The sequence below is a fragment of the Pongo pygmaeus genome, chromosome 11, assembly GCF_028885625.2.
Source record: "Pongo pygmaeus isolate AG05252 chromosome 11, NHGRI_mPonPyg2-v2.0_pri, whole genome shotgun sequence".
In the NCBI taxonomy this organism is placed as follows: Eukaryota; Metazoa; Chordata; class Mammalia; order Primates; family Hominidae; genus Pongo; species Pongo pygmaeus.
This window is the reverse complement of record NC_072384.2, coordinates 26,302,061-26,372,779: the sequence shown is the minus strand read 5'-3', so window position 1 is coordinate 26,372,779 and position 70,719 is coordinate 26,302,061. Positions and strand designations below refer to the sequence as shown.

General features: G+C 48.6%; 2 protein-coding genes across 2 annotated transcripts; both read right to left on the bottom strand.

Annotated features, from left to right (window-relative positions):
- Window positions 1-36,922: 36,922 nt before the first annotated feature.
- On the bottom strand, window positions 36,923-39,379 carry LOC129031908 (uncharacterized). Its single transcript, XM_054478787.2, has 3 exons — window positions 38,226-39,379; window positions 37,571-37,627; window positions 36,923-37,356 (listed from the first exon to the last, which is right to left on the bottom strand). The coding sequence occupies exons 1-3, from the start codon at window positions 38,561-38,563 to the stop codon at window positions 37,071-37,073; spliced, it is 681 nt and encodes a 226-aa protein (XP_054334762.1). The 5' UTR covers window positions 38,564-39,379; the 3' UTR covers window positions 36,923-37,070.
- Window positions 39,380-45,392: 6,013 nt separating this feature from the next.
- On the bottom strand, window positions 45,393-51,039 carry EN1 (engrailed homeobox 1). Its single transcript, XM_054478785.2, has 2 exons — window positions 49,570-51,039; window positions 45,393-46,508 (listed from the first exon to the last, which is right to left on the bottom strand). The coding sequence occupies exons 1-2, from the start codon at window positions 50,438-50,440 to the stop codon at window positions 46,192-46,194; spliced, it is 1,188 nt and encodes a 395-aa protein (XP_054334760.1). The 5' UTR covers window positions 50,441-51,039; the 3' UTR covers window positions 45,393-46,191.
- Window positions 51,040-70,719: the final 19,680 nt, after the last annotated feature.

Sequence of the window (70,719 nt, the reverse complement as noted above, 5' to 3'; positions counted from 1 at the left end):
ACAATCTGATCATGCCACTCCCTGGGTTTAAAGCTTTCAATGGCTGGCCACCTCTATTAGAATAAAGTCCAAACTCATGACCACTCTCCGTTTGTGGTCTAGCCCCTTCCCTGCCCTGTAGCTTCCCGGGCACCCACTCCTGGCTCAGACACACTGGCCAATTCTGGCTGTATGACCGGGCCAAACTCTTTTTGGACTTCAGGCCCTGCGCACAGCCGCAGCTCTACCTTTGCTTACCACGCTCTTCCTTCTCCATTGTCTCCTTCAGTAACAACTACCCTTCTTCAGGCCTCAGCTCAAAGGCTTCTTCCTCAGAGATACCCTCACTCCTTCAACATGATTATTGTCCACCATAGAACCCAGACTGTTGATTTGCAGCACTTCTCCTATTTGTGTCATACATGTTACTGTGTGATCATTGGTTTAACATAAGCTTTCCACACTGGGGCTGGAAGCTCATGGAGACCACATCAGTCCTGCTCACCATTATATTGTCAGATTTAGCATGGAGCCAGGCATATGGTGGAATTCATTAATTGAATTAATTAGTTAATGGTCCATGAGCTCAAAGAGATAAGCAAGATCTTCCCAGATGGCCATTCCCAGCACTGATCTTTCAAGAAAGAGGAAGAACCCCAGAGAGAAAACTGGAACTAAGATGGGAAAGGTGTCTTTCTCTTTATCATGGCTTTGTTGTCTTGAACTTGGACTTTGAAGAATCAAGGAGTCTAGACATATATTCTGGGTGGTGGGTGCCAAGCAGGGGCCCACCCATGAAGATGGTTCTACCTAGAATCCAGGTCCTCTAACGAGCCTGGTTTATTCCCCATATTTGGAAAGAGGATGGATTTGAGTTGATTAAGTGGAGGTTAGAGAGCTTTGACCCTTGAACCTTATAGCCTTGCTTGGATCTGGAAAGGAAGGTTTGGGCCAAAGAATAAAGAAAAGAGCAGCAGCACCTTTTAAGACCAGAGCAGAAGTGGTGGGGATGGAATCTGCAGGAGAACTTAGGAGGATACTGAGAGCTGGAGCCCCTCAGCCTGCTACAGCCACCCACCAGAGAGGCCCCTTCAGTGGCCAACCCTGAAGGATCTGCCCTGGGTTTTTATGAAGCATGGCAGGAAATGTCTTCATGGTCCTATGGCCCACCGTTTCTGTTCCTGACCGTGGCTCCCTCACACCTCTGATGGTTTCCACATATTGTGACATGTACAGTTTATGTAGGAGTTATGGGTTGCATTATCTTAAATAGTAGAATGCTTGCAATACTTTATATACTGAGATGTGAAGTGACTGTGAAATTCTCTTGCACCTTAACAAGACTTCTCTGTGACATAACTGGCAATCATAATATAACAGCTGGCATTTTTTAAAATCTGTCCCTTTCAGGTAATTTTTTGTATCACTCATTGATATTTTAACAGTGAGTGATAAATAACTGTTTTGCCAAAGGGATATGTGCTACAGTGAAAATATTTGGAAAACAGATTTTTAGAAATGTTTCCATCATTGTGTGGTTTTGTTCTCTGAAGTGAATATATGCAATACTTAAAAAAAAAGATCTGGCCAGGCACAGTGGCTCACACCTGTAATCCCAGCACTTTGGGAGGCTGAGGCGGGTGGATCATGAGGTCAGGAGATCGAGACCATCCTGGCTAACACGGTGAAACCCCGTCTCTACTAAAAATACAAAATATTAGCCGGGTGAGGTGGCGGGCACCTGTAGTCCCAGCTACTCAGGAGGCTGAGGCAGGAGAATGGCGTGAACCCAGGGAGCGGAGCCTGCAGTGAGCGGAGATCCTGCCACTACACTCCATGCACTCCATGCACTCCAGCCTGGGCAACAGTGGGACTCTGTCTCAAAAAAAAAAAAAAAAAAAAAAAAAAACTAATATTTGCACACTTTAAAAACTTGGAAACAATTTTCTAACCTATTTAAAAATTTTCCAAAAGAAGATCTTCAATGGATCTGGAACCCATTTGTTAAAAATATAACTTTTGATTAGTTTACAAGAATTGACATCAAGAAGATAGAAACTGACTGGTTGATTAGATGAATTTCTATTAAAAAAAAAAACCTTTCCATAATTGCTGGATGTGGTAAAAAAAAAAAAAAAAAAAAAAAAAAGCATCTTGCTTTAGTAAGCACAGCCAGCATTGTATTTCTTCCATTTGGTGCCTTTGTAGAGATTTTTTTCAGCTCTGACAACCATTAAAACTAAGTATTTTTTAAAAAAAAAAAAAAAAGAAAGAAATTTAGAACCAGAACTTTGAATCCAGCATTAAAACATATTCAAATGCATTTCTCTAAAATTAATAATTTTCCTTGAGAACAAATGTCATTTTTACTATTAACAAATAATTTTTAATTAAAAATATTCCTTAATTCGCCTTTGTGACATCTTTAGTTTTCACTGTAGTTTCCTTTGTGTTCCATTGCTTTTTATATTTAGCTTCTTTTGTCTCATTCATACATTTAAAAGCCCTGCTTACTCTACCTTTATCTCACCTTCATTCATTTCTACTTTTGTGTATATTTTATCCTGGAAATCTCACTAGTACAGAAATAGATGTGTATAATTTATACTAAGTAATTATAGATGGGGGACTGATGGAAATGCAAGGTCTAAAGTGTGTAGCAATCACTCCTGATGCAGGCAAGTGTCTTGCTTCATCAGTAGAGTAAAGCTCCTTGGAGGCAGGAAGAATGGCTTAATTCTTCCACAACTTCTCTACTCCACCCAACACCTGGCCATTGCTGCAGAGGAAGCATGTGTTGAGTGGGGGAGATGACACAGAAGTGGAAGTGGGGAAAGGCTAAACAGAGTTGCTGGGGAGGCTGGGAAGATGCTGTCGCCTCCCTGGAATCACCCCAGCCTGAGAAGACCCATGCTCAAGGCCAGCTTTGCCACCAGTTTGTTCAGTGGTGTTGGTAAGGATCTCATTGGCTTTTTTTTTTTTTTTTAGCTACATAATTAAGTTTCCCAAACTTCAGGCATTTATGCACCAACAGGATTTTCTGCCATTTTCTCATAACCTCTGTCCTCTAATTAACCTAACACCTCTTTCTTAAATAACTCAGTTCTTTCACAAGCCTTATCCTAAGCAATAACCACCTGAAATCACAGACTGATGAGATAGCTATTTTTATCTACTGCATATTAAAATGAATATGTAACTATGAAAATATAAAATGTTCATATTCTTGTTACCAAGAGTGTATGTACCATTCTTTGGGAAACCTGGGTCCAGGTGGTATTTTTAAGGTCCAATTAAACTAAGTTCCACAAGTCCATAAGTCTACCAATGGAGTGATCCCTCCGACCTTGGAGCGTTCCAAGTCTCAGTGCCAGGTTAGGATTGAGGCTCTCTCCTCATTTCCCAAAGTCACAGGACAATTCTTGCTCTCCTTTGGAGCATGACCTCAAAGTTGTAGGGAAAGAAATGGGATTATTTTTATTTCAACATGACAAGCTCTCCCTTGGCGATAATCACCCCCAAACTAAAGCCATGTGACACTCTATCTGTGAATCTCTGATTTTTTTTAATTGCAAATTTTAGCTCAAAGCTTCATTTCCACCCACAATCACTGAAGCTACAGTCAGAGTTATAGTGTCAAGACAGTTGAATACATATGTGAAGTGAAGAGGGGAATATGCCTTGTGCCTAGAATCAAGGGACTAGTTTCTAGGTCTGGTCTACCAGTAATTTATTAGTAATCTCACTGTGGACAAGTTACTTGACTGGTCCTTTCTATCCCATGAGTGAAGGATGGAGACAAGTATGACTATTCTTGCAGGGACATACATTACTACTGTTATTTATGCAGTAAACATTGTGGGCCTTACATTCTACTGGGAGGAGACAGACAGTGAAGATAATACATTATCAAACAATGTAAAACATTAGGAGGCAGAAAAAATAAAGCAGGGATGGGGGGAGACAGTTTCCGAGAGTCAGAGATTCCTTCTCATGACCGCAGCTGCCTTAAGCCTGCATCTTACCAGCACACTCCCTTCCCCTCCACTCTTGTCCTCAATTTCTAATCTCACCTACCTGTCAGGATCTATCACTCAGGTAACAATTAGTAGCATAAGCCACCCACCTGTCCCTTGTCCCAGACAATGCAATGTTTCCCATCTGCTCCTTGTCAAAGGAACTCTTAGCCTGACCTCAGGCTAAGCAAGGACAGAGCTGGGACCTCAAATTCATCCACAACTAAACCAGAAATTCAGGCAGCCTTGTTGTAGGACCCTGAATCAGTGACTGAACTTCTACGGAATGTAAAGTCTTTTTTTCTATGAAACATAGAGATGAGATGTGGTTATTTCTTAAGGCCTTTCCAGTACCAAAATTCCCCAAGTGTAATTATATCAACAACAAATAACAATGCAAAAAATATTGAGAGAAGTGGACTATACCTAAAACCATAATGATACTGCTAAGATCATATAAATGACATGAACCCTGAAACAGTGACTGAAAATGGGGTTGATGTGGCCCCCAAAGCTATCACTCATCTAAGTGATCTTGGGCAAATAACCGTTCTACAACATGTAACACCAATAACATTGACTGAATTTCTGTTGTCTGCCAGACACTGTGCTAAACATCATCTCATTGTTTCCACATTCCAGTGAGGCCTGGCATAGACCTTCATAGCACCTTACGCAAGATGCAGTGCCTGGAAGATTTTGCCAGGCTCCTGCCTTTCCCAGCTCCACCCTCCTTCATGCCTGTCCAGAAGAAGGCAGGGTTTCTGGGCCAGAGGTCACAGAGTGGAGGGCTGCATCTGGCCCACAGATACGTTTGGGTTGGCCCATACAGAGTTGGCCTGTACCAATTGTTCCAAAGATTTTCATCAGTTACCAGCTAATTTCACATTTAAGGAAAAAAAAGTCCGGCTTCTTTTGAAAACTTGGAGACTATGGCCCACACTTATAGCTACCATTGGCTGGAGGTGAGTCACAACCACCCCATGAGAAAAGGCATGTGCATGCTAGTTTGCCACAGACCCCAGCACTCTCTGTTGCCTTCTGATCAAGCCTCTTCATTCACTGAAAATACCTACCTGGCCTTGTTCTCCTGACTCCTGCTCCAGACCTTCATCATGACCCCAGAGGAGGATATCAGGATCCAATGAGTAATCAGACACTGAAATGTTCTTGGCCCAGCAGGCTATAATTAATTCACATTAGTTTTATGTGGGGACCAGAAATAAAAAATAATAATATGTACCCTTTATTATTCCATCCCAAGCTCTAAAAAAATTATTTCATTTTGCCCTCAGGAAAAAAAAAACCCCTATTAACCTTCATTTCCAAAAAATGAAAGAAAAACAAAATTCAAGAGAGATTAAATGATTTGTCCAAGATCACACCTTGGGGATGGATTTTGAGCCCAGCTGAGCCCTGCTCTTTCCTAAGGGGCACTTCCCATTGCCCCCACCTTGCAGTTGTATGGTTCTTTTGACTTTTCCAAGCTGTGAGCTCCACTATTAAAATCAGGGTTTTGTTCTAAATTAAATGATATGTAAATGGCTCTAATAGATATATTTGGTCTCCTGTGCTGGTGGCAAGGAGAGAGGGAGCTGGGCCATAAACAGAGTTGGTGCTGGAAGCAGACAGAGATCACCATGCAACTGTTGAGCCTTGTCAAATTTGAGAATGTATGCGAGACCCACCAACAAACATCCCTGTGTCTTTTGCAAGACTTCAGACATTCCAGGCCACCAGGCTGATCAAACCAATTTAACGGGGCTAGGGGTGAGGGTGAGCTCAGATTTGTTCAACGTTAGGCTGTGTCTGGGCGTGCAAAGTAGTGCATTTCTCACTGACTGGTCAATACTGCTGCAGCAAAGAAAGAATTAAGGAAACATGTGAACTGAAAAGTGCTGTGCTTGTGCTAGATTATCCTGGCACTCAGTGGTCTGTTCCTGCAATGGAGGGCCCTCTAGTTTCTGCTGTACCTAGCCCCAATCACAACGGGAGAGCCATTCTTTGACTCCTGAATGAGGGAGCAGGGTCATTCAAGCACTGGCTGTGTAATTTGGGCAGCTTAACAATCATTCTGGGACTCACTTTTTCTCTCTCTGAAATGGTAATATTATACCTCCTTCAAGGATTCATTGTGAGGAAAACCTCATGAGGCACCAACAAACTTTAGTTTGTATCTCCACAATCAAAACTAAAGACTTTAAAGGCAGACACTCCCCTTGTTACTCCCATTTCACACCAAGGAAGCCTAGAGCCTTGGCAGACCCCAAGAGCATTCAGAAGGACTCATGGATTGACATAGACTGCAGCCCTGAAGGGTAAGGAAGGAAGGTTGATGCCCAAGATCTGAGCATCATGAAGGAAAAACTCTAAAATCTTCAGACCAAAAGGGAAAGACACTAAACACAGCGAGGGGGAAAAAGGAGTGAGGGGATCTTATGGCTTTTTGCAAAGGACACCCAGAAGGGTGGACATGCTTGAATTCAGTTACATAACGAGTTTTTGAGAGGGTGCCTCCCATGCAGTCAGGGTGGAAGTGATAAAGATGACTCATATCCTGGCCCCTCTCTCAGAGTACTTTATTCCATGTTGGTGAGATCTCTGATTACCCCCACGTCAGTTAGCATTGTGCTTTGCTTACCGTGTAGATGCCCAGTAAGGACTTGATGAAGGTGTGACTCAGCTCCTAGGTACCCTAACATACAGTATTCTCTATATTCTTCAAAGCCCACTCACCATTCCATCCTTGCTCCATTCCCACCCAGTCCCCCAACCCCTGAAGCCACCCCTCCAATCCCTTCAGACCTCCTGCGATCATACCTCCTATGATCATACCTCCTATGATCATAGTCTATTCACCGGCATATAAGAACGAATTATACGCTGCCCGCATTGTACACTCTCCTTTGCTCAGCACATAGTAGGAGCACTATGAAAGTGAATGAATTAAAGCTCTGTGAGGGCAAGGACCATGATTTTCCTGAGGAGCCAGTCCATTTTATGTTAATACATTCTTCTGGCTGGCTTGTGTAGTTGCCACTAAGAACACGTGGACTGCCTGAAAGAAGGAGGTTTAATATTGGAAAGTAAGCATCCGAGGCCAGAGGTGGCATTGGCCATCTGCCCCAGGACAGATCCAGGTATCCACATACAATCTCTGAGCAGCCTGAGTGCCTGTTAATATCCACAGCAGGCCCTCCCGCTGCTCCTTCCCCAGCTCACAACCCTGGGCTGTGCTGCCCCACCTGCCCAAACACTGTCCCACCAAGGTGGGTGCAGAAGCTGAAACCTGAACCGAGTATGTGTAAAAATCCCCATAGAGGGAAAAATGGTTGTTTGCCAAGCGAGGTTCTACAAGTTTGGCAAAGGTGAATTGGCCTTCGCCTTCTTTAGATCGGGGCAACTGCGACTGAAGGGCATCACTGATTTTTTCTAAAGTTAGTGGCATTAATCTATATAATTAATTAGACAGACTAGACCAACATCTTTCTGGTTTGCACATTTATGGAAAAAAAATTCCTTGAGCTTGGCACACTGATTATTTTGTGGTGGAACAAAAAGATTTGTAGCTTCAAAACCAAATTCAAGCAATTTAATAAATTGCAAGCCAAGCCCTTTAGGGCTGGGTTTGGTCTCAGATGATTTTTCTGTTCGTGCTCGGGTCTAGGCAGGGAAACAGTGCAGGAAAAACAGAGGCCACTGGCTTGTTAAGGCTGGATATTCTTCCCACCCGGAAATTCTCTTCCGAGCTGTAAGTACCCGAAAACCAACCTTCATTCTTAAATTCCACTGAAAAAAGATCTCATCCTAGTTTCGATAAATTTGATACTTCTGTGCTCTGTGCAATATGTGTGATATATAATCCATATCAGGGTTTTTAATCCTAAATGTAATATGCATCCTGGAAAGAGAGTAATTCTTTGCTAATCTTTTTGAGGTTATTGCATCTGCTGTCTGGGAGTACTCAATTCTAACAAATCCAGTTCAGGCCTTAAAATCACTTGCGTACATTGTTTGTCTATCTCATAATGGTATCCATAGAGTCCAGTTATTTATTTGATGAAGAGCAAGGATTGTCCTATGAGACGTCTTTTCTGTGATTCTTTAACAATGGCAATAACTAAGTCATTATTCAGGAAACTAAACTCCCATTCAAAATGAATTTTAGATTTTGTTCCTATGCTTTCTGCACACTGAATTGAAGTTCATGAGTTTTATGGCCCAATTGTGAGGGTACATGTGAGTACTGGGGAGGGTGGGGGATCTGAAACCTATTGGATTGTCATACAGAGAAATAACTGTATAAAATTTTAATTATCTATCTTGAAGTAATAATAAATGTTTGATGAGATAATAATGAGACATGCAGGGAAATGTTAATGAATGTGTGGAACATAAAGAGTTTAAATAAAAGAAGACAAGGAATCACTCAGTAATCGGCTGTTACTATTCATATATTTGCTACAGGGTTTTGGAAGTCAACTGAATGACTTCACAGGTCACACTGTAGTCAGGATAATATTATGTTTGTTTATGGTGGAAACAAAGATCTTTGAATATTTTTCCCCTGGCAAAACTGTTACCAAAATAACTCCTGGGTTTCAGCTGGAATCTGGAGTCCCCTACTGAAGTTGCGTTTTACGTTTTTCTTGCATCTCTCTGGCCTGGTTCCTATTTCCTTGTTGCTACCGCTAAGGGAAAACATGCACCAGAACAAGGACAGTATCAGAAGCCCCATTTGCCGGCCTCATTGGCAGTCATGGTGCTGAGATTGTTCCCAACTTAATTCAAGAAAAATTAAATATTTTCTCTTTCAGTCTGGTTGTTTACTTGGAAAAACACCATATAATTAAAACCATTTTATGAGTTGTCCCAAAGAACAAAAAAGATGACTCAGTCCTCCAGACTCTTTGGTGGGGAGGCTTTCCACTCAAGCAAGAAATAGAAAGTATTGGTGGTCAATGGGACATTTACAAACAGTTTTTTATTTTCCCCTTAGAGTTAGCAATGTCTTGCCCCAGGACTTGAGGAAGATATTTTAAAGGAAAAGCAGAACCAGAGATAAGGAGAATGTGAGAGGCTTAGATTGCCCTCAGGACTGGGAAACTTAGCATCAATACTGAAGCCAGGTTTTACAACGCCAATGCCCTTTCTTTTGGTAGGAAAAAATGATGGGGGAGTAGGATCCCTCAGAACTGGCTTCAGACAGATAGTTGCATTTTATTTCTTGCTGAAATAAATAAGTATTAAAACTATAAAAAGGGACTTTTCATCTGCTAATATAAAAGTAACAACTGTCTTAGTAGTTCTAAGTCCAATAGTAGTAAGAGGTTACTCTCAGGAGGTACTTCCCTGGCTGACATGAGTGCCATGTCAAGAACTTCCCAGGTATAATCCCATCTGATCCTCAAGACTCTAAGAGACAGATAGTCTTGCCTCCATTTTGCAGATTTTAAATAACTCACTGTGAAAAACTTAAGAATTTGCCCCCAAACACAATGCCAGTAAGCAGTAGAGCCAGAATTAAATTCTAGAGTCTCTTCCGTTGCAGCCTGTGGGTTCTCTTTCTCCTGCAAAGGTACCTTCTCTGCACTACTGGTGTGACAGATTCCACACATCAACACTGGGCACGAATTGGGCCGTCTGCTATGTTGCCACCCCTTTAGATCCACGTGGATGCCCCATGTGGATGCCTGTTTGCAGATATTGCTGGACAGACAGCCACCTGTACTGTCAGAGGCCTCAGAATGGGAGCTTAGGGACCACCTTACATGACCCTTTCACTTTACAGACCAGGAAACCGAGGTTCGGTTAGCAGGGAGCAGGTAGAGATAGAAAAGATCTCTTTGCTCAATGCTGGGTTTTCAGGAGCTAATTGTTTTATTGAGCTAACTGTTTATACACTTTCTGGCCAACTCCATAGATAAATAACCCACAAATACAATGTCAGAGGATTCTGCTGCCTGTAGCATTCAAGTGGGGTTCATGGGATACAGGGAGGAAGGAGGAGAGGAAGAGGAACTCAGTATAAAAAAGAGAAGGGGGGGAAAAAAATAAAAGGAAGCTGTGCCCGAATTCAAACCAAACATATTCTGTCAGGATTGAATTCCTTTTTCTTTGCCTGTGTCACCGTCTCAGCATTTTGGAGGGTACATGGATGTTCTCATGAAACCAGTCAGACTCAAAATACACCATTACAACTTTATATATCCAGTATGTAATTTGTACTTAACAGAGAAATATTTGGGGCCATTCCCCTCCTCCCCCACTCCACCCCTCAGACTTGGAGACGGTGGGAGGTAGGCCTCAGTGCGACCTTTGTTTTTAATCTTCTGACACCAGCGGCAGTTGGCAGGCTGTAAAATTTCATCAGTCTCCTCTGCCTTCACTGGAGCCTAGACACTAGCCCAGAAAGGAGAATTCACGCAGAACTGCTTCCCTGACATTCTGGAATCTCCCAGAGCCCTCAAGGCCTGCAGCCCAGAGGGAAATGAGGGGCAGAGGACCTCCGGCCCTTACTGCAGTAAGAGTCAGGGAACCAATGCAGGTTCCCTCTCTCCTCTCTAAAACTAGACGAGGGCTAGCCTGCTGAGAGTCGTGGCTCTGAAGCTGGGCAGAGAAGCTGGCTTTCCTTCCGAGGACTGCTCAGTTCCACCCAAAATATATCTGTTGGCTCACGTAGCTCCTCACCAGGCTAGACCAGGCCCGGCTGTGCACAGGCCCCCGCAGTATCTGCACAGCGAGCTGGGTGGTGGTGAGGACATAATTTAAAACTGTTGCCTAGTGTCTTCCTAAGCCATGCCTGACTCTGAGAAAAAAAAAAAAAAAACACTCATCATTCAGGCAACAGCTGGAAGGCTTGGCTGAATGGTGTGTGCTTCAATGTGGAAGGTCACAGGATACTGATCTAAGGGCTGAGAAGTCTTGCTCACCCAACTGTTGACACTCAGTAAACGGGGCAGGCGGGGCTGGGGTAAGCATCTGAGGAAGAAGGCCCCCACCCCACCCCCAACCAGAGAAAGAATAGGAAGCGACTTCTATTCAGGGTTCACAGGGGTCCCTAGCCCCCCTCTGCCCCCTGCTAAAGCCACCAAGTCCTTTCCTTGCCTCTAAGTTACCTTGTATTATAACAGGATTAAAGTATATTTAGCTCCTCTATTAGCATACTTTAGCCCCCATTTTGGCCTACTTAAGGCTTCCGGCTGGCTTTGATCAGTTTTGCGTTCTACTGGTCAACAGGAGAGCCCAGCGGGCTGGGGGGGAGGGGAAAAGGGGAAAGGGAGGGAGGAGAGAGAAGGAGTCGGACTGTGAAATTATCCTGATGCTTCTTCTCTTATTCCCAATATTCTGTGTTTTTTCTTAAATGGCCCAGTTTACACCCAGAATGGGCACGAGGAGGGGGGGAGGTGGCAGGAACCAATAATAATTAGGTCTTAGTTGGAAGAGGAGAGAAAGGGTTTGAGCATCTCCTAAGAAAAGGAGGGGGGGACCCTATAATTTCTACAGTGTCTGCCTTTTTATTGCTTGCATTTGCATATAAATTAAATCCATATTGTAGCTTTAAGGCAAGCCTGGGCTTAGAATTCCACACCGCTCAGGGTCCCATTGTCTTAGAGCCAGTTCTAGGCGGCAGCAAAATGAAAAGGGAGGGGAGAGCAGAGGAAGGAGAAAGTCAGCTTCGTAGCGTTTTTAATTGCCTGTTTGTTTTCTCCGCCAATTACAGGCAAATTAATATTTAAACTTTGGGAGGCTGGGAGGAAATGCTTACAAAATAGGTTTCGGATTCCAGGGTGTGCGGCCTTCGGCTTTTGGCCATTCTAGGGTTGAAATTTCATGGTGGTGAAATAAAAAAATAATCATCGTAATTAAGTCTCAGCTTGGACCTAGATCCTGTTTCGATTTCTTCTCTCATCGTGCCAGGGGCGATGAGGTTCAGTTGTGCTTCTGGAAGGATCCAGGGTTGAGGGGTCTCTAATCGCAGCAAAGGGCCCGGGCTGGCTGTTGCTGAGCGGTCCTTGGCTCCCCGGTGGACCATGCCCCTCCAGAGGTCTGGCCCAGCGTCGCTCTGCTCTGCAAACAGTGGCTCTACGCTGATCTCGAATGCACCAGGGAGCCTCCAGATTCTGGGTGAAGCCGATTTTGGAAATCCATATGCTGCCCTAGCAAACACATCAGGATTGAGGTTACCGCATAAGAGCAGCCTGCAGAGGCCAGGAACATGCAGGAAAAAGCCCTCCATGCTTTTGTCTTTAAAACATTCAAAAGTGAGGACAGGCCTGGGGAGGGGCAGCTTTCTCCCTTCAGTCTTAGCCTAGTCCAACCATAGAACGGAATCACGTTTTAGGAAACCTCCAAATCAGAAAGCAATCAATGACATCAAGTTCTGATAAAATGTCACAGGGGCAGGAGGCTCGGGTGAAGCCTGGGCATCTTTTGTTTTTTTTCAGAATGTGTTGTTTTTGCTTATTTTTTTAAATTGACATAGGTACCCTGTGATGATTATCACCTGCCACCCCCGTCACCTCCTAAAACACTTCTTCTCCTGATTACCAGTGCTATAGAGGTATATCCCCTAATTTGGGAGGATAGGGTGGGTTAGTTATTGTTGTTATTAAATTCCTCTAGCAAATCTCCAACCTGACGTTATTTCAGTCATGGGCTCCACGGTGTTCTTAGTGCCCTTTGGAATTCTTCTTTTTTTTTTTTTTTTTTTTTTTTTGAGACAGAGTCTTGCACTGTTGCCCGGGGTTGGAGTGCAAAGGCAGGATCTCGGCTCACTGCAACCTCTGCCTCCCTGGTTCAAGCGATTCTCCTGCCTCAGCCTCCCAAGTACCTGGGATTACAGGTACCACCACCATGCCCTGCTAATTTTTTTATTTTTATTTTTTTTTAGTAGAGATGGGGTTTCACTATGTTGGCCAGGCTGGTCTCGAACTCCTGACCTCAGGTGGTCCACCCTCCTGGGCCTCCCAAAGTGCTGGGATTACAGACGTGAGCCACCGCACCTGGCCTTGGCATTCTTTTGCCTCAGCTAAGCCCCCTCAGACCCAGTTTCTGTAACCTCTGCAATTGTCTACTCCCTTCAAGTTGCTCCATCTGGAGGTTTTCTGTCCCCACCCTTTTTTTGTTTTTATTTTTATTTTTCCTATTTCCATAATGTTTCCCTCCTGGAAAGAGGAACAAAATGGTGCCATTTCCCAGGTACAGCCTCCTCTTTCCTTTGTACTCAGAATCTCGGGAAAATATGTTTCCCCCATGATACACACACTGCCTTTACCCTCGATGGAGGTCTCTGCATTTCATGTTTCCTTTCTTCTAAGACCACTTCAAATGCTCTGTGTTCCTCACTGGACTGCACAGAATTTCTTATTTCTTTGAAATAAGCCCTTCCTGACTCCTCCCCAACCTGGTTTCACATGGGCACTGCCAGATGGGCCGCAGTTTCCTTGGAGACAGTGGTGAGTCTAATTGGGTGTGTTTTGCCCATTTGCCTGATCTGTGTCTCTAGAAAGTGTAGGCTACCCATACTGGAAATGCCAAACAGTAATTGAGTAGCTAGACGTATCCAGTTATTTCAAAATAATAACAATGATAAGAATGATAACTAATATTATTGATTATTTACTCCATGTCAGGCTCAATGCTAAGTGCTTTATAGCATATATCTCATTTTTATCCTCACAACAGCCCTAGATGAGGCAGGAACTATTATTAACCCAATTTTACAGATGATGTAACACAGAGAGGTTAAGTAAATTACTCTAAATCCCACAGCCTATAATTTGCTCGGTTGGGATTAAAATCCAGGCTGCCTGCCTAGAGCCCATTAATTAATTTACCCATCTGCTGTAGTCCAACCATGTCACCTTGGTGCACCAGGCAGCAAGGGCAGGGAGGAGGGGCTGAGAAGTCTGCACACTTCGGCTTCATCAGGCCTAGGGACAGCCCTGCAAGGTAGATATAATAGTCCTCACTGTGCTGATCAGAAAGTGACACACTGCCCCTCCTATGTGTAGAGCCCACACTCACACGCAGGTTGGCGTGACTCCAAATGCTAAACCACCTGCTCCCAGTGTAGACCTGACCTCAGAGAGCACCATGATGTTGGTAACGCCCACTGAATCACCCCACAGCCAGCTGACTCCACCCCACCGCCATAAGTATCTGCAGACACTCACACAGCACGGCGTGGACAGGTCAGCCCAGACTTGGCAAAAGGCTGCAAGCCTGACCCTGTCCTCGCAGACCTTACATTAGCAGTGGGGAGCAGGAAAGTCAGACATACAGATACTCGGGATGGGCTTGTGATTTGACCCAATTAGCCATTGGTTTCCAGAGTCGTTGGTGCTTCAAGTGCTCTGTTTTACTTCCAGTGTACTTGGGAGTCCCCAGGCCTTCTAAGTGGCCTGACTCACGCCTGCCCCCAGGCACTCTCTGGCCCACTGCTGAGCCTGCCTCACACACAGCCTCATTCTCAGGCCTCCGCCTCATCCTGGCCACTGCCACCAGGAACCAAGGCCAACATTACTTCTCAAGGGTGAGATTGGCTGGGAGACCCTTCTTGCTGAATCTCAGATAGCTTTATTAAATTTAATCATATTTAACCAAGAATATATGCACATGATACAAAATTCAAAAGGGGCAAAAGAACATACAGTGAAGTCTCCTCCACCCACTGTAACTCACCCACCCAGTTCTCCTTCCCAGAGGCAACCATTGCCACTAATTTTTGTTATATCCTTCCAAAGATAACCAGTGCACATATAGTAATTTCATATATAAATATATATGAAATTACTTATGAATAAATGTGTGTACATATATATGTACACACATACATACATGTATATTTGTTGTTTATACAAATGGCAGCATTTGTTCTGCACTTTTATCACTTAATATATATTAGGGAGTATTCCATATTTATACATATAGCTGTGTCATTCTTTTTAATGGCTAGGTAATATTTTATTATACAAATGCAGCATAATTTATCTAATAAGTCTTCCATTTAAGTAGTTCCTTAGTTACTTGACTCTTCGTTCCTTTGCTGTTCCCAATGCTTTAGTGAATATCTTTGTATGTGGTCATTCTGGCTGATGGATGTCAGGGGTCTTTGCAAAACATAACCTCCACACCCTCAGAAATGTCTGGGCTGACATTTCTACCTTCAGACTCACTCCTTTGGATTAGAAATAGATTTGTCTATGACATCCAAATGCTCCACTAAAACTGCAACTATTTGTGCTAACATACTTATCAGAAAAAATGTCTGGAGGTAAAATACCTGGTCAAAGGGAATATGTGTTTTTCATTTTGATAGTTATTACCAAATTACTCTCCATCAAACCATACTTCTACTAACGTTGTGTAAAAGCGCCTGTTTCCCCACACCCTGGGCAATACTTGATGATATGGAACTTTTTGATTTTGGCCAATTGGATTAGTAAAAAACATTATCTCATCTTCTAAATTTGTATTTCTCTGATTAGCAGTGAGGTCAAGCAACTTTGCAAATGCCTGAGAGTCATTTGAATTTCCTACCCAGTGAATAACACATAGCCTTTGTCAATTTTTCTGTTCGGTTATTGGATCTTTTCTTATTAATTGATAATGGCTCTTTAGATATTAAAGAATCTAGCTTTTTCCTGGTGTAATGAGTTGCAAACATTTTTCCCAGTTTGCCGTTTCATTTAGTTTATGATTTTTGTTTTTCCCTGGGTGGCCTCTCTTACAACCTGTCAATCCTGTCCCAGGTCATCAGTTACTTAATAAACAATTGTGTGTGGGGATGCCAATACTGTTCTAAAGAATCAGAGGTGTTTAATAGGACTACTGAAATTCAAATTGCCAGGAATTCAACAGCTTTGTGTCTTGGATTCCTGGCCCGTGGGATGAACCAGTTTGACTGGAAGCTGTGTGAGTTCCTGGTCAGCTCTGCCATCCACTCCTTCTTTGAATCCTTCCCGCACTTCCAGGATGCCCCTGAGCCCAGGATCTTGCTGCTCACTCTGCTACTAGGCACTGCTGCTGGAAGCAGGTATGAAAGGCTTCCCCCTTGCACAAGGGCCGTGCCTCCCCTGAGCCACAGGCTCTCATCTCTGCCTTTTGTGCAAGCCTCCACCACCACCTCCAACTGTGTAAGCATACAGAGTTCAAACCCAACACTCTCTGGCCTTTGGAGCACGAGGCTTCAGGCAGGAAGCAGATAGGAATCTGGGTCACTGCATACAGCACTTAACTTCAGCCTTCCCTGTCCCAGTCTTCAAAACTCCCCTTTACCCATAGATCATCAATGGACCCACTGCTCTGCCTCTGGAGTTGCTGTTTATATCTACGCTGCATATTTTGGAAGATCAACCAGGCAAAATACTTATAATCATGTAGAAAGACATCCACTTTTGTTTTCAATTAACTAGGTAATATAAGCAATGCAGATTTGGGAGCACAATGGGAGGTAACGGGCTCCAAAGGACCTGGCCAGTGGCGGACAACCATGCTGAACTTAAGCATCACCCTCATGGTCTTTGGACAAATGCTGATTTCCTCAGACAGTCCGTATCCTCCCCTGGGAAATTTCTGTTTCTTCCTGGCTTCCAGCCTACTACCACGGAGACAAAGAACTCCTTCCCTGGCCTTAAGAACGGCTTGTTTTAGTCAAAGAATTCCTCTCTAGCCTCTCAAAGAAGGTCCTGGTCTGGGCGTAGGAAGCCCCTTTCCCTTCCCGCCCCTACCCACAGCATAAAATGACATTTTCTGGCATCAAAAACCCCTGTTCCCATCAAAGCAGCAAAACCTTTCCTCTGGCCTCAAGCCCACAGTGGCTGATGAATGTCAGGGGTCTTTGCAAAACCTAACCCCCACACCCCCTCTGAGCACCTAACATTTCTACCTTCAGAATCACTCCTTTGGATTAGAAATCGATTTGTTTATGACATCCAAATGCTCCATTAAAATTGCAACTATTTTAAATGCCCTGGGCTGGCTGGGGCTGGGTGCCAGGGACAGAGAGGTGAGCAGGTCAGAGTGTCAGCCAGATAGACGGAGCTGCCCCATGCAGGGCAGACTGAGGGCGTGGCAGGGCTCTGGTGGACAGTGCAGTGTGTGCTGGCGCCGCCTGGGAGAAGCGACAGACTTTTTGATTTTTACCTTGGGAGCCCCAAAGGGTGTCTGAGCTTGAGAAGAGGAGCTATGGGGTAGGAGATTTCATAGCAGTAGGGCTGTTTGCCCATGAAGGGGGCAAGTTGGATGGAAGAAGTGTCAAAAGAGGAACAGGGAGGAGAGGGACAGCCCAAAGGAAGGAGATACCCAGAACACCCTGACTTAGTTCACCTCCCATTTCACCAGAAGTAAAGCCTGGGTCTGGCTTTGCTGCAGTATGCATGCCAGAGCTGACTGGCCCCACACACCCCTTACAGAGCTGTGCCAAAAACAAGCATAATTGCTGCATGCCTGCAATGTGTCAAAAACTAGGCTAAGGACTCTGTAGGCATTATTTTACTTAAACCCAATTCCCCTAACAGGGAAAGAAAACAGGCTTGCTGCTTGGGACAAGACCAGAAGGATGCAAATGACTTCCGCCTTCCGCTCTACCTCCAGCTTCTCTATTACCCAAAACATCAGCCAATGTGGGCCTGGACCCCACAGGCACGGGCCCTCTAGATGCTCAAGCTTCTCTACAGGGCAAATGCCCCTCTGATGGGCACCAAATCACACAACGCTGGGGCCGCACAGGACCTCCAAGAGCATTTTGTGTCCAAGGGAGTTCAAACATGCTCCAAGGGACCCAAGGGGCCTGAGGTGTGGCTAGCACAGTGCCCTGACAAGGCCGACAACCAGGCTGCAGGGTGCTCTTCATCCTCAGCCAGACCAGGGCCCCTGCTGTCTTGTTGAGCTTTTGAATAGGATGCTATTTAAACAAAGGCCTAAAAGGTTTCAAAGCCACTGATGAAGTCTTAGCCCCTCAAAAGACCTGGCAAGAGGATGTTGGAGGGTAGAGTCACTTCAGGGTTGGAGACCTGTGCTGTGCTGACTGCAGACTCCATATTTCTTCAGCCGTGGCTTCGGAGTAATTCTGAGATTGCTGAATGGCCAGGGAAAACTGCTCCTGGCAGGCAGAGCTCACCCCAGGATGCCAACCCTCGGGGCCCAAAGGGTCTGGGGGATCTAGGATCCTCAGGCACTAAGAACCAGAAGAAAATGCCTGTGCTTCAGGGCAAAAGGGTTGAAGCCCACACAGCGTGAATACAGTCAAGAGCCTACCCTTGATGTCCCCAGACCTGAATGTAACCTACACACTGATCAGCAAAGTGTGAATTTCTGCACCTATACAAGTAACAGTGGTTACCTTGGCCTCTGTAAATTTCATTTTCCATGGCTGTAAATGGGGCTCGTAATACCCTTCCTGTAGGATTTGCACTAGTAGTGGGACCTTAAGCACAGGATTTGAACTTCTTGTGCCTCAGTTTCCTCGTCAGTAAAACAGAGCTAATTATTCCACTTACATCACATTTGCACATGAGTTAAATGACCTCGACCAGTGTCTTGCACATTCTAAATGCTCACAAATGCTGGCTTCGGCTCTCTTTGTTATCGATCATGTTGGCTGTGTGTGCTCTCGTTCTCTGGTGGTTGCAGCCCTCATCTATGTTGCTTGGTGTCCCCTATGACACCTGCAATGTTCCTCAGCCATAGTGGATGCTCAGTGACTCCGACTTCTCATTTCTTCAGTATTCATTCACTGAGCACCTCCTACGGGTCAGCAGGTACTGAGGATACACAGATCCCTAGAGGGTCTGGCAGGAAACCCTTACTATTTTGAACTGGCTGAGTGAAAATCATCATTGTGGCCACACGGCCCAGACTGGATGACTTGGGCCAAATTTAGAAGCCCTCTGTCTTTCACAATGGGTTAAAATGACATTTTTCTGGATAACCCCACAACCGTCCACCTGAGTCAACGGACATGAGAGAAGCAGACAGCTGGTTCCTTTTGTTTATCCCACAGCATTGAGGAACCCCTACCAGAAGAGGCTTTGCAACCCAGCCGGCACCCAGACCTGCCCCACACCCACAGCTCCCTCCCACCTCCAGCAGGCCCAGAAGTGTGTGGTCTCCACGGTGGCAGGCCATGGTCTCAGCATGGAACCTTGCTCATGGACGGTGGAGCTGTTTCTTCCAGCTCTTTGTCTCCTGGCTTCCAGAAACAAGATGCCAGCATGTTGCACTCCTGCCCCAACACAAACACCCCACCTGCCTTGGTCAGGCTCATTTCCATGGCACTTCTCAGCCTCCCAGGCTCAGCCCCTAGCCACATCCTGGCAGCCTCCCTTGCACCCTGCACGGTGCCTGCCCCTACACACAGGCCTTTAGAAATGCCATCAAAACAGCTTTACGGCTGAGTACTTGTGGAGAATTTTCCACTTCTGGAGTTTTACCTTGCTCTCCTGTCTGCTGCTAGTGCAGGTAACCCTTGGCCACTGCCCTCCCCACAATAGCCCAGTTTGTTTTTCCAGCCACAGTGTCCCTTATAGCCTTACAAGCCAGTTTGCCCTTCTGACGGGGGCTGACATCATCCCAGACAAGAGAGAAAAACCAATATCTGGCCACCTGCCTTGGCCACAGGGCTCAGCAAACTGGGGGCTCAGGAAGGCCAAAGGGATAGTGTCCCTTCCTCCAGGCAGTTCATCCCAGGACATCAGCCAGTGTTTCCAGAAATCAAGACTCAAAATCCATTCCAAAATTTCAGAGCTGGGTGGTCAGTCCTGACATAGTCAAATCCGAGCCCCTCGTGCCTGTTACCTGTGGGTGGCATGGGCTGGGGAGTGACCATGACCTCCATTCATAGCAGTGGCCTTCTTACTACCACTAAGTGGTACTCACTGCATCCAGGTACTGCTCACTGAGACCTCTCTGAGACCTCAAAACAACACTACCAAGAAGGCTCTATCCGCCTCGCCTCTTTAAAGATGAGGAAGCTGAGGCAAAGAGCGTCTAAGGAATTTGCCCAAGATCATTCAAAAATATGGATCAGGCATTCAACAACCACACTTGTAAGCACTGTTGTGCCTAGGGAGACTTACACTCAAGTCCTAGCTCTGCAGCTTATTTGCTGTGTGACCAAGTCACTACAGCTCTCTGAGCTGCTGAGTAAAATGGAGGAAATTGTACCTGCTTTGTAACAATGCAGGTGTAGGCCCGCCCATAATGAGGGCTTGATAAATGACTGCTGTCTTTATTAATTGATTCATTATTGCCTGATCCTTGTGAAATCTGAGAAAAACCCACTCCCAGCCTGATACTGTTTAGTGTGGTTGCCTCTCTTGTTTGCATGAATCCATTATTAACTGGAACTTGTTTTCCACCTAATATATTCAGCCTCATGATGACAGCCGGTCCAAGTTCTTGTCAAAAGAGAGGGGCCTCCAGCAGGACTTTCTCAGGGTCATACCCCCACCCCAGACTGTGCACATTAAATGCAGATAACTTTAAGGTTGCACATGACCATTCATTGAAAGCCTCCCTGCCTTTGCACATGCTGTTTCCTTTTCCTTCATCCTTCAAAACTCAGTGTGAGCAGCACTCCCTCCAGGAAGTCTTCTGTGACTGTGCCTATGCTCACACCATCCTGGAATCTTAGGTGCTCCTGCTCTAGGTTTCCTTTAGCTCTGTCCAAGCTTATACCTTCCACTTTCTCCCAATGCTTCCCACTCTATCTTAAGAGACTGCTTCTCTATTCCCATTCAGTGGTTCTTACTTTTCCACAAGCAGACCTGTGCCAGGGCTGCCTCTTTGGAGATTTGAGTTCGGCAGGCCTAGCCAAACTCAAATTTGGTTCTGGAATTTGGATTTATCAAGGCTTCAGGGGTAGTTCTGCTGTGCTTCAGCAGCCAGGAGCCCTCAGGGCCAGTCCTGCATCCTGGTCTCCATGGTAACCCCAGCATCACATGGAACAGACACCCTGCACCCAGTCAGGGCCCAACAATTATTCAGTCCATTAATGAGTTTCTGCTTCTCTGTTCTTCCTACCACCCAGTTTTTACCAACTCCCAACCACCATTCTGAGAATAGAGTGAGGAAGGGGTCGGGAAGTAGGGGAAGGAGAAGGTAGTTCCAGAAAGAAAACGGGGAATTCAGCAATTCCCTAGCTAGCTCAGGCCACTGAGAGCCCTTTAAAATCTCATTATTAACAACTATAGTGGTAAAACTCTTGCTTTGGGTTGTTCTTGATGGTTTGAGGAGGGATCCTCCTTTGACAGAAACAGGGCAAGAATGGTTAACCCCATCTCACAGATGACCTCAAAGAGTTTTTAAAGAAAGCCGAGGTCCAAGAGCTTATTCTAGTGCTATCCTGTTCATTTTAAGATCAGGAAATGAGGCATGTGGAGGGTGAAGGGAGCTCCTGATCGCCAGAATTAGACTCGGCTCCAGATGCCTTAGTAGTGTAGTTCCAACTCCAGAGAGACCCCCATCTCACCCTGCCCCAACCTCACTCTCTTTGTTTATGGCTCTTGATGGTTTCAGAGGCACATTGAGGAAAGTGCCGCATCAGGGAGAAAGAAGAGAGGTGTCTGATGCTCCAGGCAGCCTCCAGCCCACAGCTCAGCATTCCTGCCAGTCACCCAGGCTTCCCCCAGACTCCTCCCCACTTCCTCTCTTTCTCTGATGGTCACAGAAATGTCATGATTATAGCATCTCTTCTTACTTCTGAATCATGTCTCCAAGTCTCTCATTGGTCCTAACATGGTGCCATGCTCTATCAGGGGTTCATCTTCTCTCAGTTCAACACTGCCTATTACAACCAGTAGAACACAACCTACACAACATTCTCTGATCTGTCTGACCACAACAGGCTCTGCTGCACAAACCTGTTACTTCTTCCAGTTTATACACAAGTTTCTTCCTATCAGTTTCAACTACAATGTGTAACTATTCAAACCACAAATCGATCAAATCTCAGCCCTGCTTCATTTCCTCCAGTGACTCTCCTGCACTGAAAATTAAATCATAACAGCCTGTACCCTAGCTCACAGGCCCACAGGCCCACAGGCCTGGCCTCTCCGGCCACATGCTGCCCACTCCCCCTCAAGGGGGCAACCGTCTGGCCCTTGGGTACAAACTCTTCCCTAAGAACCTCACGTGCCTCTCCCTTCTCATCTTGCAAAACGGCTCATACTTCATCCCCCGAACAGCGCTGGCGCCAGGGGATGGGCTTTGGAGGAGTGCACCTTAGCTTCTGCTCTCCATAAAAATCCATAGCTCACCCCCAAAGCCACTTCCAAATAAACTGCCAACTTAAGCAAAAACCTCTCTGAGACAAATCCTCTGGCCCCACTTTCCAACTAAATGCCCCTCCAGGCCCTTCCACATAAAATTCAGCCATCATCACTGACTCCCCAGCTTAAGTATCTGTTGACCCTTTATAGCACTTATTATTATGAGATATTTTTTCCTTGTGTTTACCTGTTTATTGGTTGGCTCCAGACCAGGCTGTCAGTTCTGTGATGCCAGGCATCTTGCCTATCTCATTCAGACCTATATTATGGAACAGAGGTGGTATTCCCTAAGTGTCTGTTGAATAAATGGATTGACCACAATTTTGCTCAGCCCATAGCCACGACCTCCTTATAAAGAGATGATTCTATTCATCATCAGCCTCTCCAAGGAGCTCAAAACCATCTGAAAGGAGAATGTGGAAGAGGGAAGTAAGGTTTATTGAATGCCAGAGTTTCAATAAATAAACATCATGTCCACAGTGGAGGTCTACAGAAAACAAAAAAGGAAAAAAGAAAATAAAAACTTGAAAAAGAAATATTAGTGTCTCCATTTTATAGATGAGAAATCTAATGTTCAGAGAGGTTAAGAAACTTTCCCAAGGTCAGCAGCAGGGCTTTGACCTATAAACCCTTCATCTCCAGGCAGCCCCATCCCACCCTCACGGTCTCCGCTGACTCTCCCAGCCAGATACGCCCTCAGAGGCTCCCTGCCACCCTGTCAGTCAGCTTATCCCTGACTTAGACCCTGGCCTCCCACCCAAGGCAGCCCAAAATTTTGGCATTCTGTTCCTACAATCCCCAGGCCTTGCCTACCTCCCATATCTCTCAGGGACAACATCAGCTATAAAGGACCACTCCGCAAACACACACATACACACACACACACAAGCAACTAGGAAAGAAATGCAGCCGTGGTGGAGGACATCTGCCCATCAGAGCACCCCAGCCCAGTGGGATATACGCCGCTATTTATGGTTTTGTGATCACAAAGGCAATTCAGAAAAGAAACATCCTGATATTAAGGTCCAAGGAAACAAAAAAACCTAAGAGTCTATGTACCTGAGGTTTACAACTGTGTAAACATGTGTGCAAATTTGCCAGAGCTGGAAAAGTGAAAACGGATGGTTCCACGGTAGAGCTACACTGTGAGTGAGTTTTTAAATTTTAATTATTGCTTAAATGCTAGTTTGAAATGCAAACATTAAGACAGAGGAAAAAAGGGAGGAAGGGGGGAAAGAGAAACAAAAGGCAGAGGAAAGTGAGGGTGGGAGGGAAGCGAACCCTTTGCTGGTGATTCCTGGGGTTTGACTGCTGTCCATGGAGTAGGGGTGCTGCAGCAGCCCCTGCCACTGGTGGGCAGAGCGGTCTCTGGTAGCCAAAGGAATGGGTAGAACCAAAGGTGTAAAAAAAAAAAAAAAAAAAAAAGGCCAGGTATGGTGGTTCATGCCTGTAATCCCAGCACTTTGAGAGGCCGAGGCAGGTGGATCACCTGAGGTCAGGAGTTCGAGACCAGCCTGGCCAACATGGCGAAACCCTGTCTCTATTAAAAATGCAAAAATTAGTGACAGAGTAAGACCTTGTCTCAAAAAAAAAAAAAAAAGATGTCCACATCTGTCACCTGTCCCCACAGCAGTGACCACGGTGACATCACTCCCAGCCTGACCTCTCTCAAGGGCACAGCCTTCCACCATCACCCCAGACCACCACCTCAACTCTATCCTCTCTCCTTTACATATGTCACCCCGGCTCATCCACACCTTCCATCCTCTTCTCAGGGCCTCTTTTCTCCTTCAAGAGCCAACTCAAAACTCCCTTCTTCCTGGAAGCCTATCTGGATTACCATTCACTCTATAGATCTTCAGGAGTTTCCTAATGTTTGCCATCTTCATACTGTAGGGTATTTCATCATATGGAAGCAAATTTGCACTATTTAGAAAGAGAATGGGCTTTAAATTCCAGCTCTGCCACTCTCTACCTATGTGATCCTGTGAAAGTTACTTAGCCTCCCTGAGCATCAGTGTTTGAAATTATAAAGTGGAAATACTGATGCATCCTAAAAGACTGATATAAGGAGTCGATGAGATAATGTATGCAAATAGCCAGGGAGAGTGTTGGGCAGATATGTAATCAATGCATCAATGAATGGTAGTTTTTACTATGATGTATCGCATAAAATTCTAGAAAAGCAATTGGGCAATGGTATTCTGAACCACATTACCTCTCCATGAACTAGATTTGAAATTCACTGAGGAAGAAAACTGTCCCTTCTAAGTCTTGGGTCTCTCCCTAACCCCATCCCTGTCCCCATCAAAGTAGGCAACCCACAATCAGTGAACAGGCAAGTAGTTGGACCCCTACGCTTTTCAGGGGTAGTCACAGAACCCTGCCCACCAGAGTGGGTGACCAGCCCATCTGCAGCCTGAGTCAGCTCTGAGCTAAGAAGGAGCCAAGGAGAGGGACTGGCTGTCAGTGGCTCCTCAGGTTCAGTGCTTGGGAATTGCCACTAATCCCCACATCCACCCTGTCTACCAGCACTAGGAACCTGCGGCCAGAGAAGCCTAAGACCACACTATTGCATGGAGCGGCTTGCAAACTAGCCCCACTGCAGCTCCCAACCATTTCCCCATCAAAGACAGAATGTTCCTGCTACCACCCACATTTTGAAAGCTTTGGCCAACCAGATTGGCTATAATAATGTTAATAATAATAATAACCACCATTTACTAGGAGCCAACAGTATGCCAGGTACCTTATAAATGCTACTTTTAAAAATATGTATTAAATAATAATCCATTCATCTTCCCATTTTTATTCATCATATACACATGTAACTGCCAGTCAGACCTTCTGGGCAACATGCAGCAGCATTGCCAAGTACAGTGAGCTGTTCTGTCTTTAGCCCAAAACAAGGCAATGTCCAATCTTGTTGGCCAGGGCATCCTACACAAGCAGAGCACAGATATACTTCCAGCAATCACCTTAAAACATTGAGATTTGTCAGAGGGCCCTCCTCCCCCAATACTCCTGACAAGAACCCCAAGTAGGGAACTGCAGAGCTAATCCAATCATCACATTTTGCAAATGATAGGCTCACATCCAGAGATGGCAGTAGTCCTCCCCAAGGTCACACAGCTGACAGCAGGACCAGACATTCCAATGCCGGCACAGTGCCCTCTGCTGAAGAGAGCAGCCTGGTCTCCCAGAGGTGGTGGTCAGGCCTGCTAGGAGAGGTGGCTCCCACACCACATCCCTCCCTGCAGCCTCACCTCGGCTGGCCCAATCCACGCACACCCCTCTTAACGCACCTCACCCAGTGGGATGGGCTCCCTTCCACTCCAGGTACCTCCTCTCATGCACACTGAGGATTCAGGCCAAGCCCTTCCCTGGGGCACTGTGTACTCCCTCAATAAAGAAAATCCACCTACAGCAGGGCTTGATTAAGCACTGGAAAGGTTAGAAGCCTGCAAAACTAACTCAAAATAAAACAGGACTAACTAGCAATTTATGTTTAAGAAAATCCCAGTGAGCTCGGATTTTTCCAGTCACGACTCCTTTGATGCTATCTTTCAAATGTCAAATATCAGATTATGTCCCCCCAAATTGTACTGGGAACCCTTGATTTACTGATGCCACATGTTCAGGCCCATCAGGGAGTATTCCACTCTCCCTCCTGCTCTGTTCCAATGTGCTTGTTTCTAGAAGAAAGGGTGGGGCATCCTGGGGTATATATATATATATATAAAAAAAGAAGCATGTTCCATACAGATTAGGTCTTTTTATCACCAGAAATGCATTTGTATTCTCAGAAGATGGTTCATGGCTAATGCATTTTTATTCATCATTGTTGTCTATACATCTGTATTATGGGAGAAAAGTTTTAAAGATGCAAGTAGAAAGAGTTTGGCAAAAGACAGAACCATTGCAAGGTCCTCTCACCCCAGGCATTTCAACATGCCCTTAAACAGGCCATTTGATTTGCATCTGAGGAGCCTGCACTACCTTTCTCGAAACTGGAACAAATATTCACTTGAAAATGTTCATAGTTCACCAACACCCAGAGGAGCAAGGTTCAGGCTGGCAGTGGGGGTAGGAGGGGTGCTGCAGGTTTGGTGGCAATAATGTTTCACAACCAGAATTTCCACCAACCCAGAACTTTCACATCCAAATGTGTTTTGTCACCTTCCAAAGACACACTCTGGAAATTCATACATTTATTCCGATTACACTGCCATGCTTAAAACCTCTTAAGAATTCCTCTTCTGAAAGTGCTTGGGAGCCTGTGGCACATTCTTTTGAAAATCCTCAGTGGTAGAGAAATTTCCTTCTTAAGGGAGGATCTAAGTTTGGGAAAGAGTCTAAAGGAGTTCTGAGCCAAGTCTGATGAATAAGGTGAGTGATCAAACTGGGAAATGCTATTTTGAGCAAGAGTGAGGTTCAGGTATAAAATAACAAGACTCCTTTTATGTGTCTATGACGGGGTGCGTGTGTGAATATGCGATTTGTAAACTAACTCTTAAAGGTAATTCCAAAAGAGAAGCTCTTAAAAGATTTTGAGCAGTTGCAATACTATTGAAATAAGAACATATCCGTTCAAAGTCATTCCTTCCAGGAGGTCAACTGTTATTTGGAATGGCAAGCCCAGGTGTGAGATGGTTGCCTAGAGCCCCACTTGGTAAAGGATCGCAGCCAGGTTCCACAGGACTCTGGAGCTGAGTCCACTCTGTGGCCAGGTCCTGGGCTGCACACGTGTTGAAGGAGTCCCTTCCGGTGGACAGGCTTTGGGGGCAGCTGGAAGGATGCCGGTCCGCCCCTCCTCCCAGGTCTGCAGCTTGTTGGACATGTTCTGAATGACACAGCTAATTAAGGCAAGTCCTGTTGCAGCTCTGAGCTTGAACTGCCGAAATGGGGAAGCCAGAGCTTTCAGATGAATCTGTGTTTCAAGGGTTAACAGCTCATCTGTAAATAAAATAAAATGTCCTTTGGGCTGCAGCCAGGTAGCCCTCCCTGCCTTTGGCCTGAATGTGATTAGCACATAGGGGTGGAGGCAGGCAGGGGACGGAGGGACTGCAGGAGGAGGCAGTCAATTCCATCTTTTTAAGACCTCTGAGAAATGATTTTGGTTATTGATTTCCAAAAGGGGTTTTTTCCTACCACTCTTACCTCCCTAGCCTCCAACTCTTCAAAAATTAAGCCCATTTTGAAATAAAACCCAATGCAGGAAATTAGCAATTTAGGGTTCAAGGCTACAGAACAGAATTACTACGGCACGGTCACACAGCACCAGGCTGGCCTTGGCGGTAAGCAAGTCTTCCTTGGCCCTGGAAGTGAAGACAACTAGGTGGGGATGGAGGCCGTGCCTCAGGTTTTCCCCCAGTTTTTGTCCGAATCTCAAAGGTGACACCGAGAAAGACACAGCAAGATAACATTGACTGTGTCTACAGAAACAAACAGGCCAGGGGAGGAAGAAGTGACGAAACCACGAGATTACCTATATAAAAACAGTCCTTGCAAAGCTGGTCTTTGGACTAAACCTAGCTATTTTTTTAAATATACAATCTACTATTTGAATACATTTAACTGTTATTTTACTTTATAACCTGATTCGCATGTGAGGTCTGTGCCCCTTCTTCCGGGGAGCCAGAAATCCTGTTAACACTAAGCAAACTGTGTCATATCCACACCTCCTCAGAAGGAAGCCTCTGCCTCTCAAGAATGTTCTCGGGAAGAGGTCAGCTTGGAAATTATACTCACAATGGTAATGCCTGTAATAAAAATAAGGCGACAGGCTTCACAACTTATTTGTAAATCTAAAACTCCTTGAAAATAAAAAGTTGATTTAAAAAATAAGGCAACATCATTTCTGTATAACATCTGCCTACATAATAAACAGACATCAGTGGCACCGCGTTATGTTTTGTTTTAGTTTTCCAAAATACCCTAGGTATGTATCCTGGTGGTGTTCTTATGTCTACTTGAGATGTCTCTCTATTTAGTCTCTTTAATAATCTTAGAATGATGATGCACGTGGGTTACATTAGGGGCTTGAAAAGTTTTTTTCATATCCAGCAACCCAATAAATTACTCCTAGTATATCTAACTTCTCTGCTCCATTGTTAATGTTGCCAGCAACCTTTCCTTTCTTCCCCTGAACGTCAGCATGTGGTGAAGGCATTAGTGAGGGCCGCAACACAGTATTTCCCGGTTCCAGTTAGGTGAGGAGGAGTACAGTTGACCGTACTTTTTAAAGTGCTGTCGGCTTTAGAAAGTGTGGTATTTTTTAACAAACTGCCCAGCTGTAAGAAGCCTGTCATTTTCAGCCTGTTGTAGAAGTCCTAAAAGCCAATAGTTTTCTTACCCATCAGCAAAAACAAAACAAAAACAGCAACAAACAAACAAAAAGCCCACATACAACTCTGCTTGGACATTTCTGATATCATCCTCCAAAATATTCTCTTAACAAATCTATCCTACACTGAAAGTTCCACAGGAAAAGTTACATAGGGAAGGGGGATTTCTAAAATCTGACTCTTCACCGTAGCTTTCCATTTCCCTGAAAAGATTTCTAAGATGTGTACAGAACATGAACTTCCAATAATTGTCTCCACAGTATTATTGTGTATCTTCTGTTGGGAGAAAATCTGTAACCTCATCAAGGAATAGCATTCAAATAAATTTTCATTGTCCCACTGCACAAAGCTAAGCTTAGGCGAATCCTAATTTGTTATTCATTCTTCTTGTTTAATTCATAATTTGATGCTAAATGTGGTGACACAGCAGTGCCCTACAAATTCGATTGCAACTGTCCTCAGATACATTTCTTGCAGCTACCCAGACTTATGTTTTATACTAAAAAATGTCTTTAAGCTTACAGATGAGCCATATAAATAGAGAGAGAGAGAAAGTGACATTTTTCTATGCAGAGTGAGCCAACATTAATCTCTCTCCAAATTCAGGGTCTCTTTTTACTAGGTCCATTCTGGCTAACTGTACTTCTCCATATTTTCCAAACTCTTATTTGAAGCAAAAACTCCTCCTTACAAATGCTTTTGGTTTAAAACTAATGTTTCCTGCAACTGGTTAAGTGCCATAGAAATAAAAAGGCTTTTGCAAAACATTCCACAACCTGATTTTTAATTTACTGCATCATCAGCTACTTTTATAATAATATTTAATCTACTGAAACAAAACCAGCCTTAGAGGGAAAAAAAACAAACAACAAAGAGAAAGAGAGTTTATTTTTAGTAGCTCCATTCTCGTGTAAGGTAGCTAGTGAAACTGAAACTTTACCTAAGGACACTAGTCCTAGTTTCTTCTCTCTCTCTCTCTCTCTTTTCCTTCTTTCCATTTATTTTTTTATTTCTCCTTTTTTCTCAGTGGCTGAGAGAATCAAGTTAAAGGTTAGATTTCATTAAGTATGGTTAACAAGTTTCAATAAGCAGGAGGCACCAACAAATGAACTATCCCCTACCCAAAGGAAAAATATATAGAGTGATGGTAAGTGTAAATATTCAACTGTGGCCCAGATGAGCAAAACCCTAAAATGAAAAGAAGTTTACACCACTTCATGAGGTCAAGTCTGGAAAGTTTGGCTCAGATGTCCCAAGTGCCAGAATGTGATGATAAAAATGTCACTATTTTACATCAGGAAAATAGAGAAGAGAGACAATAAAATGCGTCAAAATTCAGTGGGTTCTTTCTACTGAGGCACTTGAAAATGTTTGACTCCAGAGCTCATCATTTTAGGGACAACTCAAATGGGAGCAAACCCAAGTATTCTGGGGCTTTTTTTTTTTGGTGTCTATATCCTATTTCTGTTCAAACGAATATCCTGAGAATTAAGACTCTAGTGTGAGACAGCAAAGGCTATCGCTGTGCAGATAAAAACACTCCTGAGAAACTATGCCCTAAGGATGCAAACTGTAATGGAAACTGAGCCAGGCAAAAGGACTCCTCCCTAAAAGGAACTGCTTCCAACCAAAAGGTGGACCCCGCCAATGCCTCCAAATTCTTAAGCACTGCTCTGGCTTAGGCAGCTCAAAGCCATTGGGATGGGCCCTTCCTGAGTAGAAAGATGTTACTGCTAGTTTTGCCATTGTCTCTGGGTAGAAAATGGTCCTTCCCCAGGAGCACTGTGCTGGTAGCTCTGTGTTCAGCAAAGTAGAAAATGTCACTGGAGCATGAGCTGTGACAGCAGCATGTACATACTTGCATATACCCTTTCCTCTGCAGAGCAACTGCTATAGCTGAAAATTGCGAGGCAAGCTCCGTAGGATGAAAGAGGCCAACAAACTCAACTCTACAGTGGCTAAAAGCCATGGGATGCTGCAGAGAAACTTCAGGTTTCTCTTTGGCCTTACGTTAGGATGTTTCCCCTGGAAATGAAGGGGAAGTTGTAATTAGCTTCTTTGAAAGCTCTCTGAATCACCTCCCCACCCCAATTCTTACCATCATGAATTTTGCATTATTCTATGCACAATAATGCACATAAAATTAAATAAACAATTTAATTAATTTAATTAAAATTAAATATTAAACATATTGTGTATAAGGAACCTGTGCCTTTGACTTAATTGGGCAGGAGTACCCAAAGCAGTTTGGGTAACAGCAGAAAATAATTAAAAACAACAAGTACGTTAGCCTCTGGGTACAAGAAATAGTTGGGAGCCTCCTCTTGAGAAAGGTTTATTTAATTAAAATTAAACTAATCTTTGGAAAACATTTGATAAGCATTTCATAATACAAATCATAATCCAAAAAATGAGGCTCAGCCTGCCTCTCCACAATATAGGAAAATCATGTTAAATAATTTATCTCTGGCAGTAGCTACTCTCTTCTTTACACATACATACAAATACACTCACAGCAATTCAACAGACAACATGTTCAGTGGGTTTGAATTTTAGGTAATACTTGATTCACCTACAATCCAGATAAATATTAATAAAGTACATCAAATATATTATGTTCATAGCAAGAATTTAGAAGATTTAGTGTTTGATTTTGAACTAGGTGTGGATTTTCAGAGCTAACAAGCCCCTATCAGAAAACATCCCTTCTGCGAATTTATCTACAAGGAAAATTCAAATGTTTTGGCAAGTCAATATCTTAGTTGGTCACTACTAATATAACCCAAAAATACAGAAAAAGCTGGATCCCCAGGTCATCCAAAGATATATTTAATTCACAAGGTAGCATTTAGTGCTTCACGTTAGGAGGGGAAGACCATTTACATTCTTATTGCTTTCCTCGGGTTTGTGTGACAGGATCTGATATTCAGTTGCAGAGCATTAGATAAGATTAGACGTAGACCATAAAAGAAAGACAGCAACCAAGCCCATGTATGTGTTTCACCAATAACTGTTCCTAGGGCCTGATATGCCAGAATCTCCAGACATCTACAGTCTTTATCAAAGTAGGACCCATTTAGACACCTATGGCCTGAGCAGGAATATTACCAAAACCAGCTGCTTTATGCTCCAATTCCAAAGTTACTAAATGCAAGCCTCCTGGCTGACAAGTGCCCACACATATAACTCAGAGCCTGAATTGTCCACCAAATTCCAATTGTCCACCTCTTAAACATCTGCACCCATAAAGGAACATCAGAGTTCGAACATTCATTAGCACAAATGATTCTCATCACTTTTATTTCAGCATATATAGTAACTTAGTCTATCAGCGAGGTTAAAATATTTTCTTATATCCTAATGATTCATTATAGATAAAGCAACTATATTCACCCCAAAGATGAGCTGGGAACACATAATAATGCATTTTATTCTGTCTTTATAAACATAAGATTTTCCATGTATATCCTGACACCAAAATCATATTTTTCAGTGGCCATATGCATATTAAAAACTATTGTCATGAAATATACATACCCACAGGTGCCATGCATATAGAAAAATCTGAGTCAAAGCTTGGTGTTGCTATAGCAAGGTTATTTTGTAGTGCCTTTGCTCTGTAAAGAAAGCCACAATAATATACATCACGCTATTTTATAAGCAATAATTCATAATGGCAACTAACAATTATTCCTGCAATATCAAGCATTCCTCCAAAAATTCATCTAAGCTTTTAACCATTTCTCTGATTGGTTCAACTTTTCTTTGATGGAAAGAACAAAGTACCTTTGGAGGCTTCCAGTTGGGCCGAGAGACAGGGCGATCCAAAGGGTGGCCTGCTTAATGCCAGACTTAAAATAGGAAGAAAAAAAATCTGGAGCCTTGGCAGAGCTAAGAAGCATGCAAAGCAAAAGATCCTAAAGCCATCTCCAGCTCAATTAACTCTTTCACATATTTATTGGAAAAGGGCATTTAACCCTTCAGAAAACACCAAGCAAAGATCCTGGTGCAGCCCCGGCTTCTTCAGCCAGGACCACAGCTGCAGCAGGGTTCCCCTCTGCCATCCAGGGCTTGTCAATGATGCCCTTCATTTGCATGTCAATCCTTTTACATGATTAATATGTATTTATTGACCAGGAGGCCTTCCCAACCTAGGACAAAGGGAGACAGGCAGTCCTCTTTTATAGGGCAGCCATAACTTTCCTGGCAGGACTGACAATTGTGCACAGGAATAATTCCCTTCCAGATAAAAAGTTCCCACCATTCAGACACATAATAATGGAAGGAAAACAGGCTAAACTGAACACTGAAATCTGAAGGGCATCTCTCTACTCCTTTTCCCATAAGGTGATCTGTGTTCATTTCCTACTACCTCAGTTGAGGAGTGTGGACAGGCACCTAGAAGACCAGAAAAAAATGACCCCCAGCCTGGGAGTTTGGATATCTTCTGCTGCTCGTGAAGGTCTCTAAGGCTGAGGACTGCCCACAAAGCCAGGCCCTAACTCGAACCCTGGGTTACCTGAGGGAAGGCATCTGCCTCCTTCCAAACGTGAATCTAGAAGTGGAAAGGAACGCACCCAACACACCTCATGATGGCACTCTTCATGAATCTTTTATCCACTCAAATAATAACCATCACATTTTCCAGATTGACATGTGGAGTTTTACTTATTAAACAGCAAACTCCAGTTTTAAAAAAAGATCAGCCTTATGTCTACCATTAAAGATTCCCAGAAATTCTCTTCTCTTCCATCTCTTCACTCCTCCCACATAAGAAAATAGAAAAATAAAAGCCAAAATGGTCAAACCGTGCCATAAACTTCCATTTTCACTCTGACATCTGCCTCTCGGAAAGTCGGAGATGAGATTCTAGATATGTTTAGAAAAACTGTAAGGGATTAGTATGACTCTTGTTTGTCCTGGTGCCAAGGATATTGAGTCAGATAATCCAAGAGGTTTTTTTTTTTTTTTCATCTTTATCCTGGGTGGTTCTGGGACTCGCTCCGTTTGATCCTGGCTTCCCACCTCTGTGCATATGAAATCCTTGACCCCACAGAGGGGCTGCCCGCTCAATGACTAGGGTTCCCAAGGAAAATTGCAAGGAGCCATCTTCTTTATAAGGTCCTTCACTATAAAAAATAATATCAAAAAAGAGACTTTCCCTTAGGTTGAAGAAATTCAAGACCAGCCTCTACGTAAGCATTATAACCTCCCGAAGGTGACACACGAACACTCTTCAAAGGCCTCGAGTTTGATTTCCTAACCAAGACACCAACAAGAAACCAGTCATCTTTCAGCTCAGAGGCCAGTTCTGAATCTCTCCCCAGGGACATAGTATCCTTGGCTTTTATAAACGGTCTTTATTAGGGGCAAACTCACTTCATTTTAAAAAAGGGAATTCTGGTGGTGTCAGACCCTAGTCTTTCTCGGACCTACACCATATCAAACTAAGAGGTTAGGCACGTGGTACACTTTATAGGAAGACCAGCCACTAGCCTGCTCTCCACCAAAATCTGGCCTCAGAAAGGTGAAGGAAAGCAGTTTAAACAACCACATTGCTGTTTCTTTGACTTCAGCCAACTCCTATTTCACTGTCATTTTTACTGAAACTGGTCTACATGTATAGACTATGTCTAAAAGAATCCCAGAAAGAGTCCTAGAATTCCAAGAATGTAAGCTTCAAGGACGAGGCTTGCAATGGTGAATTTTATCAAAAGCAATTAAACATAAAATGGGCCCAGAAGGGTGTTTCAAATTTCTGCCCAAGTTTTGCCCATGCAGAAATGTGATGCTTATGATGAAGTTATTTTCCTTAGTAATAACTCTGAAGAATGTGACCCAAAAATAGACAGGGGAGTCCTTTCAGCAGGGTGCCCCTCTGGCTTCATCCACTTTACATGACACCCAGAAGGCAGCAAGTCACTCTGTATCCTGTCCTTACATGCTCCATTCCAAACCCAAGGCCACACTTCTGAAAGCTATCTGGGACTGCTCCGCACAACCACATTTCAAGAGAATGCGGCCATCAAAAATGCAGGCACATCAAAAGCACCTGAGAAGAAACACAAGGATGAGGAGGGAAAGTATCAAGGAAAAGCAACTGTCATCTCTAAATTCTACAAACCCGTGGTTTCATTTTGCTATGTAAACAGATGGCATATAGTGAAAGCAAGGAATAAAGTTTTCTTTTTCCTGAAACTTTTGACATAATAAACTAAGTTATGTGGACCTAAACCTGACTTTGTTTTCTACTTCACAGATTATAAATTCAACTAAGTTAACCAATAAAAATGGTCCCACAGGAATTGCCTTGATATTATGGAAGTTAAGAGATGGGTTCTGACATATTCCAAACACCCAGGCGTAGCCTTCAGAAATTCATTTGGTTCAAATGAATATCTGGGGGCATGGGCTCCTGGAACATCAGGTGTCCATCCCACGGGGGCCCACCCCAGTACCAAGAACATCACAGGCACTTGGTTTAAGCCAGGTTGCATGATTGAATAATTAATGAGAACCCAAGGAAGGTTTCTTTCTGATGTTTGTCATCATTACAATCCAACCTCTGTTCACTAAGGAATAGCTTTTGCTTTAGGTTTTCAACTCCCTGACCAGCACCTCAGACATTTGATGGGGGGCACTTTCTAGTTTTGAAAGAAGGGTTGAATACTCCTCTGAACACCTCAACTCACCCTTTGGCCCCCTCCTCATCTAATTTTGCAGGCCATTAATTCAGAATGGGCATGAGAGCATTTTGGTATTTGCTTTCACATTAAAATGACTGAGTAATTAACGAAAGTTGGCAAATGTTCAGTCAAACAGCAAGCTCTCTCTCCGCCCTTCCCAACTTAGTGCTGTGTGTTCAAACAGATTTCATGTTGCACCCCCCCAACTCAGCTAGCCTCACCTTCCCTTATAGTGCCAGACCTCCCCAGGCTCTGTGGGGTGATCTTGCTCTCAAAAAACCACTTACCCTATCCTTCTTAGCCACTGAGGACCTTTATGGTGAAACTGTTATTACCCATTAAGGGCAGACAGGGCAACCAAAAGGGCCCTACTTCCTTTCATGCTATAGACAAGTCATTGGCTGTATAACAAGGGAGACTATATCACTTTTAGCCTGGTCCATGTTGACCCCCCAGGGAAACTCCCATACTCGTGTCTGTAAGATGTGTCTTAGAGCAAGTCCCTTTAAACAAAAGCAGCGCTGGCACTCTCCCTGCAACCTGTGCATTGGCTAAGGTGGGAGGAAGGGAGGCTGGTGGTCCCTCCTGGCTACCTCCCCCAACCCCCAGCAATAGTTTTTGTGTTACAGGGGCTCCCAGAGTGGGATGGCCGGAATGTGGAGACGCCACTGCGTTGGAGTTAATAACACAGTGTCACAAAGGAATTTAAGCCTGAACTCTGGAAATTCTCTTTTAGGAGCTTATACTTTTCCTTCTTCAAACTTCTCGTCTAAAAAGAATAAAAACCCTCTGTTGTGTTTCCTGCCGGAGGCTATTATCACTTCCTTCCAACTGCCCCTTGTGAAATGGTCAAAGCATCCCTGATCGCGGAGGAGACAACCGCCAGATCACAAGGTGAGTTTTGTATTCCAGAGTTTCAACGGCTCTAGATCTGTTTCCAAAATGACCCACCCTTTCCAGGGGCTTGTTGCCTGCTCTTAGGGGCTGTATTTGGCAGACATGCAAATATAAAACAGCCTCACCAAAGCGCTTACTATGGACACAGCCTCTTGGCCAAGCACGGAAAAGGTTACAGGGGCTGGTGTAAGGTTGGATGGGAACGTGAATGAGATCCAGGATATGGTAAATGGGGCTCCTGGCTCTCCCAGTGTCATGAGCCCCAAGTTCCCCTGGATTCCACTGAAAATAGGGAGTGGAAGGGTGGGTTTGGAGTGAGGATAACCAAGATCGTCACACTCACATAAGCACAGAACCTCAGGGATCTTCAGGGCTGACACCCTGGACGCCCACCACTTTCCCTAGCCCCAAATGCCTCAGCTCTCAAGGCGGGGCCTCTGAGGCTAGACCGCTGTCCCACCCAGGGATGCTTGCGGACTGCCGCACTAGCGAACGCGCAATTCCCTTCCCCAGGGAAGCCATGGCAGGGGCTTTCCCCGACGGCGTCTCACAGCCAAGTGAGCTTGTGAACACGGAGACGGCTGAGGATCCGAGACAAGGAGCTCGCTCGCTCGGTTTTTCCCGGGCTGTGTTTGCCATTCGCGGGAATAAATGAAGCATCGGTAATCTCCATAAAAGAGCTTTCACGCTTCATTCTCTGAAACTAAGTTGAGGCTTAGACGGAAAGGAGAAAAGAGACTTTTAATTTAAAGTAATGATCATCAGCACTCAGGTGCTAGAGGGTCTCTAGGGGAAAGGGGGTCCCTACCCCACCCGGGGTAGCGGGAGGGAGGCCGCCTCTCCGCGCCTAGCCGGGCGGGCCTTGATTTGCTAGGATTGGTGGGTCAACTCCCAACTCCGGGGAGCCCTCAAATAACTCTCCCATGGGGAACCGAGGAGGTGGGGGAGCCTAGGGCGGAAAAAGCTGAAGAGCCGTGGTCCCGGAGAAAAGGAAGTGAGCAGTCTCAATGGAGGCCCGAGCCTCTCCAAGGCCACCCTGCAGGCAGCAGCGACTTCTTCCTGGGGCAAGAGTCGCGCACTACCTGCGGGAACGTCCGCTGCCAGGGCGCCGCTCGGGACCCCAGCGCATACCTGGTTCCCTTCCTGGTGGCCGGTCCTGTTTGGGGCCAAAGTTTGCACGCGATGGGCACAAAGGACTCTGCCCCTCCTTTCCCTAACCCCAAGCCCTGCGCGGTCGGAGAACCCAAGACGAGTTCAATCCCTAAAAGCAAACTTTGTTAACTTCTGGCTGAACTTGGCACGGCGGAGGGGGGAGTGGGCAATAATCCCTCCATTCTCCCCTCCACCAACACCCAGGGTCCCTCACTTACATCGCAGTCCCCAAGCCAACACTCGACTTGTCACTTTGCACCACAATGCGGTCACCCCTGTGAGGACATGAAGAATGGATATGAAACTCGAGGCCAGATAAGCGTGGAACTAGATTCAGCCGTCCTCCCTGGGGTACCTACGTCCCTACTCCCGACAGAGCTGTGAGCCTCCACCTGCTGAGAGGAGGGCACTTGGGCGGACCTGAAGTTAGGAGGCCCGGGGTGAAGGCCAGAGCTCAATCTGCAGGGATAGAAGGCGCGGGAAATCCAGCAAAGGATGGAAGAACAGTCCCTGCCAGGCCGCGGCCTCCTCGCCCCCGCCTGCCCGGCCTCACCCTTCTGGAAGTTCCTCCAGGCCTGGGTGGGGGCCACCAGGGAAGGCGCAGAGCGAGGGCGAGTTGGCGCCGCTAGTTTTAAAGAAATCCTAAATAAACAGTGAACCCGAGCAGGAAACCTCAGCTTTGCCTGGGTAAGAGAACTGGCCACACAGCTCCAAGAAAGGAGAGGAGGAGGACAAATCTCTGCGCCCTGAGGATGGTGGCTTTATTGGGGAAAGAGGTGGTGCGGCCGGAGCTGCTCTGCAACTTCCTCTCGCTCCCTCAAAAAAAAAAATAAAAAATAGTATCCCGCAGCGAGGATTTCAGAAGGGGCTCACCTAGTGCAGGAAAGTTCAGTTGGCAGCCCTTTGCGAGCAGGTCCTCCCCAGCCCGCACCAAGAAGGCAGGCGCCCGAGCCCTCTGACTCCGGTGGCTCAGAGCGGGCTAAGGACTGGCAGGGCGAGGAGCCGGCGGGACGAGCCAGCGAGGGTTTGGGCTGCCCGCGGTGTGTGTGCAAGAGCGCGCGCCTCGTGTAACCACTCAGGACAAGTCGAAGCAACACAAAGTCAGGTCTCTTTAGCCTTGCTGTCCACCCCTCCCCCCCTTCCTGGTTTGACCCCGGCCTGGCCGCTCCGAGGCCCAGTTTGCGCAGCCGACATTGCGTGGTTACTCTCATTACCAGGGGAAGGGCGCTCCCCTTTTCCCTGGTAATACTTCGGGAGCCCCTACTCGGAAGCCCGAGAGTCAAAGGGATACAGGGGTGACTGGAGAGCAGCGGGGGACAGCGTGGCCGCACCCAAGGTCAGCGCTGGTCCCCACGTGTCGGCCGGGGGAGGGGAACGGAGCGGACAGTCGGAGCGTTCGGATGTCCAGTTGAGCCGCGGCGCGGGGCAGCCAGGGGCGCAAACTTGGAAGCAGGGCTGGGCGACGAGGAGAGAGGGAGGGCCGGCAGCCGAAGGGACTCCCAGGTGCACTCCGCTGCAGAGGCCGAGTCCGAGCGGCCGGAGAAGGCTGGTCGCAGAAGGGCGGCCTCCGGTGCAAAAAACGGAAACCTTGGAGCAGAGGATGAGGAGGAACACAGAGGCGGGGAGCCCATAGAAAAAGATGGTGAGGAAAGAAGAGGAGACCCCGGCCTAAACAAATCGAAACTGTGCAATGAACAGTGGCCCGGGAGAACTGGGGGTGAGGGGCGATGGCTGGAGCCTGCGGCCCAAGCACAGCTTTTCAGACGCTTGCCCGGACCCTGGCGCGGGGAGGCGGCCGGGACTGCCTTTCTGCGTGCGTCCCTGGAGAGCGGGTGGGCAGGGCCCGCGCCCCGCGGTGGGCAAGAAGATTTGGGGTTTCGCAGTTCCTGGGGTGGTAGGGGGGCGAAGTGCCCTCGGAGACCTCGGCGGAGCCCCAGTTGCGCTCCCATCTCCAGCCTCCACTGGAGGGAGGGGGTCCAGGACGGTACCCTGCTGCGGCCTGGGCTGCGCTGACCGGAAGTGCCTGTAAGAAGCGCCCTCCGCGGACAGCGCCGGGCGCTGGCAGCTCCAGTCGGGTTGGAGCAAGGCCAAGATGCCCGGATGGGGCGGGCCGTTTCGGCGGACCCAGTCTGGACTCAGGTGCGGGGGGAAAGTGTGAGGGGGAAAACTGCTGATTGTGCCGGGAGTGGGGCATCTTAATCTGGGAAAAGATCGGAATCTCTTGAGACGCTAATCTGAGACCCGGGTCGGAGGTGTAGAGTAGGGGTGTGTGAGCAGGAACTCGGACCTGAGTTACAGAGTAAGAGGGAAGAGGGCTGGAGAGGTGCTGAGGCTACTCCTAGTTAAGACTGAAGGAGAGGAGGAATAACAGCCCTTCACGCAAATCAGTGCTCCCCCTGCTCCCCCAGGTGCCAAAGTCCAGGACCAATGTGGAGACTTGACACTGCGCCTTGCGACTGCGAATCATTCTTCTATTTATGAGTAACTACAGTATAGACTTCAACGTGATTTGGTGCGACCTTAGCAGGATGACCCTGGACCTCAATTTTCTTATCTGTAAGGTGGGATTATAATAGGCAACACACAGAAATGTATGTGGTTGAAGGAAATAAATTGTGTTAAATGGCTAGCAATGTGCACGGAAGGCCCTCAGTGATTAATGATTATGTTAATTTTGAATTTCTGAGAGTGGCTTCTTCTGAATTGCCTGCACTCTGCCAAATGGACAAGTCCTGTACCTGGAGGTGAAGGGGCGGGGGAAGGGCAAGGAGAGCCCTGCTGTGGTCGTTACTGGGACTCGCTTTTGTTTTCTTCAGGATTCAGTATTGAAATTGGGAGTGTGGAGGTGGCTTCTCCCCAGTTCTCTCCGTCCAGTTTTCCACTGCGTTCTGTTTGTCAGATGGCAGAGCCGTGGGTCTCGCTGCAGGAAATGGTTGCTATCAGGGCCGGTTGCTGCTGTCAGGGCCCAAGCCCACTCTTGCAGTAGTTGCGGTTGAATCAGAAATTCTCCTGGATCCCTTCTGTCTTTGGACTCTCATCTCTCTCACAGAAGGCTCCCGCCCCTCTGCGCTGGTCCTGGAGGCCTGCAGACCAGGTCTTCAGGAGGAGGGGAGGATGCTAGCACCCCAGATGGAGTTTTCTCCGTGCGCTTGTGTGGTGGCAGGGGGCAGAGAGGAATGTGTTGCTGGCTGACAGTGTCTAAGTTGTGCCTGGCTTTATACCCCACTCCTCATCAGAGTTGAGGAGGGGGAGGCGAGTACTCACTAGTCTCATCTACAATCCCCTGCCCTCTCCTAGCACTCCCACCCACCTGCCTGCCCAAGGCAGAGTCACAAGCTGTTGATAAGAATACTCTCTTCAGGATGTGTGTGCCTGCACACACACAATACATTTCTGCTTTTCTATTGGGTCACGCATACCTAGAGTCTTCCATTACTATAGTCTGAAATCTTCCCAAATGTCCTCAAAACACCCCACCCCCATACCTGTGGGGAGAATTCCAGAGTGGAGGGGCCCACTCCATTTCCAGAGTGGCACCCAGCTGGAGAAGGCTGTATTTGAAGCAAATTCAAGGAGCAAATTTTAATGGCCCATGACTTACCAAGCCTCTGAGAAATCTGTTTGGGATGTTTGCCTCCTCTTGCCCTGGGTCTGCTCCAGTCCCAAGAGCTACAGCTGGGAGAGTACTGGATGTACTTGCTGGTGGGAGAGGGTTGTAGCATTGGGTCTGTGTCTGAGCACAGGCACCTGGACTGGACCAGCTGCCTCCAGGGGAGAGAGAAGGGGCTGCCTCTCCTTTTGGTGGCTTCCACAGAAAGGAGAGGGCACACAGGTCTGTCCTGAACCCTGGAAAAAATGTCTTTTCCCTCCCCTGGCTAGGCGTGAAGCCCACCAGCTGGAGCATGCAGGTGCATCTTGGACACCAGTATGTGTATTCCTGGCTCATGTATAGTTGTGTGCCAGAACCTTCTACACAGGCAATGTCCGTGTGCTTGTTGTGAAGACACTGTATATTTGTCCACTGACATTTGTATACATGCCTATGTTTTGCATGTGTGCATATGTATCCACATGGTGTGTGCATGCTCATGCATTTGTATGTGTGGAAGTGTGTACCTGTGTGCATTGTGACCGCATGCGTGTTGACATTACCCACTTGCTGGCACAGTGAGAAGAGGCCTGGACTGATAGGAAATCTGAGGACTTTGCCTCTCATTTGCCTTGTGCTTTCTCTTGGGGCACTTTCTCTCTCAGGATTTTGTAATTCAAGAATCCCTGAGGACCCTTCCAACACTGACACTGCATTAAAAGACTGGCCTAAAGCATCTGGGGAGGGGTGGAGGCTGGCAGAGTCCCTAGCCCTTCCCCTTTCCACAGGTTGCCAAAGAAGAGAAACCCTCTCCCCAGAGTTCAAAGTGAGAGAGGACGATGGAGGTTTCTGGTGGGAGTAAGGAGGGATGAAGATACTCTGCCACCTCCCACAGACGGGGATGAGCATACTCTTCCATTTGAACCCACTGTGACATCCAGACTAAAAGGGTCCAGGCTCTGAGGTGAAGCTGGGGAGGACACCTGCATGCCTCTCTGCCCTTCTCTGCCCTGCTCCCCTGTATGGTGGAAGCAGAGGATAGTGGGTTGGCTAGATTGCCAGAAGAACGGCCTCTCTCATTCGCACAAAGGAAAAACCAGGCTGACCATGGAAGGAACTGATGGCCATCCCACAGAAGCCGTGACAGACACATTCATCCAGGGTGCAGAGTGCGGCCCTGGCCTGCATCTCCTGGACCAAAGCTCACCCCTGCCTTGCAGCTTGGCCTTTTTTGGGCCTTTTTCCTACTGTGTGTGTTGGGGTTTGGGGTGTCCTGGGGCACAGTGGCCTCCCCCATGGTATTATCTCTAGAAACCCTGCCACAGGTGACAGATGGGTGTGCGGGCCTGGGAGGGTGCAGGCTAGCAGGTCACTGCTCTGTTCCCTGGGCAGCCCCATCTAGGGAGCTTAAGAACTGGGTATACATACACACACCCACAGACATCAAACAGTCACTACTAGAGGCCATATACCCAAGCACACACTTCCACCTCCCAAACCTAAATAAATATACTCAGTACCATCCCTATACAAATGCCCACACACAGTACAACCCACAAATATACACGAACCCACGCAATCAACCAAGCAACCCCACACTCCCAAATACCACAACACCCTCTCCTTCCACTTTCCTCCTGCCTTCCCTCAGCCCCATCCATGGCCTTCCCCCTAACCCTACTGAAGAAAAGAGAGTTTCCAGCAAGAAAACAGAGACCTTTGCCCTCAGAAAGAACCAGGGATCAATACTGTTTAGACTCAGCTAGCATGTATTTCCTTTTAGGCTGAGGAAGATTTCAGTTTATGATTCAATTCAATCTTTAAAAAAAAAAAGGAAAAGCAGAAAATGAGGAAGTTGGGATGGCATGCTCAAGTATTTATTTCACTGCAGCCCCAGACCTTAATACACAGGCGGCTCACTAAGCCAGCCCCATAAATCAGAGAAATCAATGCCCGTTTATGATCATTATTAGTTTCTTTTTTTTAAAGGGCGTGCAAGATAAAGGTCCCACCAGAATCCTCCTCCCCTCTCCTCCACTCCAATCAGAAAGAAGGAAAAATGGAGAGAAGATGGGAAAGTCATCCTGGATGATGGCTTCAGGGCCTTGGCCAGATCCTTGAGGTAGATGCGACTTAGACACACATAGTCAAGGAGGAGGCACAAACAAAATGTTTAAGTTCTCAGAGCTTCATGTTCTTTCACTGAACAATGAAGAAAAATCCATTTTCCCATAGTGATTGGAAGATAAAAGTAGATAATGGGCAACAAACCAAATTACATAATAATGACACTCACTTTACTATACATTTTACTGATGAAATCATGGGGATGGGTGACCACCTTCTCCTCTCGCTGGGTTAAAGGAAAGAGCTCTTGGCTTTGATCTCTTGGATACAGGAAGGGGAGCATGAGGAATGGGGTGGTTCCTAGAGTTGCTGCTCACACCAACCTCTGTCCCAGCCTCTGGACCTGGCAGTCTTGGGGGACTTGGATATCCTAAGGGGCCATAATAGGGAGGGGAGAAGGGAGTGTAGCCATTTCCCAGACATTCAAAATAGTAAGGTTCTCCAATATATAGAGTTGAGCATCCTTAACATCACATCTGGATGTGCTGGGAGGGTGAAATGGAATGGGACTCTTCCTGAAATTCTGAGAGGTCTGTATTAGGAGAAGCATGCTCTAAGACCCAGGCCTCAGACTGTTTAACAGGAAAAGCCTGGAAGGCTTGAAGATTCCAAGCCCACTCCCCAAGGAAAGCAAACCACAGGCTTTTGACTACCAGAAAACAACTCCCCTGGACCAACCCCAGGGAAGGGCCCATCTCACTGCTTCTAACTCTGCCCACAAAGATTGGTTGAGCACCTATTATATGCAAGAGTTACTCCTCCAGAAAACAATGGGCACATGGAAGGAAGGAAATTAATTGCAATAAAGTTGGGAACCCACAGCAGTGTCAAATGCACCCTCCAATTCCACTCCAGCCCCCAAACCCTTATGTAGGGATTTGGAGGGGACCTAGGCTTCCTGGGATTGAGATCTAGCCCTGTTAGTTCCCTGGCCAGGAGCGAACAGTACATTGGGCCAAATCAGGGGAAATTTTTCAATAAAAAAGGTGGAATAACTAGCCGTTATCATTTCGCACAAAATCAATCCTACAAAAACAGTTGAGAAACTCAAAGGAAGAGCACAGAAAACAGGGTTCTCACACAGACACAAACCCAGCAAACACACCTGCAGACATTCCAGTGTGCAAACACAAATTCATGCATGTACACACAGTTTACTCACAAACGTCCAATTGTGCCTCTAATTAGAGAAGAAAATCAGTTGCACAATACTCACGGGTACAGGAATACACAAAAAACTGGTAGGAACTTAGGTGCACCAATATCTGCACATTATCATATATGCACACAAGTATGTGTGGACACCTGCCCGTCTAGCTGCACACGTGTAGGTATATACATACATATTGCAGAAGAGAGAAAAAATGTGGGAGTGGAATTTACAATTTAAAAAAATCCTGGACAAAGGAGAGATAATACCTCCTGAGAAGGAAACTTCCCTTCCTCCCCTTAACCTCTTAAGATCTGAGAGCAGCTCCTGCCCTGGAAGGATGGGCCCCGGTGTTAGCAGCAAGAGGCCAGACATTTCCTTCTGGGAACCCAGGGTGTCCTGAGGGCCCTGGGGGCTTCTATGTGCGCCCCCCTTGGTGAGGAAGAAAGTTAGGCTTTGTTGGGATGCCTAAGGGAACCCTCTTTGGTTTAGGGCCCAGACAAGGCAGACCCGCGCCCACCTCGGTTTCAAGGCCCAAGCAGCCACTCCGAACAGCTTTCCCAGCATTTGGGCCTCCTCTCCTCCGGCATTGCGGGACCAGGAGATCCGAGCCCCGCGAGGCTCCGCGGGCCGCCCCCGGACCTGCTGCTTCGCCAACAGAAGCCCTCCCCCAAACGAAGTGCAGTGAGTCCAGGCGGCCGAGAGGCCAGGCCAAAGTGCCCCTCGCCCAAGCGGGCTGTCGGGGACGGAGGAAGGCAGGCCCCCGTCTATCTCTGGATGAAAAAAATCTGCAGCAAAACCTGCACCGGGGGAATAAAAGAAAGAAAGAAAAAGAAAAGCGCAGGTTGGAATGAAGAGCAGGTTGTACAGGAGGAGACCGCCACTGGGCTGGGCCTGGACCGGTGCGGGGAGCTGCCCCGCAGCCCGGGCAGCGTTTCCGAAGCCAGGACTGGGGTTGTCGGCCTCTGAGTTCCCTTGAACGCTATCGGAGACCAGGCGTGTCCCGCCAGACCCTTCAGACCCAGGCCAAACCCAAATCTGGGCCGCGCTTCCCCTTCGCCCCTTCATTCGTTGTGCGGTGATCGCAAGGCCGGGCCGGCTCCCCGCCCGGCGTGCGCAGGGGCGCTGGGGCGCTGTGTGCCCGGACCCACGCCCTTCCCGAGCCCGCAAACAGGAGGGCCGCCAGCGCTCGTGAGCACAGTGTACACTTTATTTCAGACTACAGGTTTCTGAACATAATAAAATCTTTGGCTTGTAGCGGCGGTTCAGTCTCGCAGTCTGTGGGGTCGTATTTCTCAACAAGTCTCCGGAAAACGAAAGGGGGGCAGAACAGACAGACCGACAGAAGGGGCTCGGGAGGTGGGGGAGAGGAGGTGGGCAGACACGAAAGGAAACACACTCACGCACACAAAGAAAAGTCCCAGAGAAACCAGGGCCAGTGATGCGGGTCGGGAGGCACCGGAGAAGCAATGACATTCAAATGAAAAAGGCAACGAAAACGAAACTGGGCTGGGGGCAGCGAGGTGGTGGGGGAGGGGATAAAATAATTATAATAATTATAATAATTATAACAATAATAATAAAGGAGATTAATAAAAATGTCCAGCAAATAGAGATCGCTACACGTATGTGTTTTCCTTACCTGAAATTAAATATATACAAGGTCGTAAGCGGTTTGGCTAGATAGAGCTTTAAGGAGTTCGCAGTTTCGTCCGTTATACTGTGAATAGAGAATAGATCTTATTTTTCGATAGCACCTGTCCGAGTCTTTCTCCCTTTTCAAAAATGCTGCGTTTCAACGTCATTGTCCATTCTGAGGCTCTCTTTCTGTCTCTCTCGCTCTTTTCCCTTCGTTCCCTCCCTCCTTTGAGCAGATGCTTTCTCCCCCAGCGAGGGGCCGGGAGGCGACGGCGGCGGTGCCGGGAGGGGGCGCGGGCGCGGCGGCCTGACCGCGCGGCCCCGGCCGGTGGCGGCTACTCGCTCTCGTCTTTGTCCTGGACCGTGGTGGTGGAGTGGTTGTACAGTCCCTGGGCCATGAGGTGCAGCGCCAAGCCGTTCTTAATGCCTGTGGCTTTCTTGATCTTGGCGCGCTTGTTCTGGAACCAGATCTTGATCTGGGACTCGTTGAGGCTGAGCTCCTGGGCCAGGGTCTGCCGCCGCTGCTCCGTGATGTAGCGATTTGCCTGGAACTCCGCCTTGAGTCTCTGCAGCTGCTCGGCCGTGAACGCCGTCCGCGGCCGCTTGTCCTCCTTCTCGTTCTTCTTCTTCTTCAGCTTCCTGGTGCGCGGACCTGCAGCGGCGGAGAGGGCCGGGGTGGGGGTGGGGGTGGGGACCGAGGGCAGAAGGGAGGGGGGAGAGGGCAAAGGAAGCCGTGAGAATTGCATTGCCGAGCTGGGCCGCGAGCCCCGCGCTTCCGGGGCGATCTCGGAGGCCCTGCTGAACCCCTGGCTCCCTCCCGCCAGCCAATCCCTCGATCGAAGTGCCCCTCACCAGACCACTGGGGTCTCCGGGTTCCCTTTGAGAGGGCAAAGGAGCAGTGAAGGAAAGCTGCTTGAGGTTGTAGGTGCACCCCACACCCCAATTCTCACAGTACAGTCAGGGGTAGACCGAAATCACAACATTTCCCTGCGAAGAAGGCAGGAATCCAAGATGAGGAGATATTTGGAGCTCATCTGGCCCAGCCCAGAGTTGGGGGTCAGGGGCCTGCTGTCCTCACAGCCCCGGAATAGATAGGACTGGGACAGTGAGGGCAGGCCCTGGGGGAGTCGCCAGCCTGCAAACTAATCTTCCTCTCCTCCTCAAGAATCGTACCTACAGGAGAAACTACAATAAGACCCCATCTGCTTATAGCTATTGACCTCAGAAAACAACAGGATAGTGAGCCGGCTGGGAGAGGGCTGCTCAGTTCCAAAGTATTTGGTGTCTGCGCCCCCGCACCCCACCCTCCCACACACACCTCCTCGCCTTCTTTCTCTTTGGCCTAAAGGAAGCCTTTTCTAGGGTCTCAGGGATGCAGGGACCACCCCTTCTCTGAAGGAGAAGAAAAGGCCCTGATCCATCCTCATGACCCTGGCCCTGGATTTTCAGCCTTGCCCCTTGGATGGTGCCAATAAAAAAGGGAGGGCCTTCCACATTCCTCTAACTGGCTGCGTGGGGCAGGGTCTCCCTTATCTGGGTCTTTCTTATCTCCCCTTTGAACTGCTGCAATTTCAGGATTAAAAACTCCTGAATAACAAAAACAAGCCGGATTGGCTTTCTCTGCCTACTGATGACATTTGCAAAGAGACTGCAGCCTCTTCCCCCATGCATGAGCAAAAAGAAGGAGAGGGAGGGAGACAGGGACAATCCAGAAAATAAAAAAAAAATGTGCTTTGACCACCAGATAGGAATGGGAAGGGGGCCACAGGAAACCTCCTTAGGAAGGTGAAGTTCCCCTCAAATACTAGTCTGGGAGGAGGGCCCACTGAGAAAGGAAGGAGGGAAAGCGGGAAAACCAGGAGAGGATTGAACTGTTGGTGTGTGCCTCAAAAGCCTGCACCTCTGCCCACCCGCTTCCACACCCAAGTCTTCTGGCATTTACTTGCTGGGCCCTGCCTTGGATATGGTAGCTTGCTGAACCAAGTTAAGTCCCTGTCAGGCCTGTTCATCTCTAAAACTGTCTGGAAAGAAGGATCTTTGCCGGCATCTCCAAACCTAGCTACAGAGAGGCAAGCTGGGCAGCCTAATCCCGGTGCAGGCAGGAGCTTGGGGTAACCAGCTGTCCTATGACAAAGAGTCCAGGCCTAGCATACTGCAGCGACTCAGATCTGGGTCGGGGCTCATCCCCTCCTCCCCCAACTGCCCAAGCAGGAGAAGGAGCTGGTCCCGTACCTACCCAGGCCCATAAGAAGGAAAGTGGCCAAGAACAAAGCCAAGTCCCTCTCCAGAGCAGAACTGGGGTTTTGATTCGTAATTAGCTGAGCGGGGAGAAATAGCTCAAGAAATGCGCACAGCCCCAAAAAGGCCCCACTGCGCGTTCTGCATCCGGGACATGTTGAAGTGTTGCTGTATGTGTGTGCAGAGGCACGGACTCTTGTAATAAAATCGTAGTCTCCCGGCCAGCCCGAGCCGTGCAGCCTGACAGCTCAATCACTCTATCCATCAGGCGAGTCAATCAAAGCAGCTTTTCGGAGGTTCAGGGAGCCCGACGTGTCAATAACGGGGCTCGAGATGGCGGGAGCTGATAGTGCGCATCGATCCGCGCCCGGCCGGCAGCTGTGGGGCGGCGAGAGACCAGCCAGAGGAAAGCCGCGCGTGGCTACGTTGTTCCGGCCCCCTGCCGGACCGGGTGCCTGGAGTGCTGATCTTGGGCCAAAGCTTCTGCCGCTCTCCCAGACATTGCTGGCCGGGGCGTCGGGCAGGCCTTGGCCTTCTCTGCCGGAGCCCAGCTCAGGTCTCCTCCTCGGATTCGCCAAGCGCGAGGGGCACACGGAAAAGTGGTGGAAGAAAAGCCGAGAAAAACAGGCCTACGGATGCCAGAAATCTGCTGGATGTGCGGGTGAAAAAAGGAAAGCGCCGCGCGGGGAGGATGTGGGAGCTGTTCCGCGGAGAAGCTACGGAGGAAACTGGCTCTCATGCCCTTGGCCACGCTTCCTGGCCTGAGCCTGACCTGTTTTCTCTCCTCTCCCACTGTTTTTCAGCTCCAGAAAACCAGGGGCTGCCAGCACCCACCTTTTTGTCAACTGCCTTTCCCTGGATTCTACCCACCCGGGTCAGACTCTTTTCGCTACCCGGCCGGGGGAGAGGGACGGCTTTCAGACGCTTTCCTTTCTGTCTTCCTGTGTTTCCCATGTTTATCAATGTAAACGATCTCTCCGCAGAAAATATCGAGATGGTGTTTGTGTTTGTAAGGACACACAGTGAATATAATTTTTCTGAACAAGGCCTTCTCTGGTCAAATCTGGCCTCGGGACGATCAGGTTGGTGGGATTTCAGACACACATCACTAGGCCCACCTTCCTGCCATATCTAAACACCCTGAAAAGAAAATCACTGACTATGTACTTTTCCTAAGAATAATAAAGATAAGAGACAAAGAAGGCCCCAGGGATTCAGAGTTCAAAACCAAAGAATCGAGACTCGAGACTCGAGCCTCCTGTGCTACAAGCTGTAGCTTCTCGGGTGGTGGCCGCAGAGGCCAGGATCGCATAGCTGGGTGAACATTCGGTTGTGGCTGGAACTGGGGTGAGGAAGCAGGCGTGAGAGACTGGAGTACCCGAGGCTGGGTTTGCTCTCCCTAGCGCCGCAGCTTGGCGTTCTGGGGCGGTCCGCGGGGCCAGAAGGCATGGCGCAGCCCGGAGTTGGGTACTCACCGGAGGACGGACGATCCGAATAACGTGTGCAGTACACCCAGGCGGGCCATACGAGAGGCTGCTGCGAGTCAGTTTTGACCACGGGCCCGCCGTTGGCTGAGCCCATAAGTAGGATTGCCGGGTTGCCGTGCTCCGGATATTTGGTGCCCTGCGTTCCGGGGCTCCCCGCGCCGCCTCCACTGCCGCCGCCACCGCTGTCCGAGGGCTTGGCTGCTGCGGCCGCCGCCGCTGCTGCCACTGCCGCCGCGGCCGCTGCCGCCGCCGCCGCCGCCGCCGCAGCCGGGTTCCCAGCTTTAGACGCGCCCGCGCCGGCGGCGGCTGGCTGGGAGCCGTCGGGTGGGCCACAGTTCGCGTCCGGGGCGCACAGGAGCGAGGCAGCGCCTGGCGCCCGGGTGCCCAACGGGTGGACAGGGTCTCTACCTGCGGCAGTCTGGCCTCTGTCACGCTCGACCCGGCCTCCTCCTCCTGCGCCTCCTCTGGCCGCCGCAGCCACCAGAAGCTGCGGTGGCGGCTGCTCCTTTTTGCAGCCGAAGTCCGGCCTCAGGATGTTGTCGATGAAAAAGTTGGTGGTGCGGTGCAGCTGGGCCGCTGGCTGCGGCTGGTGAGCAGGCGCCGCGAGATGCTGAGGCGGCGGGGGCGGGGGGTGTGGGGGGAGGTGCGGGTGGTGGGCCAGGGGCGGCAGGCAAGGCGCCGCGGGCGGCGAGGGGGGCGCAGGCTGCGGGGACACCGGCACGCTGTCTCCATCGCTGCCGCTGCTGCCGCTGGCGCCCGGACTAAGGCTCAGGCTGAGGCCGCCCGGAGTCGCCGCCGCCGCCGCCGCGCCGAGGCCCGAGTCGCGCTGACTTTTAGGTTCCGGCTGCTGTTCTTCCATGCTCGGCCGCCCCGCCGCCCCGGCCGCCGCGCCGGCCCCCGCCCCCACCGCCTCGCTCCCCACCCCACTTTGCCAGCGGCCCGTGGGGGTGCGCGGAGGAAGGAGGCAGGCGAAGCCCCAGCTAAGGCACAGGGCGGGTGCAGGAAAAAAGCTCAGGCGTCTGGCCTGGATCGCTCGCTGTTATCTAGCAGATAGATCTCGCTGTCTCTCCCTCTCTAATTTGTAGACATCCAGATATGGAGACACTTGGCTATTTCTTTTTTCTTTCTGCAACCAGATTCAATGATTTGATTTAAATGGGGAGTAAGCCACGGCCAAAAAAATGAAGGAAAAAAAGAAAAAGAAAAGGAAAAAGAAAGCAAGAAAAAAAGAAAAAAGCTCCAATAATTTTTTTTCTTAAAGGGAAAAAAATAGTATTTAAAGTCTAGCCATCTTCCTAGGCAGTAGTGAGGGGTTTGACTTCCCCGAGTGTCACGCTCAGCTGTGCCCAGAGCGTGAGGCTGGCAGCGCCTTTAATCGCCTTTGCTTTTTTTGCAGGGAGAGCGCGTCTCCGCCAGCGCCGGGCTGGTTTTTTTTTTTTTTTTTTTTTCCAAAGCTCTGACAGCTCGGATCTTTACACAAACTCTCTCGCTTAAAAAAAAAATCACCCAGGCACACTTTTTGCCTTCAAACCGGAAGCACGTGAGTCAGGGCCGCACGTGTGCGGGGCCAATGGCGAGCAGGGACTCGCGCTGACACTCGGGCCTCGGCCCAATGGGCGCGCGCGGGACTTTGCGGATAAATAATCCGGGGGCGTCAGCCGCGGGCGGAGAGGGGGCGCCGCGGCGCTGGCCCTGTGCGTCGGGTCCGCCCTCCCCCACCCGCGCCCGCACCCGCGTCCCTCCCCCTCCTTCAGGCCAGGACCGAGGAGGGGGCAGAAGAAATCCGGGAGGGGTGGATTTTGGGATGTAGGCAAATGGAGAAGCAACTCCATAAACAACTTGTTGGAGAAATGCAGGATTATGGGTCTGTGAAGCTCCGGGAGCAGGGGCAGTAGGCAGGAGCCTGGCTGTTTTGCACCCCCACGCCTAAGAAACTCAGCTTTTTATTTTCTCCTGTGTCTCTGGTTGCTGTTATTGAAGGATGAGTGGTTGTTGTCACTGCCGGTTTGTGTGTTTGTGGGTGGGTGTGGGTTTGGGTGTGTGTAGTGGAGGGAGGGGGAGTGAGACAAGGAGGTCGGTGATGTGAAATAGACCTAGAGTTAGTTACTTTCAGAGGCGCAATTTATTTTTCACAAATAGCAAAATCTGAAAGGCCCGCTGCGCCTAGCTAGCGTCGCACGTTTACGTTTGTACGTCTCCTGCCGGCCCGCTGCATTGCTTTCCCTTTGTGGGGAATCCGCACCCATGCCCTTCCCGATCCAGACTTTCGACAACACCCTGGAGCTGCCCTGGCGCCGTAGAGCCAAGCCCAGAGGGCTCGGAATAGCCCCAGAGCCAGCCGCTTGGACCTTCCCTGGCAGTGGGAGTCAGGTCAACGCAGATTAAACTCAGGAGGGCCCCCGGGCCGGCGAGTCAGAACGCGGATGCGCGCTAGGCCCTAGCTTTTAGAGTTCAGGGTAACCTCTGTGTTAGATTTCCCTGCAAAGTAAAATCAAATAAATAAAAGCGCTGCACCCCAAGTATTTGCCCTGGCCAGCTGAAGTTGTGAACAGGGAGTTTCCCTCAATTGCGAGGTAACTGAATTTCCTGGGATTGCTCCCAACTCCCTGGGTGCCTCCGGCTCCAGCCCTGTTCTTCCCTAGTTTGAGGGGAATGCGGTTACTCCAGCTGCTATCATTCTCCCGTCTGCCGAGCTCTTTTTCGCTATTTCCTGGTCGAGGCACCCCCAAAATTTTCTCATAACCGGGAATGTGAGGGACGGGGGTGGCGTGTGGACTGAAGCTCTAGGCACCTGCGGGACTTGTCTCCGGAATCGTTTTGGAGGACCAGTATCCGGCTATGCTGAAGCCTGCAGTGGCCGAGAAAGGCGTCAGCAAACGAGGCCTTCGGGGGTGTCATCTTAGAGCTCCAGCGGACCTCCTCGCCCTGAACGCCCTCCCCAACTGGGACAGTAGAGAAAGGATCTCTTTGGAAATATTGTCTATTTGTGACATGCGAAAGAATCCCCCTAACTCCAGTTTTCCAGAAAAGTCACAGGGGGTTAGGCTAGGAGGAGCATGCAACTAAACCCACAACAAGCCGAACCACCACCGCAGTAGCTGAAGTTTCTCAAAAGGGCTGGTGGAGAGCAGGAATTTGTATTGCTCACCGCATCTTGGGAGCAGGCGAGGGTCCCCCAATTTCCGGGGCTGAGTTCCCGGCTAGACTTGCGCTGCAGCCTAGGGGAGAAAACCTCTCTCCCTATCGCTGCGCTGCAGTCTTCTCTACCTTCCCAAGCCGCCTCCAACCCCACCTTGGAGTCTCCCGAGTCCTCTTCAGTCGCACACCCAAGGGGTCCCCGAAATCTCCAGGCGCCCGCACCCCTTCTCCCCGAAATGGGGGTGGGATTTTATTTATATTTAAGTTCGCAAAATTGAAATCTTTATCCCGCAAGCAAGCGTGGGTACTTAATTAAATTCTAATTAGGACACTATCAATATCCTATTTAGCTGCGTAGCTTTTGTGCGCCGCGGTCCCTTTCAGCGCGGTAAATAGGGTCTCGACGCCTTATCTCGCCTGCAGGAGACGCCTCGAGAAGGGCTGCGGAAGATAATTTATAGGTTTTAATTACTCTTCATTCCGCCTGATCAGCTTGGCGTTCATCACAGGCCTGTGAATAAAACCCTGGTCAAAAGCTCTGTCACATCGCGCTGGCAAGACGCTTAATCAAAGTGAGCGGCCCCGCGCGCCGCGCGGCCCGGCTCCTCCACGTAATTTCCAGCCAGCTGATAAAGCCAGCTGAATAATGCGGCGGCCCTTTGGAGACACCATTTACAGAAATGACTTTATTGACGGCTTAACGTCGGTAATTCATTTTACCTTTCATGTAGTGGAGCCCGGATTTGTTACAGTAATGGGATGATAAATGCACCCGCGGCCCATGAGCTCGAGCTGGATTAGGCGGCACTCTGCGCGCTGGCTCGTCCCCCCACCTCCCCCAGGCCCGGCCTGGGCCGGACGCTCGGTACCCCGCGCCGCTCCGCGCTCCATGACCTCCACCCAGACCCTACGCCCTCGTCTCCCTCCTGCAAATGAACATGCTATTGGGAACTCTGTGTGAGCGCATTGACGTCTTGGCAAGCATGCGAGTGAACTGTGTGAGGGCTGAGTGAACAAATGTTGGCCGAGACGGATGGGTGAGGGGTTCAGAGGACTCTGAGTGAGCCCAGGATTGGGCGTGTGAGTGAGGAACTACGGGCAGGGTGAGTTGTGTGTACAAGTATGTGGGTAAAGGGTTAGGGTGTGTGTGAAGGATTGTATATGCACGAGTGGGTATATTTGTGTGGCGGTCCTTTTGGGGGTACTCGTTTCTGCCTTTGGGAGCTAAGGAATTACTTTCAACTTGATAGATGCCCAGGCCGGGGTGGCAGAGAGGTGGGCCTGCAGGTAGCAGGTGGGGAAGCCTGACTCAAATGGAATGGAGCCCCTTTCTCCAAATGCCATGTGCTCTTGGGCCGAAGGTAGGGAAGTGTGGGGGTACCCAGTGCGTATTTCTATGGCCTTGTAGTTCTGAGCTATGCAGTCACCTGGGCTAGAGGCCCACAGAAGGCCATGGATTGGGCTGCATCTCTGCAATAAGTTGATTGTCCCCAAATACCCTTTTCTTGGGGATAGCCCAGATAAAAGTGGAGAACGACAAGAAAGATAAAGATTCTGTTTTGTCTCAAATGCCAAAGTTGGGGGAGGGGTGCTACTTTTTTTCACTTGCAGGAAGGAGGTTCCAACGAGGCCTTCAGTGATGGGGAATTGGGTAAATAGGACAGAGAGAGACCCCAACCGTCTTTCCCTTCTCCAGTCCTTGGACTTCCTGCATTTTCTGAGGATAGTCAGGGGCTCCCACTGAGCAAAAGGCACCTGGCCAAACAGAGGAGAATGATGCATACATGTTTGAGGAGCTGCTAGCTAGGGGAGTTTGGGGATCATATAGTCGGAAGACTGGCATGTGTTTATTAGAGTGAAGGCTGAGATATTTTACCTTTCTTTCTCCCCTTTTCTAATTTTGGGAAAAACGCTCAGCGGTCTTGAAGAGCGGCCCGTGGCTGTGGGGAACAGAGTGTATATTTGTATTTATTTGCTTGGTATGTGAGAGCCACCCAGAGAGAAAATTAGTCTATAAAAGTATTGTGTGTGTGTGTGTGTATAGTTTTGTGTGGCAGGAGACCCCTGTATGTATGTGTTAATGTGTACACCCAAGTCAGCCCCACTAGTCAGGCATGAAGAAATGTATTTGCTGGGGATTTTGGTGTATGCTGTTCAGAAAAGAGGATCAGCGTGTGTGTCCATAGAATTTTGGATTTTGTGTAGGCAAAGACAAATGCCAGGGTCCGGCATGTTTCCACCTCTCTTTCCAGGATGAGGACCAGAAGGAGAATTGTGAAAGAAATTCTTGCAGCCTGGCGAGGGGTGTGCGCCATGGGCTGGGAGTAGGAGCGTGTTGCATGCACAGGGTGGTAATCGCATTTCGAGTGTAGATCAGATGGCGGTGGGGCCTCGTGGTGCGGGACATGAATGAGTTGTCGCAACACAATAGCGTGCAGCCTTCCTACGGGGACTGGATGACCAGCGGTTTTGTTGGGAGTGAATGCGAGGAGATTTCTGCTACAAGTGCCGCGTTATTATGAGCTAGAAGGTCAGACTATACATCACAGGTCCCCAAAGCCTATAGACCTTGGGAAATGTGGGGCCTCGAGTCACGTCATTGTACCTGACAGTCTTTTTCAATAGACTAATTCAATTAGCGCTCGGGGTTTCGGTCTTCATTTGGAGCCCATAATAATGTGGGGGTGGGTGGGTGCTGGGGATTCGTTGGGTATTGGTTAGGGATCCTAAGCAATTCTGTCCAAAGTGGAGTGGGACTAGGGGAGGCAGCAAAGGAAAAAAACTGGTGGGTGGGGGGTGCATGGGAGGCAAACCATGGAAAATAAAATGCTCTGCTGACAAAATAAAATGCTCCGTTGACTCCTGAAATTGGGGCAGCAGTTTTGTTTGTAGAGGACCCAGAGCGTTCCTTGAAGGGGGTGACGGACAGGGAGGATTTCTTTTTTTCTCTATATATGAAATAAGACTAAAAATGTCTGGGTATCTAGAAAGCCCGAGAAAAAGCCCACTGTTGGAGGCTGTCACCTTCGTGGATTTCAGTATTTGGATTTATGTCCCCACCATCCGGTCTTCCCCCAGAGTTTTCTCCCTCTTATCTGAGGCAGTTCACAGCATGGACCATTTTGTTCTAGAAATGGTGCCTCTCTCTCTCTCTCTCTCTCTCTCTCAAGCTCAGACAAACTGAGACCTTTCTCCTCTTGACTCTCCGCGGGAAACGGTGGAAAGGTATCAATGATTTCTGTAAATTGCACCCGGTGGCCAGGATTCAGAAAGCGCTCCTGGGGCTCTGGTTTCCTCTCTGAGCCCCGCCGGCTGTCCACAGGCCCGAGCCGGGCGCAGAGGGCGCCAGGGTGCAAACACCCGAACTGTCGCTGCTCGCGGGTTTGCAGGCGGCCTTCGGGCTGCGCGGGGATGTCCGGGAGCCGGACGCAGGGCCCCTTGGCTCGGATTACGGGAAGAGGAGCCTTCACTGTCCCCCCTCGGAATTTCAAACCTCGCTGAGACTGTATTACACAGCCAGACAGGCCTCTGGAGCTGAGAATTTTAGACTTCGCTGCTCCGGGAAGCAAGAGGACTACATACAATTCCCTACTTATTTTTCTTCACTTTAATCTGACATCCCGCGTTTTATGCTTACACTGAATCCTACCCAAACCCCAGAACCCAGACCCGAATTTGGGTTTAACCTCTTTCTCTTTCTCCGAAAAAAAGAAAAAATCCGGAGTTAATTCAATGTCTACGCCTGAATTTTCTTCTATTTTTTATTTTGCTTTCCTCCCTGTATGGCTCCCTCCCACTCCCCAAAAGATTCCCCGAGGTCGGGGTTCTCAGGCCTAGGGGACCCTCTCCCACCCCTGGTCCCCATCTGTCCGAGTGGCCGCTCTCGCCTGGATCCGGCTTGGCGGGGTTCGGGGTCCACACCGACTGGCCTTGGGCGTGTGAGAGTGTGGGAGCGACTGAGGAGGGGCCAGCGCGGCTTCCGGGTTCTGCTACCCCCACCCCTCCGCTCAGTCCATGGTCTCCAGGAGGTCTGAACCCGACTTCAAAGTTGGGAACGAAAAACGCCAGAAAAGAAGAAAAAACACAACATCAAAGTCCTTTGTGCAGGAACGCCCCCGTGACTCCAAAACCGTTCTTTTTGCTTGTCCCAGAATTAACTGTCTTCCTTCTCTTCCCTTTGACTCCTGTAGGGGTGCGGGTGGTTGTCCCGGGGCTCTTTTCCCAGTGACCCTGGAAAAGGAGACAAAAGTTTGCGCACCCGGCTCTCGGCGGCTAGGTTTTCTGCCTCTGCCGGCCCAGGAGCCCGATCCAGGCCGCGCCTCCCCTGTTGCCCACGGGGCGTGCATCTTTGGGACCCTCTTCCGTGGGAGGTGCAAGAAAAGCTCCGGGTTCCAGCAGAGGTCGGCGCTGCAGGGCCCAGGCGGGAAGATGTGGAAGGAAAAAGTTTAGTTCAGAAGGTGGGGCGGTAAGGGAACGGAAAGTCTCACGAGCCTGGGAGCGGGGGAGAGGGGCGAGAACCCGTCTGTCTCCTCCACCCCGCCCCACCTCCTTCCTCTTATTGAATCGGATGCGGGGGGCGGGAGGGGGTCACTGCAATGCCAAGGCCTTCTCGGGCCATCTTCCCTGTTCCCCTGCTCCAGCAGAAAGCTGGGAGGGGGACGAGTGTGTAGCCCCGCGCGTGCGTGTTTGTTCGTGACTCTGAGAGGCTCTGGGTGGGTGCGTGTGTGAGTCCAAGTGTGTGCCCGAGTGTGCACGCAAAAATTGCGTGCGTTTTGTCTCTCTAATACTCGTGTGGTTGCGCTTTGCTGTGTCGGTGTGAAAGTGTGTGTGCGTGTCCACGTGCATAGTCTCCATGTGTGCGTGTCAGTGAGTGAATTTGTGTGAGAGCTGGGGAGTGACCGAGGGTTTGGAAGTGAAATATGTGAAGTTGGAACGACCCTAGGCTCTGACCCCAAATCTCACCTTTTATCCTATCCCTCCCTCCAATCCACCCCCTCCACCCCCGCCATTGAACTATGCCAGGGAAGAGGAGACAGTTGTTTAAACCCGGATTAAAACAGCAACTGGTTTTTTGTTTCCCACCAAGACCCACCTCAGCAGCTCTAAGCCCTGATTGAGGGGAGGGTGGGCCACACGTGCCAAGGTCAAGATCAAAGGGACCTTAGGGAGCGCAGAGACCAAAAGCCCGCTCCACAAATGGGCAACTGAGACCCGAAGAGAGCAAGGGACCAGGTAGGGATCCCACAGAGGCCGCCACTGGTCTTAGAGCTCGCCAAATCCCGCTCGGAAGCCGCGGGCGTCCCAGTTTTGTTTTGCAGCCTAAGTCCCAGAAGAGAGCGCGGGGGATGACGGTCTCCTACCCCAGGCTTCCAACTCCACTCCGTTCACCCCCAGGAAAGGTTCACCCCCTTCCCGGTGGGTGTTGGAGGTGGGAGGAAGGAGGGAAAGTGATCTCTTGGGGCTGGGAATGTAGTGGGGGTGGGGGCGAGAGGGAAGCACAATCCCTCCCCTTGTCGGATCCCACTTAGGGCTCCTAAGATTCCTACCTCTCCCCCACCCACCAGGGGGTTAGCAGCATCCTCTTCGCCCCCGCTACAACTGTCCAAGCATGAATGGTAGTTAGGGGTAGGGGGCTCGGTAAAGGGAAGGCTGGGCTCACTTCCTGCGGGGGGACTGGGGGTAGCGATGGGGTAGGGGTGGAATACCGGCCACAAAGCCATTCCAGGCACGTCCCTCCCCTCTCGCGCCAATGACTCCCGCCCCAAAATTGTTATGCAAAGGAGTCAAGTATGTGATCTTCTGGCGATCAAAGCGGCAAAGCCAAATATTAGAGGCGCAGTCAATAATGGATGAGCAGATTAAGAAACCCATCTCGCGGACAATTATCGCCTCAATTGAAAAAGCTCACTTTTTCCCTTATTCTCCACCCCACCCCCATTTATAAAAGAAAAAAAATAGGCGGAAGGATGGGGGCTGGGGCTGGCAGCCGAGGAGGCTGCAGGGACGCGCGTGGAAGAGCCGGTGCGTGGGAGGGTTTGAGGGGGGACATCGCGCCCCCTAGGGGTGACCCCGGTGGGTCCGGTGTGCTCTCCGCGGAGCCGGCGGAGCCTTGTCCTCTGCACCCGGCGTGCAGCGGCCCCTTAAACAGTGGAACCGTGAGGCCGCTCTGAGCCGAAGGGCTGGAATCTGGGTTTCTTGGGTTTTATTTTAGACCATTCGGCACCACGCCCGAGCTCCCCCGCCGCACCGCTTCCAGTCCCCTTTCTTTCCATAGAGCGACCCTAAGCCGGCGGTGGGGCAGGGAGCCGAGTCTGAGCTTGCGGGCGGCTGACGGCCGGTTTCCCTGTGGGGAACACGCCACCTGTCGGCGCCAATGAGAACTGCGTCTGTGTGGCGCCCTCGGGGTATACGAGGCTGCCGGGAGATTTGTGTCTGAAGCCCCGCGCTTGCGGTGGGGACGTCCGGCCTCTTTCCTGGTAATTGACGCCTGAGGCGGGAGAGACAACGGAATTCCCACAAAGGGATCCTTCTCGGGATCTCCTCACCTTAAGACAGCTAAAGCTGGAGGAAAAGCCCCTCCGGGGGGCGGGGGGATGCGGGTTTGCCCTGCGATTCCGAAAGCAGAAAATACCCGAGCCACACAGGGACGGGCGCCGCGTTGGTAGTCAGGGCTACGTTCCTACTCCCTCTACCTGCCCCGCGCTGTGTGACCCTGGGCGGAACCCCGCTGCTCTCTGGGCCTCAGTGTTCTTATTCGTAAACTGAGGGAGTTGGATTAGATTGGTTCTCTCCCAACTCTGACCTTGAAACTGATGCTGAATCTGAACAGTGTCTGTAGACACCTGTGCCTTGCCTTCTATTTCTAGCCTTGAATAAATCCTGGACTTTTATGTGCCATTTATATCCTAATCTTATATATATTTAATGTATAACTGCTGCAATTATTGTTTTCTCAATTGTCTAGGATTTCATTTGGATGTGGTTAGGATGGTCCAAATTATCCTGATAAGTGCCCATTAACTTAAACCTTTTTAAAAAATCAAACCAGTAAAACTTCATTCACTTTGCAGTGTGGACACTGCTGGAGAGCACCCATGTCGTGGGTCCAGTGAGGACACAATGGGGGGCTTAGAGACATGTGGGAGGCTTAGACGAGAAGACAGGACCCGGGCAGCGGTCAGTATTAGAGAGAGGACCCGTAAGAAGGGCCGAGGCTAGAGGGAGAGGGAAGACTGAGCCAACGACGCACCTGAGCCCTGGGGTGGGGGTGGGGACGTGGCTTCTAACCCAAATCTCCCTGCCAGGTAGTGTCCGACGAACATCGACGGCAGGCGTCGAGACTAGTGCAGGGTAGCTCAGTCCTCAAGCCACCCTTGACCTTTCCATGAAATGAATAAAACTCGAAAGCCGGGGAAAGGGGACAGTATTTCGATCCGGAGATCGCTTATAACCTCTGCTTGGAGTTCCAAGTTTGTGCAGCTCAAGGGAGGCTACAGTCCAGCAAGGTCTGGGCTCCAAGCATGGGGCGGCAGCGCCCAAGCTTGGCGCGCCCCTCGGGGAGCCCCGGAACGGTCCGCGCCATACATAGCCGGCTGTCCTGGTCCTCAGCTTCAGGCTGGCGGCGCAAGGCCAGAGCGGCTGCCTTCTAGGCACCTGGGTGGAGGTCTCACATAGCATTCCCTGAGAAGCGAAACTGCCCTTGGGGCCTGCAGCGGGCCTGCCACATCGAACCGGAGACCCTCTGCTTTCGGGATAGATGGGACGTTTCTGCTCTGTCCTTCTTGGAGTCACGGAATCGTTCCGGGGCCGCGTGCTGCCTGGAGGCGGTGAATTTCAGGGTCTTGAGAAGCAGCGCACACACGAGATTCTGGGCGAGGGTGTCGTTCCTATTAAGAGACGGGAAAATCGAGGGACTGGAGGTCCGGTCATTGTCGCGTCAGCAGCCTCCTGAACACCAAGCGAGACCTGAGGGTTCCGCTGGGGCCTCGCCCTGACACCCGGGCCCTCCGTGTGGTCGAGAGTTTGCGCCCGCTCGCGCTAGGGCAGCGAGGTCCCACTTGCGGCCGGCTGGGGTATGGTAGCAACGGTTGTCTACTCCCCACTTGTGACACCGACACCTTCCAACTCCTCAGACCCACCCCGTGGAATTCTGGACTTTGTGAGGGCCACCGGGGTCCTGGCCCTGGGGTCAGCTGCCATCTGACTAAGCCAGGACGGCGGAGCTCCAGGCCTTGCTCTAGCACTGCCGGTGCGTCGGGGCCCGCGGAGAGCCCAGGGCGGGAGCTGTGGGCTGAGCCGGATGGCAGCGTGGACACAGATGCCCGGCCGGACTGAGCGGCAGCCAAGACTCTCCGTCCAGCCCGCCGCTGGCCTCGACTCTCCCAGACCGGCCACGGAACCCAGATTTGAGCAAGCAAGATAAAGACGCCGGAGGCGAGTGCGCGGCGGAGAACTGGCCGCGACACGGGAAGCTTCTGGGGCGCAGAACGCTGGCTCCGACTTGCGCGGCACAGACCAACTTCTGTGTTTGGACTCAATTGAACAGGCGGATTTATGTTAAACTTTGTTTTCACCTTTCACACAGATGTTTCCAGTTTACCAAGGGGGATAGACTGAGAGACAGAGATGTGAGAGATACAGAGAGAGAGAGAGAGGGAGTGCAGGGTTGGGGGGAGGAGGTAGAGAGAGCGGAAGCGATTCTGTTTAGGGGTCTCCACCTTCAAAAGACGATGGAACGATGGTAGCCAGCTCAGGATCTATCAGGTGCTAGCTCTGGGCTGCCTGGCTCTGAAGGCTTCACCTGGTGGGCTGGCTTAGGTATTCCTAATGGGCATGCCGGGAGCCTATTAAAGTATGAACCAGCATACTCTCCCTTTTACAAAGGAGGAAACTGAGGTCGGAGAGGCTTAACCAGCCCCAGGCGCATGCCCATACCAAGCGGGAAACGAAGCACCGAATATTTCCCCGGCTCGTAGGGAGCCAGATGGGGGCCAGTTCTCTCAGGAGACGCTCCAAGTCGCCCTGCGGGCTCCAGGTGGGGACGGGAGTTATAACCTTCCCCGCCCTTCCCCCTGCAACACACTCGAGGTCTCAGAGCTCCCAGGCCCTCCAGTGGGGCCGCGTTCCCCGCCAGGGTGGGTCAGGGGAATCCTCTGCCTGCGCCCTCTCCGAGGGTCCGCGCAGAGCGAGCGCCTCTTTAGGTGGGGCCTCTGGCTCCGACCCCCACTCCCAACAGGGATCTTCCGTTTGCATCACCCAGAGGAGCTGGCCAGAGAGCCGCGCCGGAGGCCGCATCTCCCCTTGTTGGTATTGTTGTCGCATTGCTTTCTTCTGGCTTCCAAGCTCAGTGACCCCGGAAGGGGCCGAACATCTGACTCCGGCATGGTGGTTGCCTGCCCCCGAAGGCGGGGGTAGGGGGCCAGAAATGCTGGCCTGGGCAGGCCCCCAGCCCCGAGCTCCTGGGGTGGACATCTCAGGGTCCCGGGCCTCCAAGCTCATGGCCGGTCTCCGCGGCGGCGGGGTGACCCACCAAGGGCAAGACTTTTTCAGACTTGCTTCTGGTCACCAGGCAATGACTCCGACTGGGACGTGAGCGAGCTCGGGTCCCACCTTGAGGACAAGGCCCAGCCTTCCCCAGAGCCCCGCCTCAACTGTTAGGGTGCAAGTGGTGGCGATCCGGGAGCAGTCGAGGCCCGTGACAAAACCAGGATGACACAGCGTTTTCTAACCGCGCTGAGGCCGTAGCCTCTCCGGGCCTCTCCATTCCCGGACTCCGGCAGCCTGTTGGCCTTCCTGTCACCACCTCGTTGGAGCACCCTGCCCTAAGACCTGGAATTGGGCCCCTGGCTCACAGGGAAGAGGGTGGGGGTGGGGTAGGGAGGAAAGGCCGGGAAGCCTGCTGGAGAGAAGGAGGTGACTGAGGGCCAGCATCGCCAGGAGGCATAGTTCCACCAGTCCCCAGTCCCATGGTTGCACCTTGACCCCAGTTCACCTGCAGAGAGGCAGGGAACTCCTCTGATTCCCGAACCTGCAGCTGATGCTGCACTGGAGGGGTTTCCGTTGGTCCAACGCACCCCGGTGAAGGGAATTCCCTGGAGAAGAGAGAGGAGGTGCCAGAACCTGGCTGTAAGGGGGGTCCAGGTGTGCAGAGAGAAGCGGGTTGTCCCGGGCAGGTGAGTCCTGCAGCGAAGCACCTGAGATTTCAGTTTCCTTCCTTTTCCTTACTCCCGTAGTCTGCCGGGACCCTAGCTGCCTCGCGTCCCCTCCCCTTCTTCTTCCCCGCGATTTCTCCTTTAACCTAAAGAGCAGAATAAGTAGGCCTTGCAGCGAGAACATCTTAGGTAGGACTGGCAGCTTCTCATGTTCTGCCAGGGCTCTCAGGATAGGGGATAAGCCACCCCTTCACAGCCCAGCTCTCAAGCCCTGTTGCCAGCAAGGAGCAGAGCCTGCTGACCTGCCCGTCTCCTCTATTTTATTGTATTTTGTTTCCCTTCTCTACTCTGAAGGGATACTCCTTTATTTTAACAGACCCAGTTAGGATTTGCCAAATGCTAAATAAAACCTTCCTATCAGAAAATGCCTTAGGTTTTGGAATTACAACCCTGAGATTTTATAGGTAGCTTTAATGGAAAGGTTTGGAAAGACACTGAGGGTGCCCTTAGTTCTGAATAAATGTAAACTGGAACTTGATTTTTTTTGTCTTTTTTTGTTGTTGTTGTTTTTGTTGTTTTTTTTGTTTTTTTGTTTTGTTTTGTTTTTGGAGAGGGGAAGGTGTTTGGACCTTGAGCCAAAATACATCAAAGAAGAGATCCCTATACCTCAACTCCTAGAAGTCATAGTCACCTTGATAGTGGAGAACTGGGGATTGAAGGTGTAGGATTTGCTGGAGTAGGGGAGATAATTAATATTAGCTGGGTCACCAGAAAGAATGGAAGCTAAGAGATTGTGCTGCCATGCCCTCTTCGACAGCAAACTTTAGCATTTGTCTCTTTCCCATCAGTCTCCCCAGCTATCAAGTGTGGACTCGACAGGAATGTTGCAAGGAAAAACTAATTAAATGGTAGTACAATGCTTTGAAAATATTAAGTGTCATGTAAATGCCTAATGCTAATAATAATCTTGATGGTGGTAATTATGTTCCAGGAAGCACATTCCAAGACAGCCCAGCACTGAGTCCACACGCACTGCCTGTCTAGGAGGAGCCTGGAAACACCTACCCGTTCTGCTGTTCTGCCGTTCTGCCGCTGAGCCCCGTCTCTGCCTGCCCATGTGGAAGGTAGGAGCTGGGTCGTGTCCCCATCACCCAGCAGGCAGAGCAGGTTTAATCCTGGTTGGAAGTCCTTAAGCAAGTTACTGCAGCCCTTCACCTATAAAGTGGGAGTTATAATACCTGCAGCATAGGATGGTGGTGAGAATTAAATGACATCATGTGTGTAAAGCGCTTAGGGAAAGTGGCAAATAGCTAAGAAGAAAGATCTGGTTAGGTGGTAGCAGCTTCTCCAGTTAAGTTTACCTAGGCCTAGCTGCATGACCAAGACAGGGGTTTCAAAGCCCATCCCGCTCTCATGTTGTTCAGCTCTGATCTGTCATGTGGAATCCCAGACCCCTTTCTTATGCACACTTGGCTGGGGGCAGGGTGAAGATACTTCCAGCCCATTATTATCTGCACTCTCAGAAGGTCACTGTCACGTTGCTGGTCTGCCAAAGGGCTGAAGAACCAGTGCCACCTAGTTCAGGATTTGTTTAGGCCCTGAGCCTGTGACCCACCCAGGATTTCTGCCCCTTCTCCCGCACTGCTTGCCCACTCCATTGAGAGGCAGTGTTCGACTGGGGGACCCAAAGGAGGCTTGGGGACTCCTTTGCCACCCTGACTGTGAACTATCTGGAGCATCCGTCCTGAGTGCAGTGAAGAAAGATTGTAAAGAATAAGCTCCCCGTCATCAGAGGCTGGAGGGGGAGCAGAGAGGATTGATGGCAGAGCGGGCAGTCAAGCTCTGGAAGAGGGCTTGGACAGGTTCGTCTGTGCCTCCCTGCCCCCAGGGCTTCCAGGGTGTGGTTGCTCCTCACATTGGGTCTGGCTGCCTCAGAGGCTCTGGCAGGCTCTGTGGTGTCCAGTGGCTTCAGCCATGTTCCCTCATTGTCTGACCTCTGTGAGTTCCATGTCTTCTATGCTCTGTAGCTTGGCTAGGAAATTGCTATGTTTCCCTTAAGTGGGTTACCCTTCACATTTAAGGAGAGGGATATAGTACAAGTCTGTGTTGGGGAATAACATATCCCTCACTCTCTTCTTTCTCTGAATTCTTGATGGGAGGAGTAGGGGGTTCAAGGATCTTCCCTTAACAATTTTTTAGTTTGGTGAAATACCAGGCCTTCCCCAGGACTTAAGAGTTTCCTTATAAGGCAATTTCTCCCTGCCACCCGTCCCTTCCCACCATTTTCTCCCCATAAAAAGTTTCCCTACTGTTTCTGGACTCCAGATTTGGGGCCCTGAGTTCTGCCAAAACTAGTGGAGGCTTTGAGGGCAACAAATTGCAGTGAGTCATGATTGAGGCTTTTGGGAATTTCCACCCCAGAAACCTCTGGGCCTTTTAGGGGTTTTAAAGAATCACCTAGATATTTTAATGACACTCCTCATCCTTGAACTTGTCCTAATTTTGTGTTTTAATGACTTAGAGAATAATAACAAACTCGAGCTCCTTCAGCTACCTTTTGTTGTCTTTCACAATTTGGTTCAAAGTTCAGCTTTTCCTTCTACGTGATGACACAGCCCTCCCCATTTGAGAAGAGCATAGCTTTTAAAAAAAAGCTTTAAAAATGAAACGCTTTGTTTTGTTTGTCTTAGGCAACAATAACTCAAATACATCTTAACTTTGAAAGTAAAATATTTTTAATATTGTACAGAAACAGGTGGTTTCCCAGGTAATTATTTTTTAAAAAGGCACTCAAATAAGAATGCTATCAACAGTGGCAGTGTTGGGTTTTTGGGTTTAGGCCAAGTGAGACTTCATGGTTGCACTCTGATCAGAGGTTTGTAGGGTCAGACCCTGACAACGCACGCACAGACACACACACTCATACAAAATAGGCATGCATAGTTGAAAGGAATTTTGGAGTTTGCCATTTCACTCTCTCCTGTCCAAATATAGGCTTTGCTTTTCCTTTCTTCTTTACAGTGAGATGCCTGATTGTCACTGTGCCCAGCCTCTCATCTGCTTTCTGGTTGGGAAAGTCCTAGCACAGGGAGATAGGTGGCATATGCAAGCTCACACTGTCAGTCAGTGGCAGGCAGGGACTAACTTCTGGGCCAGTGGCCTTTCTGCCTGGTCATCTGCCTGCTGTTTCTTTGGATAAAAAGAAAAATCTACATGCAAATCCTGCAATTCAAAAATATGATTCTTCTCCCTCTGAAACCTTCTCAGCTTCACAGGCAACCTTGCAGGTGTGCGGGCAGTTTCCATGCCAGATTATACAGTTATAAACCCAGGACAATGGGCCAGTCAACAACCATCTCCCCTCCACACAACATGAATGGGAGCTGATGTCTGAGAACTTTTAGGAAAAAGTGGGGAATTCATATGCACACATCACTTTGGTAACTTTCTAACAAGTTGGTTCTGCTGTTATTGTTGTTTTAGTCAGCTCCAGCCAAGATTCTTGCTGCATCATGAAAGATTTGCTTCCAAATTGGATAAGTCACCCAGTGAGACACACCTGTAGTGAAGATAAGATTTTAGCAACAACTGCTGACTCAGCCTTTTTGCTTTCACGAAGATGTGTTTCACTAGAAAGCATTTCCTTTCCTAGGAATTTCATAAATAATTGAAATTTTTAAAAAAACATTTTGGTCCCTTTGGTTGGTGGGAAGGGAGTAAGGAGAGTGGAGCTGGCGAGATGGAGAGGGACCAGGGAGAGAAGCAAGGAGAGGCTGGAGCAGGATGAGAGGAGCCTTCTTCTTCTTCTTCTTTTTTTCTTTTTGAGATGGAGTCTCTCTCTGTCACCCAGGCTGGAGTGCAATGGTGCAATCCCAGCTCACTGCAACTTGCCTCAGCCTTCCGGGTTCAAGTAATTCTCCTGCCTCAGCCTCCAGAGTAGCTGGGATTGCAGGCGCACACCAACACGCTCGGCTAATGTTTGTATTTTTAGTAGAGTCAGGGTTTCACCAAGTTGGCCAGGCTGGTCTTGAACTCCTGACCTCAGGTGATCCGCCCACCTCGGCCTCCCAAAGTGTTGGGATTACAGGTGTGAGCCACTGTGCTCACCCAAGAGGAGACTTCTAATGAGGAGAACGGGCAGGCTCAAGCTGTCCTGTGCAGCCCTGAACTGCATCAAATAAATCAGCTTTATTTGATGATTTTCAACATCAGGGGGCTCAGATGACTCCCAATCCTTATTAGGTATCTGTAGTTCCATGCTGGCTGCTGTTTTTTCCATGGACTGTGGGACCCCAAGAATTTGTGTAATAATTTTGGTTAATTCTCTTAAGAACACACTCTTACTTCAACAGGATGTTTAGGAAGTGAGGTTTCTATTCTGATGTAGAGAGCCTTTCTCTCCCTCCAAGGCTGCCAAAATTACTCCCCCATGGGCTGCCAAACTCTCTCCCCCTACATTCAGCCTCTTCCACATTGCAGGCTGTTTGGCACTGGTGTGGGGTCTAGGAGCTGAAATGTTCATCATTTCTCCCAGATATTAGCATGTCATCAGGTCCCATAATAGCACGAGGGGCGGAGTTTATATCAGAAGTCCATAGAGTAAAATGGGTCCAAGGCCTGTAGAAACCACCAAACTGAAATCCTTCCTAAGCCTGCAGGGGCAAAGTGGAGACAATCCCAATTTCTGTCCAGCAGAAACCACTCAAGCTTGTGTAGATGAGAGGACCCCTCCCAGTGTGGGCGGGCTAACCCGGGTCCAGAGTGGTGGAAGGAATCAGTGCTCTAGGGCTCCGAGAGTCGGACGGCTGGCCCCGGGGAAGCCAGTTTGCTGGGAGGCCTGGTGACCTTGGCTGCTGAGTACCCCTCCAAGTGCAGTCAGGGAAGCTATCAGGCAAGTCTACAATGGGTCAAAGAAGTGGATCCTCTGTCCTCTTGGTCTGCGACTTTTCCTATGAAGGACAGACCTTGTAGCCTACGTCCCTCCATAAATTCAGATCTACCCAGTGAGTAAAAAAGAGAGAGAAGGGTAAGTCCCATTTAGGGTTTAAAGGATATGAGACCTAAAAGGAGCAGATGGTGGAATTTCAGGCATTATCTAGCAGGTGGTAGAGAATCTGGGGAAGTCCAGGCTGTCTCAGTGCTGCCTGACAAGTCATCCTTCCGCTCAGAACAGATGCTCCTGGACCCTTATATCCTTGTACTGTATGGAGACTGCTTCTCAGAGCTGACTCCATGTGATGTGACTTTGTGTCTGCTCCCCCGAGGATGGTGGCTCCTCACTATCTGGGGCTGTTGAGCACTTGAGGTGTGGCTGCATTGAGGTGTATTGTCAGTGTAAAATGCACACCAGATTTCAAAGGCATAGCAAGAAGAAAAAAAGATTACAAAGTATCTCATTCTCATTTGGAAAGGAGCTCTTTGCTCTAGAGAGGTCCTGCAGCCTTTCTTCTTTGCTGAGAAGGAAAATTTTGCAGTGAGAGTCCTCTGAGCAGGTAGGCCCACCTGTGTCTTCTGAAACTATTTTGAGAACTTGCTCATTACTTTCCTTCTCTTGTTAGTCACATGCTCCGAAGCACCTCAGAATTTCAGTAAAATTTCATTTCTGCTGGACAGGAACCAAAAGGCCAAGAAGAGGCTGGGAGCCCCTGCTGACAGGAACCAAAAGGCCCAGAGTAGGCTGGGAACCCCTGCTGACTAATTTCTAAATACTGGTTTCTGGTGACATCGTATGGCCACTTCTTGGTACTACACCGGTCACAGGCTGTGTGCAGGTCCTGAGTTCCACAGTCCTGATGTCATCCACCTCTTGCTGAGTGGGCTAGTACATCAGAAATCCTAAACTTGTAGAAGGCTGTCTTTCCAACCTCCATTTCTCCTCTCACTTCTCTCCACCTCATTTCAGTTCTTCCACATCTATAATATTGGGCCTGTCACACTAAACCACTGGGGAAATGGCTGTGGACTGAGGGCTGGAAAAAACCTGAGTAGAATTGAGTAGTTTTAGGAAAACTATTCAACATCTGTGGGCTTCTCCTCCTCAAGGTTATAGCGGATGACCTCTAAAGTCACTTCTGGCTTCCCAAGTTCATAAATCTAATGGTGGAATTTGAGACACTGATGAAGAAGACTCAAATACAGCCTCATTGGTGGTGACCTACAAGAAAGGCCCAGTCTGGAATCTAACTCGCAATTCAGGAGGTGACACAAACATGGAGCTGAAGTGGCCAAATGTGATTTCTTTCCTTTTTTTAAAATATTGGATCTGTGTCTCTGGAGACCAACCATGATTTCTTAGGAGATGATAATACTCATAAATGCAATTGTTGTCAATTGTTGCATATATTATCTCATTTAATTCTCACAACAATCCCATACATTAGGCATTATCACAATTAAAAATACCTAATATATTTAACACATACAAGAGATATCTATGTATGTGGATATATATGTATACCTACAAATGAATGTGTTTAAAATCAAATCATAAATACTTAGGAACTACTTTCAAGAACTAGAACAACAGTGATTCTATATTTATGAAACTCCAATACAAGTCAAACTAAACAATATGTAATAAAGGCAGTTTTTAAAGGCAATGAAGGCCAGGCATGGTGACTGACACCGGTAATCCAAGCACTGTGGGAGGCCAAGGTGGGTGGATCGTCTATGTATACGTGTCTTCCCCATCCCATTCCCTTGCCTCTGCCCAAATTAATCACTATCCTAAATTTTTTATCTTTGCCTTTGTTTTTTTGAGACAGGGTCTCACTCTGTCACTCAGGCTGGAGTATAGTGGCAAGATCATGGCTCACCGCAGCCTTGACCTCCTGGGCTTAGGTGATCCTCCCACCTCAGCCTCTGGAGTAGCTGGGACTACAGCCACACACCAACATGTCCAGCTAATTTTTGTATTTTTTTTTTTTTTTGGTAGAGATGGGGTTTCACCATGTTACCCAGGCTGGTCTTGAACTCCTGGGCTCAAGCGATCTACCCACCTTGGCCTCCCAAAGTGCTGAGATTACAGGTGTGAGCCACCATGCCTGGCCTTCTTTGCGTTTTAAAAACTGGTTTTATTACATGTTGTTTAGTTTTACTTGTATTGGGGTTTCATAAAAAATGATATTCTATGGTCTATGGGACTAGATTTTTCACTAAGTATTACTTTTCCAAGATTCGTCACTGTTGCATGCATGTAACAGGGCTTGAGTGAGGTTCCCAGCTGTATAAGAGTTCATTGTTGGAATAAATCTCATTTTATTTATCTATCCCCTTGTCAGTGGACATTTGGGTTGTTCCTAGCTCTTTGTTTCTGTGAACATTCTTGTTTTTGTCTCTTGGTATACATGTGTAAAAATATCTCTAGAACACAGCAAAAAGATTGGTGGTTGCCAGGGTCTTGGAGAGTGGTGGTGAATAGGTGAAGCCCAGGGAATTTTTAGGGCAGTAAAACTATTCTGATATATATATACATAACATATATATATAATATATATATAACGTTATATATAATATATATAACATTATATATAATATATATAACATTATATATAATATATATAACATATATAATATATAACATACATAATATATAACATATATATTATATATAGCATATATAATATACATATATAACATATATAACATATATAATATATATAACATATAATATATATTATATATAATATATATAACATATAATATATATTATATATAATATATATAACATATATATATTATATATAACATATATTATATATATAACATATATTATATATATATATAATAGATATATATTTCAGCCTCAAGGAAGAGCATACATCCCTACCCACTAAGTGTGGCTGGGCTG

What these genes read in the sequence shown, in the direction of transcription:
- LOC129031908 (XM_054478787.2), bottom strand. Translation starts at nt 38,563, where the DNA reads ATGAGAGTAACCACGCAATGTCGGCTGCGCAAACTGGGCCTCGGAGCG. An exon ending in ACTGAACTTTCCTGCACTAG is followed by an intron (nt 37,628 to 38,225) that starts GTGAGCCCCTTC and finishes ATGTCCTCACAG; the next exon opens with GGGTGACCGCATTGTGGTGC. An exon ending in GTTGGCTTGGGGACTGCGAT is followed by an intron (nt 37,357 to 37,570) that starts GTAAGTGAGGGA and finishes GGCCCCAAACAG; the next exon opens with GACCGGCCACCAGGAAGGGA.
- EN1 (XM_054478785.2), bottom strand. Translation starts at nt 50,440, where the DNA reads ATGGAAGAACAGCAGCCGGAACCTAAAAGTCAGCGCGACTCGGGCCTC. An exon ending in TTCGGATCGTCCGTCCTCCG is followed by an intron (nt 46,509 to 49,569) that starts GTGAGTACCCAA and finishes CCGCCGCTGCAG; the next exon opens with GTCCGCGCACCAGGAAGCTG.